General features: G+C 37.2%; 2 protein-coding genes across 2 annotated transcripts; both read left to right on the top strand.

Annotated features, from left to right (window-relative positions):
* The first annotated feature begins 7,629 nt into the window (after window positions 1–7,629).
* onecut1 (one cut homeobox 1) lies at window positions 7,630–19,511 on the top strand. Its single transcript, XM_088922491.1, has 2 exons — window positions 7,630–9,024; window positions 16,129–19,511. Exons 1-2 carry the CDS (start codon window positions 7,947–7,949, stop codon window positions 16,422–16,424), a joined length of 1,374 nt encoding a protein of 457 aa, XP_088778617.1. The 5' UTR covers window positions 7,630–7,946; the 3' UTR covers window positions 16,425–19,511.
* Window positions 19,512–29,220: 9,709 nt separating this feature from the next.
* atosa (atos homolog A) lies at window positions 29,221–67,294 on the top strand. Its single transcript, XM_088921437.1, has 12 exons — window positions 29,221–30,113; window positions 57,290–57,474; window positions 57,782–57,984; window positions 58,433–58,558; window positions 59,507–61,088; window positions 62,406–62,531; window positions 63,154–63,242; window positions 63,728–63,824; window positions 64,330–64,488; window positions 65,232–65,300; window positions 65,760–65,959; window positions 66,447–67,294. Exons 1-12 carry the CDS (start codon window positions 30,098–30,100, stop codon window positions 66,598–66,600), a joined length of 3,006 nt encoding a protein of 1,001 aa, XP_088777563.1. The 5' UTR covers window positions 29,221–30,097; the 3' UTR covers window positions 66,601–67,294.
* Window positions 67,295–67,544: the final 250 nt, after the last annotated feature.

The raw sequence follows: 67,544 nt of genomic DNA, 5'->3' as shown, positions 1-67,544 counted from the left end.
GAGCTTACGAAAAAAAAATTGCAGGGATTTTCGAGCTGATCTATTTAAATAGAATTAAATTTAAGTAAAACGCAACGCAATTGAGCCAGTTAAATGTCAGATGCTGTGTATTTGATGCTAACTTAATATTAAGTAAAATGCGCCATGTGAACGATATTAAAAGTGCCAATGTAATTTATATAACAATGAAATGATCGAGTTTCCAGATATCATATTTTTAACGTTTCATTTTTTTTCTACAGCTGAATATGTAGCTTTCGGACTTATAAATTAAACTTTAACATAATATGTTACAAACAAGAAACTCAACAGTTCGTCACGTACCCTTGTAGACGTACAGTATACAAGCAGAAGTTCACTCGGGTACTCTTTAAACAAGCAGTTGTTATTTGCTTCAGTGAATTCAATAATTTGTTTGAGATATATTTATCTAAAGTAGTGTAACGTTCAAGCAATGGATGTGTTTCAATAAATTTATTTTTTCATCTCAACCCAAGTGAAAATACACGTGAAACGATAAAATATGGGTTATGCATTGACGTTTATATTAGTCCCCAATCAGAGTAAGCAGAGTAAAGGAAACGAATGACTAGAAAGTTCCTGAATTTAACTAAATGGAAATTCGCATTTAAGTGTCCTACGATAGCTGTGCAAAGCTGTTACACGTTTCAGTTCATGTAGATGAATTTTAAGCTTTATATTGTGAACTTCATTTAATCGTTTTAATTGAGGCCATATGTTTCTCATCAATGAGAAACAGTTTACAGAGCCAACACGGTATGTTGATAAATTTTGAAATATATTTACTGAAATATATTTACCGTGTGTTGTATGCTATTTAAACTTTTTTATTGAAAAATCATGTGAAAATCATGTGAATGACTAATAGCTTCCAGTAATGGCATTAAAGAAGTCTGGGTCTTATCCTTTCAATACACAGTCACAGAGTAACGAGGGTAATAAAACTGTTATCCAAAACGGAGAAAATCTAGAAATATCTTAGGCAGATAGGTTGACTTCATAAGATAAAGCCTGACGTAACAATTTGCCATGGCCCAACACGACCTTGTTATAAGTGACGTTTTAATTGGCTTATCAACTCGCGTTCTGAATCACATTATCTATGAACCCGTGGTGTTAAACATTGATAGACACTTGTTAACCGGGTAAAAAAAACTGTAGATACAGTACATACAGTATAATACGTTTTCTTTTTCTTCAGAATGCATAACTAAATCACAAATATGAATTTATCAGTCGGGGTTGTGGCTTCAGTGAAAGTAAAATAAACGATTCGGACCATCGAAAATCTTATTATAGGCTAAAATGATTTATGTCAAATGTAATTAATCTTTTTAAAGTTTATTGGAATTAAAAAGTTATGTGCACAACATTTCCATATCCCAAATTCAAATATCATGTTATTTAAGACGTGTCTAGTTATTATCACTGCCATATTAAAACGAAATCCAATTACGCAAGTCTAGTTTTATTATATTTTCGATTTTATCCAACATTATATACAAAAACGGATATTAAAATAATTGTGCTATTATATGGAGACTGATATTAGAATAAGTGGACTATTTCCGTAAATATTAGCTATTTACTTGATTGATTTATAATACAGTAATAGTTAAAACCCCCATATTTAAACATTTTAAAAAGATAAGATCGTACTTCATTCCTTATCTACTTAATTTGGTGTGAAGAGATCTCTTTAGTGTTCATAGATCCGTACACTGTACTGAAAACTATGCAGCCTATTTAAAGTGTCTATGCCATTTTTTTAAGTATTGCAAGTTAATAAAACTTTTTTGGAGCAACTTGTGCGCTTCTCGTGAAGCTGACAGGTGTAAAACAGGCTTAGATTTCTTCTTTCTTTGGCAGATGATGTAGATCCTTCAGAAAATAAAACTCCTGCATTTAGACATCTTGATTAACACAGCAATCATTATTTGGCTGAATAATTAAGTCATTATTTAGCCTTCTGTTAAACTATATTATTTTAAACAGTTTTTAATAGTACATAATAATAAATATCGCCGCCATCTTGCTGGTAAGAACTGTGACTGCTGAAAACGAGCTCGCGCCTCATGTTGGGTAAAGGGCACTCTGTATCTTAAGGCTGAAATGCAGAAAGGTTCAGAAATGCTAAATCGCAAAATGTTAATAAATGTATTTTAACACAGAGGGACGAGCTAAAGACGTGCACTGTATTTTTAAACGTATGGGTTTTATCTGAGTGTGCCCTCAGAAGTTCGTGTGTTCCCAGCATTTCTTCTGCAGATGTCACCAAAAACTTGGATTAAATCACAAATAACACAGTGAACAAAACATGAAAGCATATTTGTCTTTTTTTTAATCAAAGCACAAAAATAAGTTATTACAAACTCCGTGTCCTTTTTTTTGTAAAACACTAGCTTTGGTCTCAAAATCAGTGGATTTTATTTACCTATGTACAAATAAGTTTATTCATTACTATGGTCAAGTTATCGCTATGCACACATAAATATCTTAAGGGGTTTCAGCAAGCTTATATACTTTTTACTGATAGCTTTTTCTGGGTTTGTTTAACTTTTGTTCCTCTCAAAATGTAGTCCAGAAAACCAGTCTGTTGCAACAAAGCAAATAATAGAACTAAGAAAATATTTGTAATGACGTAAATATGAAATTCGTGCATACAGTGTGAGATTGAGAAAGTCTTAAACTCGGTTATTAAACTGAAATTCGTCATTGAAGGCAGACTTTTTAAACTATATAAATATTATCCTCTTTATTTCTCAAAATAACTTTGCAATATTGTATTAGAACCTTAAGTACTACATAAAAATCGTTTAATTCTTCTCGTGTGTTATTAAAGTAAACAAAGTGTTTTGAAAATGAAGCATAGTGGTTAACATCTGAACACATCGCGGGCCTGTGTTTTCGTAATGTTCTATGAACGGTTCTTTCCAGTTATATCCTTTCCAATTCAGACAACCAATCACTTAATAGCATTCTAAATGTTTACACGATAAACAATAAATGTGGTTAAATAGTGTTCCCAGGGTGCTGCATAAATTAGTTTAAGGAAAGAAAGTGTTACGTTGATTTTATAGTGTAAATTCTACGTTACCTTTAAAGAGGATATGACTTCTTATAAACACCGGAAGACAAAATCGTAGAGTAATTCAGATATTTACTTATACAAATCTATACAAAATCTATAAATTCTATAAGATTGGGCGAATCTTAAATACAGCGAAGTCAGCTATTGATAGATATGCTATAAATACATTATGGCACTGTCCAGATCGAAATTAACACTTCGTTACCATAAATCGATTCTGTTAAGTGAATAATCTGCCAATCTTCTCGTTTATCAACGATATTCACCTAAAGGTTTCAGTAGTTATTATTGTTTACTGAGAAATCACTGCTCTAGCGCATCACACACGATCAACGTTGGTTAATGTATTATTACATTTTTGGAATTATTGCAATATCTTAAATCTAAAACGACCTCTTGCCCCTTTTTGATTTGTACTTTCACGATGAGTTAAATTTTCGGATAAATGACGGCTTTTCATACTAAAATACAGCTGCGCAAAAGTCCCATTATAATAATGCGTATCAAATAACCAATTAGTTGTATTTATTATATTTATAAATTTTGAGTCTGAGAAATAACATCGTTTTTGTACAATTTAATACCTTTTAAGGTAGATATTTGAGGTCAATGATTAGAAAAATATATAATTTTGTAAATGGGGAAGTCTTCTGTCTTTTCTGCCATTAAGATCATTAATACGAGCTATCAATAACTTTGTCATTTTGCTGTAGAGTCTCAAAGTATTGATCCACACAGCAATTTATCTCTGCCATGCAAGACATGGAATAATTTTCGCATTATAGCAGCCTGGATTTGCTTTTAATTCATATTTAAAGCTACAAGTGACTCCGTGGAGTTTCTCGCAAAAGACCAGAGGCGCCTAATTAATAATATCTTTGAAAAGTAGAGAGGCATCGGCGTATTAATAATTAATATATCTGGGCCTCTTTGCACATAGCCCTTTTAAGAATTTAAAATTAGAAGGCCGTTCGTGGAGTTCTTGTACTTTTGTTTTTAATAATACAAAGCTTTGAGTATGTTTTTTTTTCATTTTGTTATTTCCCTGCTTACCACAATTAAGAAAGCTTTTTAGACCCAGTACATAACATTTCCTACTAGTGTACCTCCACAATTAGGTACGTTTTTCATTTAGAAATAGTACTCCTGCGTTTTTCAAAAACTGCATCAACTACAGATCTCCATTGCCTTTAAAAAAGTAGAAGGGCTTTAGTTAAGCCTTTAAATAACAGGCGTGCATGATTCAAATTTTCATAAGCCAAACTTCTCTGAACAGTAAGGACTCATGTTTGTGGGGGGTCTATTACAGACGATTTTCGGAAGCCTTCTGCTTGAATTCCTGTTGATAATACCTGTATTTATACCAATTAATATCTGGCACAATAATTGTCACGCGCCTTTTCCTTTCAGTCTTTCTTTTGAAGAGTGTCTTTAGTATAAACCAAATAATGCTTACACCCAGGGGCCATTGAATTCGGGCACAAAACACACGAGACAAACTGGGGTTCTAACACAAATCAGGAACGCTTGAGTGAATCCCAACAAAAAAAAACATTTTTTTTCTTTTGCAAGTCACAGAGACACGAGCGCGAATGAAAAATATCGACCACTATGAGAATGCGAGCAGATGCATTTTTTTTCTTACAGCTACCGTAGAAAAGATTTGATATTGGGTTTTTTTTTTTGGGGGGGGGAGAGGGGGGTGCTTTGATATACATAAAACTCAAGCAGTACGCAATATATAAACTTGTTAAAGACCATTACTAAAATATTATTTTACTTCACCGTTCTTTAATGTGTTTAAACACCTTAAACAGTTTTGGGGATTCATTCTCATAATTGGTCAAATTAAATTGAAAGTATGCACCAATGTCAATAGTTACCTTGCGAGAACATCGACGATTGTGTGTGATAATCTAAACTTTGATAGATATGCATGAACAATATACTTGCGCCTTTTTGCTAGAAACTAAGTCTCAATGTGTTGCTCTTTACTGCCCTACTCTAATTGTGAAGTATTTTAAGCTTGTGGATTCTTCAGTGTTATTTATTTTTATTAGAAGCGGTTGCAGTGATTATTGTCTTTTTTTTCTGAAATCCTCCTTCCTGTCTGGCCCAAACGTCGACATTAAATTCTCGTTTAGTGACAATTGAATTTTTTTTTTCTTTTACACGATAAACGGAATTTCATTCTTCTCGACCCTGACAGATGTATGTGTGTTTTGTCACCGAGCAGGTCCTCAAGAAGCTCAACAGGGGAAAGTCTAGAAAAGTTAATCTGTTCCACTGGCAGCTGTTGGCTTTTGGAGTCTTGAAGCGTCACCTTTGACATGTCCCCTTTTTAGAGAAGGAGGCTCCAAGCACTGACCACTGCAAGCTGTCACCACAGAAGAGGGGGGGGGGGACGCCTTCCCTGCAACCTGTCCCCAACGTCATCAAAAGTTACCACACTGCCTGGTATTTGAACAAAGGCCCGTGGGTCAGTATTGTCAATAGGGCCAAAACAGATGACAAAACGACAGCGCACATGTAATTTTTTATTCTTCGTTTTCTGTTACCCATGTTCTTTTAATTATTATTACATATTTTAACGGCCTATTTTTACCTCCAGGGTGTATTTTCGTAGCGTATGTAGACACAGAACCCCACAAAAACTACATTTATATTACATTTACTGAAAAAAAATCAACGGTTTTCTTTTTGCCTTTTTTTGTGCTTTTTTAAACTAAAGTTTCATCTGAGTATTTTCCTGTTTTGTCAATGACTGTAAAAAAAACCTCGTTCATTACATGTTATGTCTGTATTTGCGGGCAATCCAAAAATGTTGTATTGTAAAAATGCGTTGTTTGTAAATGTATACAATCAAAAGCATTTGGACTGTTCAGCATAGCCTTTTGTTTATTTATTCGATTAAAATGATTTCTGTCTTCCTGGAGCAATAAAAGAGTGACCACATCATTGAAGTGCATGTATGTCGTTTTTTTTTGCGAAGGCAAACGAAGATGTGTGTTGAAACAGAAAAACAAATAAGCTGTACCATGGTTCGACCATGCTGGAGTCTTTTATCAGATGTTTTGTGACATACTGCAGAATGTTTATCGGAGACGATTCGCTTATTTATTTTGTGATAAGATTATAATTTCGCATCAGTTGCGTCTCCATTGTGGCTCACCCCTCTTGGTCAGCTTAAATCAATTTGACCAATTCTCTCTAGATCTGTTGAAATGCATTCAAATATCATAATGTGCTGTGTCATAATTCAGTATCTCCCGCGGCTCTAGTGGGGGCGAGGAGCTATGTTTTGGCTGGCTCGGCTCGTTATTGTTAAAGGTTGAACAATAGAAGACACATCTGCCCTGGGTTTTCCGAAGGGTAGGGTATCTTAGCTGGTCAGCTCTCAGAACAACATCTTAGGCAAAGATCGTTTGATTTTCTTTGACGTTAGTCAATCTTAAAATTGATACTACGATAAATATGTCTTGTTAGATGATGCCTAGGTAGATGGTAGTATTTTTGTTTTAGGTCTGTAAACAAAGCAGAATCAGATGGTACTATAATTAACGGGCTTTCAAATACGTCGCATCCATTTAATAAGAGGGTGAACGGGAGACATTGTGCAATTACTATCGGAAGATTTGTTTTTATTTCCTTCTAATGAAAGCGGCAGCGCGTATACTGAGCAGTCGTGAGCTCAGTCTGCCTGTCCCTGTGGCTTGTGGATAATTGTCAGCACGTTTCGCTTTTTCTAATTTGCTCCAAATCTGTCCGGCTCTGTGTGGTTGGCTAAATGGGCTGCTGTGATTTCCCCGCCTTGCATTGAGGGGAACCCGGAAGTTAATATTAAAATACAATTTAAGGAGGATCATAAAAATTATTATGGAGGAAGCGCCCTTTGGTTAATGAGAAATAAATATCACTCTACCTGTTAGTTAACACTTCCTTTGGCGGGATGGTGCTGTTTTCCGACACGTTTTTCTATCATTTCAAATTTAAAACTGAGTTTAATTTTACAGTTCTCAAAAGTTAGCAATGTGATACACAAGTTTTGTCCGATCAAATATTATCTGAATAACCTCAAGTTAAATATAACATATATAAGCAGTACACATTTACTGTCTATACTATTCTGACACAATTATGTAACCTACGAATTTAATGTTTAAACGTGCTTTTCATGGTCAATGTTCTGCTCCTTTCTGAAATTATTTTAAAATGATCAGGCTTCTCCTTCGTATCCTTAAGCCTTGATCCCGAGAGGAATGCTCTGATTCTCGTCTGAGATTTTATTTTTTCCTCTTATCTGGACAAGGTCCAATTCAAGGTGATGTGCGCCAAAAAGAAACGGTTAAATTATAGCATTGAAAAGCGGAGCGGCAGGTAGCCACAACCTCCTTAATAACTGTGGTGACGTCTCCCTGGAGGAGGGGTTTGCCTAGGCGTGTGTGAATGTGTGTGTGTTGTGGGAGGGGGCGCGATGCTCCTAGTGCGCATGATCCTTCGGTTGTAGCTGCAGCAGCAGAGCTGTGGCGAAAGAAATCGTAACAGTACGAGACATGGCTAGAGATGGCGAGGGATACGATCAGACTGCGATCACGGCTGCTGATGCTCTTTTAGACGAACGGGGGCCTTAAAATTTATACCAAAAATAAAAGAAAAAATATTTAAAAAAAACAACAACAACAACAACAAAAAACACCATCTGATTTTCATACAGAGAAACATCCAGCACGAAAGAAGGAAACAAAAAACCGCGCTCGTCTGATGTGAAGACTTCTCGGGACCTTCCTCTAACAGATCAGATAGATGTTTTGTCCACAAGCTTGCACGAATAATAATGAATGCTCAGCTGTCGATGGAGAATATTGGCGATCTGCACGGGGTGAGCCATGAGCAGGTGCCAACTACGGCTGACCTGATGAGCAACAGTAGCCCTCATCACAGAAGCTCAGTGGCCCATCGCAGCAACCACTTGTCGGCCCATGCGCGCTCCATGGGCATGGCATCCATCCTGGATGGCAGTGACTATCATCACCACCGCCCCCCTGACCACGCTCTGGCTGGACACCTGCACCCTACCATGACCATGGCTTGTGAGGCTCCCCCGGGCATGAGCATGAGCAGCACTTACACCACTCTCACTCCTCTGCAGCCACTACCTCCCATCTCGACCGTCTCGGACAAGTTTCCTCACCACCATCACCACCACCACCACCATCCTCACCAGCGGATCCCGGGCAATGTGAGCGGCAGCTTCACCCTGATGAGGGACGACAGGGGACTGGCTTCAATGAACAATCTCTACACCCCTTACCACAAGGATGTAACAGGGATGGGGCAAAGCTTGTCTCCCTTGTCAGGGTCCGGGCTGGGGGGCATTCACAACTCCCAGCAGGGGCTGCCCCCGTACGCTCACCCGGGAGCCACTATGCCCACAGAGAAGATGCTGACACCCAATGGCTTTGAAGCCCATCACCCTGCCATGCTGGCCAGGCATGGTGATCAGCATATGTCTGCTTCTTCAGCGGGCATGGTGCAGATCAACGGGATTCACCATCACCCTCACGCCCACTTAAACACCCAGAGCCACGGACAGGTGCTGGGTTCCACCAGGGAACAAAATCCATCTTCTGTGCCTGGATCGCAGGTCAACAATGGAGGCAGTTCAGGGCAAATGGAAGAAATCAATACCAAAGAAGTCGCCCAGAGGATCACCACTGAGCTTAAAAGGTACAGCATCCCCCAGGCCATCTTTGCACAGAGGGTGCTGTGCCGATCGCAGGGGACCCTCTCTGACCTGTTAAGGAACCCCAAACCTTGGAGCAAACTGAAGTCCGGACGGGAGACATTTCGGAGAATGTGGAAGTGGCTGCAGGAGCCTGAATTCCAGAGGATGTCAGCTCTCAGGCTCGCAGGTGAGCGAACAATAGGTAATTGACATTTACGTGACTATTCACATTGTTTCTGTTACCGTTATTGAGCTATACGTTGTAGCTTGAATCGTTGCTATTCTGCATCTCAGAAATACTTTAAAATAAACCGTTGTAATTTGGCTTTGACTGGGGTATTTACTCCCATAAGAGCAGTTCGTACACAGTCAACCAATTCGGCTGTGTTTCTTGACACAAAAAAAAAGCATATGGAAAAATAGCACTTACATTCCTTGCCGATATTGCACGGTGTAGTGTGTGCTGCAGCCTTTCTCAGTTGTATAGCTGGTCTTTTTCAAAAACCTGAGGTTATGTTTTCAATTTGAAATATCGACCCATGGGTTCTTTGTAAAGTGATACTGCAGCTATAAATCGTTAGGATTCTTCTTGTTTTATACACCGTGAGTAGTCTGAATAAATCGTAAGATACGTGGGTTTGTAAATATTTTGTAATAAGCCATCATCTTTGTCATTTGCAGCTGTAAGTGACGGTGAAAACAGCTTAGCGATAAATTATTTAATCATAATGCAAGTGCAGTAGCTCATTCTCCACTTGTACAACACATTTGTGTCCTACTCAGACTTCTGTTGCTCTATTGTCTTGAACCTACAGTGTGAGAGAGAACGCGGTTTGAGTTTTTCCTTTTTTGTTTGCTCAGATACATAATAGCTATTACAATTGTATTTTGTGCCGGTCATTTTTATTATTTTAAAATTCCTACAGACAAAGGGGGTACAAATCAATTGAATTCAAAACGGTTTAAACAGTATTTTGGTCATCCATGTAACTGACTGTTTAAAAAAAAGGGTTAATACTCTGAAAGTCGTCCATACAGTGTAAAATACTAAATGTGTGCTTTTTGTGTTTGGTGTGATGACAAAGGGTAATTCGGTGCTGTACACTGAAATCAGTGTTTCACGCTATATGTTTAAAGGTTTTGTGGTTTCTTTGTTATGTTTATTTTATTTTGTGGGATTTAGTTGTTTTGCGTGTGTGGAAAATGTTTGGACCTAGTGATGTGGCCTGAGTGAGGTTTTGTTAATTAACTGATAGGTCTCCATTAATTTGTCCCTAGAGAATGAGACAGTCAATCTGAGCGCGAGTCAGGAGCACTGATCCGTTTCACAGACAGGCAAAGAGAGCCATTTCTCCTTCAAGTGCACCAAGGAAAGATAATCTGAGATCCAAATGTGCCTCCGTGCCTTGAAATATACTGTAACGCACATTATAAAACCTGGGTTTTATGTATAGCTTTTATCGTGTATTCAATTACTGATTATCATGTAATTCTCATTTTCTTTTTTATTAAACTGAACATGCAATGATATTTAAAAAGTAAAAAAAAAAGCTTAAGGTAAATCATGTTTGCGCGAATTTTACATTCAATGCCTACATAATATTTGAAACGTCAAGTAAGAATTTATTGCCTGATACTTTTATTAAAGTATTTTCCTGTTTTGTCCCTTGGTAAAATGGGGTTTTAAAATAATAACCCAGAAGCACACATCTAAATGAAAGACGAATCCCCGAACGGCGAAGCAAAATACTGGCTCTTAAAAATTAACAACTTTTGTTGGCCTGCTAATCTGGGAGTATTTTACGACAATTTGGTCGACCTGCGTCCCCGTTTATTTGCGCGGATCAATACTGGAAACAACCACTTGAATTAGAATATGTTGCTGGAAACCCTTCTCTGTGTTATCTGAAGGTAAACGCTGCCAATTCAGTCGTACTGCTGCACTGTTACATAGAGAAACAGAAAGGTCAAGTTCTTCTTTTCAGTAAGAAAAATGTCCCCACAGTGCCTCTTACTGCGAATCGTACCATAGTTTCTAAATCATAAACCTTTTCTAAAGTACATATGCATATTTATTTTTTGTATATCCACAGTCATCTTCAGTTGTGTATTTTATATGTCCTCCATACATTATTCTTGATCTTAGTTGATTCTTCTCTCATTTACCCTACTTAGACCGCGGGTTATAAAAGTTACATGTAATATATTTAATAGGCCTCCAATTAATGTATTCATCATGTGATTTAAACAATACCAATGTGTGTAAAACCGCCGGATGAAGTCTCGATGCTTTCGAAAAGAAAGCAAATTCCATGTATACCCAATTCAATGTGTAGACTGTAATGCAATTGGGTATTAATACACTTGATACTGGAAGAAAAAAATATTTTTAAAATAAAATAAAGTAGAAATAAATTATCCAAGACTACACACTGAACAACACAATGCTCAATTCTTGCTAGGAGCAGACAGAGGCGGAGTGTTCTATTGATCGGTTATAAAGCGTTCAGAAAGTATGTGATCGGCGTACTAAGAAGTGAAATATAAAATTAATATTGATTATTTAAATTCGGCGTTTTCGATTTTGCCAGGATAAGAGAATGTTTCTCTGACTAGAAACAGATACGTTGTCTTCTTCTTTTCTTTAGTCTTAAGGAATTACCATAGACTTTTACCGCCCTGTGTGCTCTTTGGAAGGCTATTCTGAAACTGCTTTCAAATTTTTCTTGATGTCATGGTGCATATTTGCTCCTACTATCGTCTCACTGAGGGATTCCTGTGCTTACAGGAGTACAGTAAGAGAATATTGAGATCTTCACACTTTCTGAGCAGTCTTTCCGAATACAAGCCGCGCCGCATGTGCTCTTTAAGTCACCTTGTGTTACTATCTTCCGTCAGGTTTAGTCTTCACTTCAATGCAAGTACATACCTGTATTATTTCTTTGCATATATTTATAGTATGCAAACATATTTTATATTCTTTATTTTTTACGTGACTCTAGCCTATATTAAATGGATTGTGTATATACTGTCTGCTGAAAATATTATTTCGATTTCAGCCTTTCTTAAAATACTGATTTTATATTAAAAATATTTCGTTTTGATCAGAAGAGACCTATAACTTAATTTCCAGTATAGATAAGTATTTTTTTCCTGAACAGATCATAGGGTTTTATAGCCTAATTACTGCTAGCGCTTTTAAAATGTTGTTTTCGGTTGAATCCATCCTACAAATAAAATAAATTAAAAGAATAAATAAATAAGTCGATGTACAGGTACAGTGCATTGCTGTGGTGTGCCACTTCATTAGGGAACTAAGTCCTATTGTCTAAACAGAAGTTAAATTTGAAATAATTGTAGAAGAAGGATCCCTTGACAGGTTTCCGACACAATCGATTTTTATGCCATCGAAATGAGGTTTTTCGACTATGAGTTAGAATAAATGTTTGCCCTAATGTGTTTTTGTCAATTAAGGAAAATATTACAAGGTGGGTTTTTATTAGTTGCCATAGGAATAAGAAATTATTTTTTCATGTGTTATGTATTAATAAAAAACTAAAGATGGCAGGCTATTGGCCTACTGCAGATAGTAGTAATCATAGTTTTATTATCGAACTTGCCTTTTGATTTAATTTGCTTTTGAGGTCTCTCAAAATAAAGATAGGAAATATCCAGGCCTCTTTTAAAAATATAAAGAAACACAGATAATGAAGCAGTTTCTAGACAGTCCTGCTTTGGTAACGACAGGTTTGTGTTTTCTATAGCAGATTCTTAAGAAAATACTCCAAATATGACTAAAATAAGCTGAGCATGAATTTTGTTTTGAACAAAGCAAACTGAAGATCAAGTGGATTTTACAAATGATTGGTCTCTGGTGCAGGTATGCACCGGCATATATACAGTATACATTCACACAGACAGACATATAATGGTATAGCGACTTCAGCGTTTTCCATCGTGTGTTTTCGATGCGTACAGTGGCTCTTTACAATGTTTTACTTTGGACGCGTGAAGTTATCTTGGTATTCTGTATAATGATTTAGCTAACAAATAGTAACCATCTGATCAGTGGAGTTTGAGGGAGCACGATAAAGGCGAGATACAGAGCCTGTTGTTATAGGCGATTGTGGATCAGTGCTACAGTCTATGGGAAAATACCCCACCTGCGAGATTCCTGGCTGTTCTGTTGTCACCGTGTCCTTGTAAACTGTTTGATTTATAACCAGCTAATACAGAGCCTCATTTGCTTTTTTGTTAATATTTATCTAAACTGGAGACATTTGAACAGGCTGTTTTTCAAAACAGCGTTTAGAATATTACTTTAATGACCGTCATAGAGGCATTCAAATCCGTGATAAATATTCTGAGAAATCCCGCTAGAGCTTGCTTAGGGAAGAAAAATCTATGTGAATCACCAAAAATTACAATAGTTTCGAGAATTAATTATTAAGCTTGACTGCAGGTCCTACTCGACTAACTTTCGAAATATGACTGCTGTGATGAAATTGGTGGTGCATTGGATTCTTAGACTTTGAAAGCACAAAAATCTGCAGACATTTGGCTGGATTGCTGATCAAAGGTCAATGAGTAATGTAATGATATTTAAAGTGTTAAGTGATTAAATCATGTCCAAGTGATTGATCGACCGATTGATAGATCGATTGGTTTAAGGATAAAAAAAATGTCATTTAATTACCAACAATGTAAATAATTAGACAACTTCGCATTCCAGCCTCGTAAAGCAGCAGCGGTCCAGCTAGTCTCCGTGAATGCTTTGTTGTTTGAAAATGATAAATTCATAAATGTGAAAAGATTCCTCGCTTTGTAATTCTGCAGCAAGGCCTGAAAACTCGTTAACTTTTTCTTGTTATTTTCGTTTGGAAAATGATTCCAGTGTGTTTGCATATCGTTGGCCTATATCAGTTAATCATTTACGGTACTGTAGGCGAGAATCGCGTTGAGGAAGTTTGTAGGTCACGTCTGCCATCTATCGTCGCTGTTTAGGTACTGCACAGAGATTTACACACGCATTTCATGTGTGATCGTAATCGTGAAGGCAGTCTTTATTAAAGCAGAAAAATGGTAGATAATTCATTGAAGGAATCCATTACGTTTCCTTCATTATGATCATTTTTTCTCTTGTATTCCTCCTTTCATTCGATGATAACAGTCCAGTCTTGGTTTCTATGTAGACTATCTTTCAGCACCACGGAGAGTTCTTTTTGTAGAAAAGAAGCATAGCGTGTCTGGTTTCACTGAAATTTCATCTCCTGTCAAACAAATCCCTGTCCAGCATTTCCGTTCTAAAATCTAGAGTATGATGTGATTACCTGCAAAATAGAATTTAATCTTTACACGTCTTTGCAATAGCAGGTCTCTACACCTTTAATTTTGAATTTAATCAACACGATGGGTCATGCTGTAGCATAGCTGTCTCGCAGCGCAGGGGATTGATCTCAATTCAGGGCCTGGGGTGCTATCTGCGTGGAGTTTGCATGTTCTCCCCGTTGTTGTGTTGATATCCTCTGGGTCCCCCGTTTTCCCCCCAAAGTCCGAAGACATACGGGTAGGTTACTTGGCTTCAGGAAAAAAACGGCCCTGGTGTGAGTGTGTGCCCCGTGATAGTCTGGCGTCACGTCCAAGGTGTAACCCGCCTTGCGCTCGTTGCTTGTCGGGATAGATTCCGGGAGAATGGATGGGTGGGTCATGTTTAAAAGCACCATCCTGTCTCGAAGTGTATCGCAGTTCGTTAAAAACTAAAATCCAGAGACCAGAGGACCTTTCTGTCTAGAACTACTCGCCACGACCGCGCTAAAACGGTCCGTTAACCCCGTAGACCTCAAGAAAAGTAAAGAGCATTTGGACGAAATGAATAGGAAGAGGTTACAGACTGAAGATTTACCGCTGATTCCGGTGATTACCGCAGATTTTACTTAATAATTGGGTCGCATAACAGTCTGTTAACGACGTTATCATGGCGATGGGGAGGAAGATGCGCTAGGAAAACTTTGGGGTTTTAGGATTTTTAAAAAACATCGTATCGATGCAGTATGTTTCGTGAGTACTCATTGTTTAGCATTCCTAATTAAAACTGGTAGGTAGAATGACCTGTTAACCAATTTATAATTAAGTATTTAAAGTGTAGTTGCCCTTGTCTTACTGCAACGGATACCCAGGTAATACATGATATTGATAACAGGTGACAAGCAGTGAATTACGCATTGCAGTTGTAAAACCGTCAATAAAACTTTTGGTCACTCTATCTTTCAGACCTTAACATTTATGATTAATTTTCATCAAACTGTACAGGAACTCGATACATATTAATACAATACTTAAAAACACACACATTATACATATTACTACAATATTTGTTGTTAAAACGCGCCATAATCCTGAAGAATGATCCCCGTGTGTTGGAATAATTTGTTCCCTACGTGAGTGGGTTTATTCAACATTTGTTTTAACCAAACGGGACGCCTCAAGAATTGTTTTTTACAAGTTGACTGCCCCCAAATTATTGGTAGCTACGTGAGAAATACAAGTATATGTCATATATATCTTTAGGCTGTTTCATATGTCATATACATTTCATCAGGCTACGTCATTAGAGCTGGATGGTTGCGTTTTGGCTCTCTTCTCAATCATTTTCGATGCTCATCAATGTAGGGCTGCTTCGATTTGACACACACATCCCTTGTTGTATTGCCATTTGTATGTTGTTGGTCCTATTTGTGCTACGATGTGTAGTGTATCTGTAAACAGTGACATCAGTGTACCTAGACATTCCTCTTTACAATGATACCTGTCAGGTAGGTAACTGTCAGATTATGGAAGCCAGATAATTACATAAGTTGTTAAACTCCTATGAGAACGTGAATTTACTATTATGGATTTTTAGTCATCAGACAGATTGCTAATCAATTGCATTTGGCTTTCTTTTCAGTTTGGAATGCCTCCTTCTTTTTTAAATGTGTTGTCAGGCTCCTGTCCTTACATTTTCACTGCAGACGAAAGCAGACGAAAAGCAAATCTGTCATTCACGGATATCTTACAGTTAAATTGTAGCTTCCTAAGATTGGGCGTAGGCGTTGACCTGAGTGTTGTTATTGATGACGCTCAAGTCCCGTCCCTTGCCCTTGTAATTGACATTGAAGAGTTTGCAGACAGTGGCTGAAGCTTAACTGATGCTGGTCCAGATCGTCGCTCTGTATACGTGATGAAATCGCGCGTTTCCTTTGCAGTGTGTTTAATGAATTGACGCAGTTCCTATATTCCTTTTTTTTTGCAGCGTGCAAGAGAAAAGAACAGGAACACGGCAAGGGAGAGAGGGGCAACATCACCAAAAAGCCAAGGCTGGTCTTCACGGATGTCCAACGTCGAACTTTACATGCAATATTCAAAGAAAACAAGCGTCCGTCCAAAGAATTGCAAATAACCATTTCCCAGCAACTGGGTCTGGAGCTCACAACTGTCAGCAACTTCTTCATGAACGCGCGGAGGAGGAGTCTGGATAAGTGGCAAGACGATGGGAGCACCAACTCAGCCAACTCATCTTCCTCATCGAGCACTTGTACCAAAGCATGAAGGAATAACTGCTGACTGGACCTCGGTGGAAAAGCTTTAAAAAAAAATACCAGGACCTCAAGAAGACAGTTTTTTTTTCCTGAAAACTGTTTGAGAAAAAAGACGATACAATATTTATAATATCCAAAGAAAACCAAAGACTTCTTTCACCTGCATTATTAAATACGTGTTCTGCAACACACCTTAGTGGGACATCTTGCAAAAAAAATACACTGGTCGTGCACCTTCACCCATGATCATCGTTTGAAGTATTTGGCTGTTATGGTGGTTTGAAGCATAGTGGTTCTTGTCATTGAATGGACATTATTTCTGCCCATGAGCCATTGAATTTATTTTGTTATACCACGAAGGTGTATGATGTAAAATAATGGAAAAAAAAAACACTGTGTACGTACCAGTGGTTAGGGACCTTGTAGAACTGGCCTGCGATATGGGTTGTGCTGTGGCACAGCTTGAATGTTGTGGAGTCGTTTGTGTTCTGTTGAATATTTATTCGATTCCTGTCCGTCAGGACTTGAACCTGGGAGCTCAAAGATCCGGCTGTAAGTGTTCAGACTTGGTGGAGCCAACTTGAATGTCACCGAACACAGTAGTGCTTTCTTCCTAATTGTTAAGGAGTATACAGGAAAACCAGGATACACCACACACAAAAATATTCCAACTTATAGTAGTAATAATTACTTCTAATGTTATAGCATACCAAAGAAAAAACGTTATTTTTTAATGCAGATTACCCAAAGAGTACTTCCTACAAGATTACTAGGAGCTTTCTTTATGAAATGCAATTTACCATGTATAGAAAATGTCTGTTACAATGTATTGTTTCTTAACGAGAGTTACCAAATGACATGGTTCAGTTGAGTTTAATTTTCTGAATTATTATTCCACTTAACAGGTAATAGCTGAATCCAAATATTTGTATGATGTCAATGGGCATACATCTTATTGAGCTTTTACTCAGAAAAAATGCACTGTTTTTACTCAGCATTAATCTTACTAGAATTTGATCGCACAATCAAATCAAAGATCTGCAATATCCTTTGCTACAGATCAGCTCATATTGTTTTAAAATCTTATTTTTAATTTGATAGTGACAGAAGGACACCCAAAACCAATTAAATGTTCAATTCTACAATTCTACAAGAATTCTACATTGATTCTACGAATCAAGAACTGTAATATGAAGTGTAACTTTATTGAAGTGTATAGGCTACCATACCTGATTTCCAAACACAAACAACAATTTGGTGTGAATATGATTGACAAAAGCCTTCTGATATTTATATAGTGTGCTTATTTTGACAGCCTTTCTTCTGAGATTTAATTTAGAAATACAAAGAGATTTATTGCACCAAGGAGTTAAAATCATCTCACCATTCACCTTATAAGACAGAATAACCTCTAATAACTCATAACAATATAAGAGATTGTTCATTTGTTTAATCTTCAAAAGTGGCGAGCCTTATCTGTTGTTTCTTTTTCATTTTGAATGCCTAATATTTTCAGGGAGATTGAAGGCACTGCTTTCGAAATGCTTTAAGATATATTTTGTATTAAACACTTACTAAATACCAGCTGCTAACAACCAAAGATATAAGCTTATTCATTAGCATTGCATTGCAAAACTTCAGACTGAATCAAGACCTTATTACTTCCTTGCCAAAGCTGTTCCACAGAGTATGTATGACACAGGTCAAGCCTGTCTAGTAACATTGCACCCTGTCTATAAAACTCTCCTTCGCACCAAATGTTCAGGAACATTAGTTTGGAAATAAAGTTTTATAATATAATTTTAAAAAGTCAAAGTAATTTGTCCCACACAAGCGTTTTTTTTAGATGTTTATAGATAAATTACATAGTGCATGCAATCAAAGTGATAGCATATAAAATAGTTCGCTACCCAGACATCTTTTTCAGCCACATGAAGCATCTTTAAAGCATGTACCTACTATTTTTATTCATTGTATGTATCCAAAAATATACCAAGATATAAAAGGAAAAGTGATATGTCTTTAAGATAAACCTGATTATAAAGCATCTTTAATGTGAAATGTTACAGAACAGTGAATTCAGATACTGTATATAGCATACCATTGATGTAGCATTGCTACTGGTGTAACATGGAGTAGGTTGAAATACATGGCCCTGAGGGTCTGACCTACAGTGTTTCTGAAATTACACAAAGGGGAAATTTTACTAAATTAGAGCTTGGACTATTTTCAGAGAAGACATCCAATTTTCCACTACATCAAATTAACATCCCTCAAGGACAATAGGATCCTAGTAATTACTGAAGTTTTCCCCAAAGAACATCTGCCATCAGTGTTCCAAACCAGTAGCGTTTTCAGACAAATCAGTGAATAAAAAAAATCAATTACAGTGAGGTATATTAAGTTTGAAATGACACTATGTTAACAATCAGAAGAATGGTGCTTCTTTTTGATTATCAGATATTCCATGATTATTGGAAAAAAAAGTTTTAGCAAGACTTGGCTTGACATTCTTTCAATATAGATATTGCATTCGCTTTTGTGCTTTAATTATTTCATCATATATTTCAACACATTCAGGAGTTATTTTTTAATTCATTCAAAATAACGAATATCTTTTTTGTATAATATTCCTAACAGAATTTAGAATTTCTAACCAAAGCCGCCATAAGAGAGATTTAACCAGTCATCAGAATGTGTACAATTTCCCGTCCTGAAACCCCTCTGTCATCACTGCCTGTGAAACTGCAGTTGACTTAAATATAATCTATAGCACAGTAAGATGGATTTTATTGTTTCTGTTTCTTTGAAGTTTCATAACGTCCCTCAATCTACCGAGAATAGATGGAAACTATGCATTTAACAAATGGGAAGAAAGCACTGTGTATGCCTATGATATCCTGACCAGGGTGCATTCAAATTGAAGAGGCCTAATGAATGAATGGTAGTCCACGGTTTTAACACTTTTCTGGCCTTGTTGTTTCTTGTGGTGTGGTTAGCTTTACAAAAATATATTTGGTAACCATTTACTAGTATTACAACGAAGAAGCAAAGTTAAAAAATAGCTGCTTCCACATGTAAAAAAAAAAAAGAAAAATGTGTAGAAATCTACTATTTATAGTGTGAACCAAAGACGCTACCTCACTCGATTTCCATTTGTGATTCTAATCACATTGATGATACCAAAGAATACCAAAGATTTTTTTCCTGCACGGCCTACATGAATGAAGTGGTGGATTTTTGGTGTCCTTCCTTCCTCCCCTTGACCTTGACCTAACTCAGTGTAACCTTTCTTCATTAGAGAAAACCAATATTTAAAAGCTATAGGCAAACATGTTGCAAACTTTGTAAAACTCACAGGACGAGTGCCTTGCTTGAACCAAAGTGTTAAACCACTGTTGACCTCTATGATCTCACCTTATACTCTATGAATACCTCAGCCTCTCGAAAGGCCACTATCGAAGACAAAAGGAATAATTCTTTCACTGTGGTGCTTTTGCCAGTGCAACCATGCAATGAAAACATACCAAAGGATTTTTTTTCCACTTTTTTGCTGACAAACCAAAGCTCTTTCCTTCATACACACGCTCCTCCCTCCTTGCCCTATTGCGTCATCTTTAGGAAGCTCCACCATGTAGGTCGTGCACTGCTTTTACCAATTTCTCTGAATACCTCATAGTAATAAATCCTTAGGGTTATGTTGTATAGAGAGTCTATGTGATTAAGGCAGAACTTAACTAGTTTGATAATTGTTACCGTTACTTCAGAAAAAAGCTTTATAATTATTTATTTTGTAGTTTTGGCAGAACTGCTCTGTTTTGCTCACGGAAGATGTGTTTTGAGAATTGGTGTAGTGTGGCAGGAAAGAAAGAAAAAAACAGACTTTTATTTTTTATTACGATTTTTTGTGTGTTACTCTAATGATCGTAGACTATTCTTTTTTACAGGGTAAAACCAACTGCTGTGATAATGTGTTTATATTTTTCCCTTTTTGCTACTTATGTGTTGTGATTTGATTTAATTTAATTGCATTTTTTGTATTGCTTATTTAATCACTACTTTAATTTATGCATTTGTAGAAAATATAGATTTGTATATAGTAGGGTTTGGGGAAAAAAAACAATACAGAAAAATACAGCCAAAGTTTTATGTTACACCTTATTTTTTCATGCTTAGATATGATGAAGGAGTGGGATTTTTTATTGCAGGGTGTACCTTCAACTATGTCTCAGCAGGCACTTCAATATGTGTTATAAACACTGCCAGATACCAAAAAAAGTTGAATTGCCAATGACAACAAGGTTTTAAAGATGTTACTTTGTTACTCAAAAGGCAAAAAGCAGTGTATGTGGTTTTTAAAATTATTTTGACTTTTTAAAAATGGTTCTTTTATGGGTAAGACTGCACATCCAAAGATTTATAAAATGAAAAAAAATGAAAAAAAAATGTTTAATGTTGAAAAGCACTGGCATTTGTGAGGTAGAACTTTTGAGTTTTCATTTTACCATTCGCACAGGTACAGAACGTAGAGAGCATAGAACTTTGTAGACAAGCTAACCTGACCTTGGGGACATCCTGTTTAATGTACAATCTGAAGCTTTCGAAAAAAAAGGACTGCAAGTCCTAGTTACTTTGCTGGCTCATGCACTGAGTGAGATGTGGACTTGATAGGGCAGCCGGCCTGCCAGGCAGCTGTGACACACTGCTGGGTATATTTTTTAATGTGGCACTGCTGTCTAGTTCCCTCTAGTATCTGTTACTTTGGGTGCGTACTCGTGTAATGATAATGAGCAAAGTCTAATAAATCTGCAAAGCAACTGAACCAATCAGTGTGTATGTATATATGAGACTGCATGGTATTTCATTTGCAAAACAAGAATAAGAACAACACTTGAATTATTATTAGGATGTTCCTTCCTCATTAGGTTGAAAAATGAAAACAAAACAGACCCATGCATTAGGAAAGACCGGCCTATCACAGGTTTATTTCAGTGGTTTTAATATAAAATGACTATAGCATAAAATATTTTTGTTGTTTGTTATCAGCGAAATATGGTTTTCTTTCTCATAACAGAGGTTATTATGCTCTAGATGGAGGGATTTAATAAGTAGTAAAGGTAGAGTAATGTGATTTTTTTTGATCCACCACTATAAAGGAAAGCATTCAATTATCTTATACATCCAGGAGTTAGTATTATATTTTACTCCAGCCAGTTTTAAAACTAATGGCTACTCTGCTTAATACAGTAATATGCTTTCAAAGCCCATATGTTTAAATAGCAAGTAATCTGTATTTTTGCCCTTTCAGACAAATTGAGGTGCACTTTAAGGGGAAAATATTTTTAGATGCTCAGAATAAAGAAAAAGCACTGCTAACTTTGTTACATCTAAAGCCTGCATAGGCTTTTATTGTATAAAATACAATAAGATTGAGCAAGAACTAGAAGGAGTGAACAGATCTTCAATAAAATGTGTATTATCCAAATTGAAATGGCATCTTAAGACATTGGGAAAGATTAAAATTAGGCCTTTAAAAGCAAGAGAATCGCCAATGTAATGTATCCTCAGTCGCCAAACTCCAGCTTTGACAAAATACAGTTGTTGTTTTTTTTCTACGGACATACTGTATATTGTTATTAATACAATTCCTGAATGTATAACAAGAATCTGGCATATTTTCAGACAACGTAAATTAAGCTTTAACTTTTTTGACAAATTCAAGTGTCCCTTCAAGTACAGTCCTATGACAATTCTTAGAAGTGTGTGTGAGTCTTATTATGGCTATGAATTAGCAGCTTCAAGAAAAAGGGGGTCTCCCACATGCAAGATAGCTTGACTACTAGTAACAAAACTGAGAGCGCCAAAGACAATCACCGGAAAAAAAAAATGATGGGTAGCTATAGACTCTCTTCCACAAGCAAGAGGGAGTTCTTCCAACAGTGAAAATTACAAAGAGGTTTAGAAGGTTTTGATAAAAGAAAAAATAACTTGCTTACATTTTTCAAATTAGAAAGCAGTAGTTGTTTATGCGTTTGCATCTGCATTTCAGACTAAGTGATTCTTGTATCTGATTACAGTTTATTGCAAATATTTTGTCAATCTCTCCGTTTCTCTCTTTCTCTGTCAAGCGCTTCTTATGTATTTTTGTGTGTAGCTGAAAAGTGGGTATTACTATAGGCATTCCTCAGGTTTCTTTAAACAGTAGGTATTTTTCCTGTAATGCTTCACAGTTTTCTTTGTAATTTAGTTTCTGTTTCTTCCGGCTTTGCTACTGTTCTCTCTCTATGCCGTGCAATATCATCTGCTGTGTTTGCTAAGCAAAAAAAGAAGCAAGTGATGATGTCATCATGCTTTTTCAGTGTTAAAATGTTTCAGCGTTTCTGTAGTCACAAAAATGTAGAAAATAAAATGTTGGGTTTTCCAGCACTTTATATTTGGATTTGGTCTTGTCATTTTATCTCACTGTTTGATCATTTGTTCCTGTCTGTATTTTTATTTTATGCATTAATTCCAGTCTCACATGAAACCATTTCTAAACTAAGAATACACCTTTATACTTCTCTGTCTTCAGAAAAATTATAAAACTTTAAATCACGAGACATTTCACTTGTCTAACTTGAGCTAAATTTGACTAAATTTCCCTGAAGCATCTATTGGCCTAACTTTAAAGTCCACCATTATAGTAGTATTTTATTCATTTACCTGTGAGTTTTAAAACTCAGCAGACCAAATTCTTCTTTTACTTCTGTTTGTCTTTCTTTTGTCCAGCAATGAATCTAGCAGAAACATTTCTGGGGACAAAACTGGGAAAGCACGTTTTCAAAGACTGACAAGAGAAACATGAATTACTGTTGTTTGTGAGTCAATATATGTTCTTGACAAACTTGATTAACTTTGAAAGATATGTGTTCAAGATATTTCCTACTGTGTGTAATGTAAGTGGTAAAGCCTGTTCACATCAATCAATTTAAGAATACTATCACCATAATGTTTAATGATGGCTCTGTTGCTAAGGATCTGCGCCTGTGGCTGGAAGGTTGCCAGTTTGTATCCCATGGCCGGCAGAGGAATCCTACTCCATTGGGCCCCTGAGCAAGGCCCTTAACTCCAACTGCTCCAGGGGCACCATATAAATGGCTGACCCTGTGCTCTGACTCCAAGCTTCTGTGTGTCTCATGGAGAGCAAGCTGGGGTATGCAAAAAGACAAATTCCCAATATAAGAAATTGTATATGGCCAATAAAGTCATCTAAATGATATTTGTAATTGGTGTAAAATTGACCAAGGGTTGCAGATACAGAAAGGTACAGAGACATTGACATGTTGCATCAAATTGGGTCTTTGTAAAAAGTCTAGTTCTACACTTTGCAGGCTGCACAACAGTGAGGCATGTCTTCAAGGCCCTGAGTTTATCATTTCTATCAGATTAGAATGCATCTATAGGAAAGCTCCGTGATTTCCAAAAACATTCCAGTCATAATCAATGGTGTTAAGATCAAGCAAACAACACGGGCCAATCCACACTTGTGCTTCTTTTGTCTCCTGGTAAATCAGCAATCAGCTTGGTGATCAGCCCACATCTGTCACCTGCTACATCAGCCAGCTGTGGGCAACCCTAGTGTCATCCTCAACAAGCATCTCTCATCTCCAGGAAGTTTATTGCCTTGTTCAGGTTATGGAAGACAAGCAGTCTTAGTCACAGACAGAACTGGACACAGGCCTGAAAAGATAAAAAGAAAGAGATTAAAGAAGGTAAAAGCTAGCAATGGTGACTGCTTTTTCCTTTGGCCACATGAATCACCTCTGCACTTCTGAAATACAGTATTCGACTCTTCCTCCATTTAGCAGCTTATTACAGACACCAAAACTTCCTGGCTACTGCCAGTTCAGAAGAGAACTCATAAACTCCAATGTTTTCTCCTCCGCTAAAGGCAGTATACAATGACCATGAATTCTACAATTACAGTAGGATTTTTATGCAAATATTTTTTCTACAGATCCTGGTCTATGATTCAAGCTACATCTTAGCAGTATGTGAGCTAACGATTTAATAATTTCTCTTGTTTGATTTCAGATTAATTCCCTCATGTGGTCCTAGACTATTTAATGATACAGTACTGCAATTATTGAGCAATTAAAAAATCAAGCATTGTTTCTTACAATCTAAACGTTAATCCATTTGCCATTGGTAAATTAAAAATCTATGTTGTTGAAATATTGGTTGTATCTATACAAACATAATTAAAGTCTTCTGCCATTAATTACAGTTAGATAAAATTGTAATTTAAGTATATCTAATCATAGTGCTAATATGGAGATATGTTAAATGCTCAAGTAGGCACAACCGAAGAAGGCTCCAAAGCCGAAACGTTGTTTCTTTTCTTCTCTTCGCAGCATGGAATTAACCTTAACTTGTTCCTATGTTAAATGCTGTCTGGACAAAACACATTTAATGTAGTGTAGTAAGAGGGGAACATTGTGACGGCACACAATAAGAATTTCTTAAAACCTTAGATTGTAACTTCAAACTACAATTTTAGATAGTAACTAACGGTCATTTCTTTCAATAGATTATTTTGCTATCTTCAGCGACTGAAAAAAACACACAAACCAGGTGCACTTGTTATTTTGTACAAGGTCCTTCAAGCAGAAATTACTTCGCCTGTCATTACAAACCACAAACGCCAGGGAGAGTAAGTCGGCGAATGTGCATAACAGTACATAAGTATATATTAATTTTAGGCGTTTTTCAGTGCTAAAATGCTAGCATACTCGAAGAATTAACAAATAATCAATATTTCAAACGAAGTAGGTTATTGAATCAGAATAAAATACAAAAGCTTAAGAAATATTACAAATGCCCAATTGGTTGCAAGTGGTTCATTACAAATGTATGGGTTTTTTTCTTCACAATGTTCCACACGTGATTAGATGTAAAAATGCATATGCATATACAGCCATATTATATTGCAATTTTGCAATTACAATCACAGTAGGGAGTGTTTTGGTATAACCTATTGAAAATGTTTGTCAAATGTTTAACGATACGCATTAAGTGCAATACGATCACAGATTAAGGTAATATTCTGTATGCCTTAGTTTCTAATCTGTTTGTAGAGTACTTAAAAATCAGAGAGGGGGCTAAAAGGTAAATTAAGAGGACTATTTACAGACAGAAGCGAAACAAGGGCACAAAAATACCACTGGTACTTAAAAGGAACTTCTGTACCTAAATTTTAGGTACAGAACGGTGTCCTCACACGTTTTTTTTAATTGATTTCCAGAATACTTTAAGAAACGGTTGGAACACGTCCTTAAATCAAGACAGTAATTACGTTGATGTAGTTTTGTGAAATGTAGGCCAACAACCTACCAATTACACCACTTACTGTATATCACGAGGTTTTTCTTCCTTTGGCGACCATACCACTAGATGGCCTCACAGAACTGTTTCGGGTAATACATGCTTACAAAAATTCTTTAAAACGGAGAAACTTGACTTTACCCATAGGTTAGGAAGAAATTTTGACAACATTTCTTCGTATTAAATAAATACAAAATGACAACATATTACATATGTAGTCATGATAACGTATCTTTTTTTCAGTCATTTTATTTTTTATAATTTTTTTATAAATGGAAAATGACATTTTGACAAATTTTGTTTAAAACTGTTTTAGATGAGGTCATGACTATTCCAGTACTTTGACAGAAGTCCAAGTCCAGTTCTTTTAGAAAAACTATGTTTTTTTTAGATTAATGCAAATGATGTACATGCACAGAATACATTATTTTCTGAAACACTTCCATTAATGTACATAATAAAAACATCACAAAAACAAAAAACTAAATTTAAAGTTCACATTTAGTTACATTTTTTTCCCCAAAGTGCCCTTTCAATATCTCTTCTCCATACAAATAATAATTAAATACACTTCTATTTGGTATTCTATGTAAACAAGTCCATCTTTCTTTTCATTAACAAAGGTTTTAAGATGATATGCTATCCATTAATTTAATTCTCTCACTTCCTGACCACACATAAGATTTCTATTTTCCTAAATATTGTTCCTGAATACCAGGAACCAATATGCTCTCATTCAACCATTTTCTAACTGTTTATTCCAATTCAGGGTCACGGCGTAGCCAGAGCCTATTCCAGCAAGCAAGAGGTGCAAGGCGGGATACACCCTGGGTGGGATGCCAGTCCATCACAGGACAGGCACAAACACACACACACTCACAACAGGGCCAATTTTTTTCCCAAAAGCCATTTAAACTACCAGTATGTTTTGGGAATTTGGGAGGAAACCCACATGAACACGGGGGAACATACAAACTGGACTGGACCTGTGGTGTGCAGCTGAAATTAAGGATTTTAAATTTGAAGACTCCACTTTAAAAAATGGTTTCTGCAGAACCTCTTACATTTTAGAGATTAAGAAGACTGGTCAAAATCTGAAAGAAGGATATTTAAAATAAAGGCCCTTGAGAAAGAACAGAAGACTGGATGAAATTCGTTCATGGCTGACTTGGTAAATAATTCTCTGTGCCTACAACACAAAAAAATGACTATATTAGGTCACTGCTACCTAGCTTTAAAAGCTTACAAAGATTTTGGGAAAACACTATTGTGGTCAAATCTTCCTCAATGTATCATATTGAACTTGGATCATATGTTGACTGACATAGGATACCAAAGACAATAAAAAAGGTTGCAAATGAGAGGACCTATCAAGCTCATTTGGATGCTAGGTGCTAATTGATCTAACGATCTCTCACCTCTTGAAAGAAGCCAGGGTGTCAGCTTCAATATGATCGGGTAATGTGTTTTAGACACCCACAGTCCTTTGTATAAAATAAGTGCCTAATTTTCTCAGTTATAAATACATTTCTCTGTATGTACAGTAAGTCCCCTGGTGTGTGTTTGACTATTGTTTCTGAAGAAGTGCACAGGATTGACTTTGTCAATGCCTTTGAAGATTTTGACTAATTGGCCCTGTTTTAGTTGTTTCTGTTCGAGCCTGAAAACATTCAGTTTTTTTTGGCCTGTCAGTGCAGAGAGTTTCTTTAAGCCTAGCTATATTTCTTGTTGCTCTTCTCTGGGTTGATTCCAAGAGCAGCAATACGTTTTCTATAATATGGTGCCAAAACTGTACACTGTATCTTCTTACCAGTAAGTCTTACTACTGCATCTCACATTTTAACATGATATCCCTTGATTTAAATTCAAGGCTAAACCATGAAAAACTATGGTTGGATGTTGCATATTGTTGATGAAGTAAAGTCCTCATTACCTGTAAAGTGCTTTGAGTGGAGTGTCCAGAAAAGACCTATATAAGTGTAAACAATTTATTATTATTTTAACTAAGCCAAACAATGGAACAACTAACAATTTGTGAATAATGCAATGAATAAAGCAGCTCAAAGCCTACATGATCAGCTAGTAATCATATTAGGAGCTACTGTTGATAACATTATGAGATCGAAGATCATGTTATTTATCATCAACGCCCTGAGATATGATTACAAAGATTTTAATGCACGTTTTGGTGTAGTCTGTGGTGGCAGATTGTAAATGCTTAAGTTACTTAGCACGAGAAAAAATTGTGTCTTTTTCTTGGAATGGATATTGTAAAATATATACTTAATTTTATTAATGTTTTTTTTATAGTTGTAGTTTACTTTTGGAATGATTCCTACAGAAGTTTAATATGTTGGTAACATTTTAATAATAAAACTATGAAACTGCATTCTTCATCGTCAGCCACATCTCTTTAGGTGGAATTCCAACATTTGACAACATGACAGCTTCTTTCAGGAGCCGCAAAAAATTAATCAAGTGCCTACCCAGTTTGTGTCAGATTTGCATTCTTTGTTGGCTTAAAATCAAAGTCATTTCAAATTCTCAATGTAATCTTCTCACCCACCTCCCTCCAGCTATAAAATGTGTCAGAGGGATAAACAATGGCATTTGATTATAATGCAAAAGTAGAAAATCCCGTTTGGTCTTCGGAAGTTTGCATCTTTGTCAACTGGTTTAGCGCATATGAATGGTAGGATGTCTTTTAACAGCATGGGGTCTGTGCCCAGCTGCACGGTTTAAATGAAGTTCATTTTTCTTTTAGTATTTTCAAGGTTCAAGGATGATGTACGAAGACGCAGAATGCATTCAGGTCAGAACTTACACGTTGAATACTAAACTTTCAATTGTTGTTGCGCAACCACAGCCTGAATTGATGGGAAATCTGCATTTATTATTTAAATATGCAAACGCATTTTAAAACGTACAAGCTCACATTAACAAAGCTGAACAATGCAGCACAAAAATACCCACATTTAGAACCTTACCTTCACCAAAGTATAATCGTATGCTTTTAAACCATTTTTTTCAAGCAGGCCGTTAAACAGGGATGGGAAAATATGGTGTAATGTATTGATTCGGTATTTCTATAGCCTCATAGAACAACGTATCAGATATTAACTTTTCAACTAAGTCGAGGTTCGTTTGATAACTATTTAATTACCTATAGAAAACCTATAGAACGTATTTGGAGATAAATTAGACTGATGTACCATCATTGCATTTAACTTAATGCGTACCCTGTGTTAATTTCTGTAGATTTGATAAACGGCTTGCCTTTGTAATAAACCGTCCACTTGTTTTGCCTTTATAAAAAAGTTTTGAGAAGTTTGAAGCTGTGCGGTTGCCATGACGGCGAGTTCACCCGAGGGCTGAGGCAGGGAAGTGACGAATGGAGGCGAGCTGTTGTTGGGACACGTGACCTACACAGGCTGCCTTGATCTGTTTTGACAAGCGATGGAGAGGCTTTAAGATCCGCAGAGGCAGAGCAAGAAACAAGGGACTTAACTGGGGAAGTGGGGGGTGTTTTAGTAAGAGAGCGAGGGAGCTAAAACAAAACGCCAAGAAGTCGGCAAATGACTCCCTATTTCAGAGAGTTATCCTGCGTAACCGAGAGCTGTTTGAAACACCTGAGGTCGTCTGGGTGTCGGTTGCAAACCGAGACTTGATGATTAGAGGACAGCCGTGGACTGGGAGACTTGAAATGAGAGCGTACCGAGAGGACAGATAGAGAGAGGGATGTTTTTTCAGGGCGACGGAGAAGGGGGCATGTGTACAACAACATAACATCGCTTTCTTCTCCGAGACGCGATGGTTCCTGTTGAGTAGCGACCGGGCGCGTAGTATTTTGTTTTTCGGTGACAGAGGGGACGAGATAGCAAGTTCTCTACCTGTACGTAAGTGGCAGTCGACAGGGGTGTCCGCATTAGATGGCTGGCCGTATCTAAGCTTAAGACGGAGAAAGAAATGAGAGACGACTGTCTTTACCTCAGGTTGGAATAGCACCGGCTCATTTCTTAATTAAGACTTGAGGCTGGTTTGCCTGTGGTTACCTGGTAAGGATGGAGTAGCCTGTCATCGGCACAAACACGGGTCTGCTTTTGTGAGATAGCTCTGGCAGACACGGTGGACAAGGCTTTTAGTGTTACCGAAGAGAGGTTATGTGTTTGTGGGGTTCAGACCGCGTGTGAGGGTGACAAAGACACCCCGCGATCGAACAGTCAGACGAGGAAGCGGAGGGGCTACGGCGAGCCGAAGGAGGCCGACGGAGAGAGGACGCAGCTGGGATCTGAACGACTCGGCGTCGACACCGGCGGAGACATGAAGTCCGATCGAGGTAAACGGGTCAACACTTTTGTTTCCTTCTAAATATTAAACCACCACTCGTTGTTGTCACCGTCTTTGTCAGATGCCAGTTATTAAGGCCGGGGAAGTCGTGTTTTTCTTTTGTTTCTTCAGTACAGGAATGCTCTCTGTACTGTTTGTTTTCCCGGGGGAACTGGGGTGGGGGGGTGGCTGTAACAGCTGTGTAACTGCTCAGCTAAAAGCATGTCAGTTGTTTCACAGAGTCATCCGTTTTTGGTAATGTTATAATAAAATGAGAAGTATAAATGAAGCGATTTAAATGCGTTCTTCGTAGACGATTCATATATTTAAGGTGACAGAGCAGAGGATATAGAGATCGTCTACCTAGTATTATGTCAAATATTCAGATTACTGGGTGGCTTAATTTTGCTTTAAAGGTATTGTTTCTACATTGCAGTTTTTTTACAGCGAGACCAATGAACAAACAGCTGACCAACATACATCCGGTTTTGTTCAGTGTAATTGTTGGTGGAGTTGTGTCCAGTGCTTCCTGGTAACTCTTCTGAGACCTACACAGCTAACCCTTGGCCAAGGTGTCACCAGAAGCAATCTTACATTTTCTATTAACATTAATGATCTTATCAGAATAGAGTCTACTTGTTGATATCTGTGTACTTTCTTCTATTTCAAATTGCACCTTTTTGCAATTACAGTTTGCACTTCAAAGGAAAAGCTAAATTTTTAGGTTCACTATAATTCCTGTAGGTGAATTTACAATACTTAGAATGAACAACTAATAAGAAGATAATGGCATAGCAGTTTCATGTTTATAACTTTACCGGGTTTAAGCTTTAAGCTAAAAACGTGTTAAATATTTCAAACTTGTTAATTTGTCTTCGAGAATGATATTGCGCTGTGAATACTACCATCGGCAGCCAGCCCACCCAGCAGCCATATCACCCTGCAACTCAGAACTGGCAGCCCACTGAAGCTAAGCAGGTGTGAGCCTGGTCAGTACCTGGATGGGAGACCTCCTGGGAAAAACCAAGGTTGCTGCTGGAAGAGGTGTTAGTGGGGCCAGCAGGGGGTGCTTACCCTGCGGTCTAGGTGGGTCCTAATGCCCCAGTATAGTGACGAGGACACTATACTGTAAACAGGCGCCGTCCTTCGGATGAGATGTAAAACCGAGGTCCTGACTCTCTGTGGTCATAAAAAATCCCAGGGTGTTTCTTGAAAAGAGTAGGGGTATAACCCCAGCGTCCTGGCCAAATTTCCCATTGGCCCTTACCAATCATGGCCTCCTAATAATCCCCATCTATGAATTGCTCTCCTCCTCACTAATAGCTGATGTGTGGTGAGCGTTCTGGCGCACTATGGCTGCCGTCGCATCATCCAGGTGGGGCTGCACATTGGTGGTGGTGGAGGGGAGTCCCCATTACCTGTAAAGTGTCCAGAAAAGCGCTATATAAGTGTAAGCAATTATAAATTATTAATCAGTACATTTGGTATTGGTTTATGAAACAATGTATATGGACCTTTGATGAAACTACTTTTGTGATGTATAAAGCTGTTCTGAAGTCTAATTAACATTATTCCTGTTGTTTTGTGCTTCCAGTACAACCAGATTTATGGTTTATCTGTTAGTCTGTGAGACACAATAAGTTAAAGAAGTAGCTAGGAAATAGAAAATTCTATATTTAACTGCATCTTATTTAAAGATCCACTAAAAGTTGATGAATGCAGCGCTATACTGTATATTGTTGTAGGTGGTAATGTGCATATCCTGATTAAACCCCTGGTATTCTGTCGCTTACCTTTAATTGATTGAATGCATTTTATGATTTAAACATAATCTTTGGTAGTAAAATAGTGATGGCTGTGAAGTATATTATAAAATGCATTTTTATATTTCAAAAATATTATAGTCCTATACATATATGTATGACCATTTCTAGCTTTCTGTGATATTGCTGTAATATAACTAAGTTCCTTAATGTGTTATTTATTTTTTTAGAACAAAATATTTTTATTTTTGTTTCACTGTTTCCACAATGGGACATCTTTCTTTATGATCCACATTTCCTTGAAACACAAATACAGTATAAATATTTTTATGTAACAGACTGAAATCTGATCACCTAATCCCTTATTTAGACCTGACTGAAAATAGCAGTGGTCAGACCTTCGGCCTTTTGTAGAAATGTAGAGTTGTTTACATTTTCCATTTATTGAGAGTGGTGTGGTAAACAGACATTTTGCAAGTCATGTAGCTTTTCTTTGTTGTGCTCAGGTTGTCTTAATAAACAAATGTAGTAAACATTTGCCTCATGCCTAATGTTCTTTGTTATGGCCTCTGTGCTGTCATTTCCAAATCATTTATTGAAATTAAATCAGTGAAACAATCTGGCAATATTTGTACCTCAGTTTAAAGAAAGCATTGATTATAAGAGCAGCTCTTTTGCATACTAATACTGACAGCAGTTTTCAGGGTCTATATTAGACTAAGCCTTTATGTCAGCATGTCCCAAGGTATTCATTTGAAAATTTTGGAAATATACAGTTGTATCTGCATCTTACCTTCCCACATTTAAGGAATCCACAAAAGTTCAGATCACAGTATTTTTTCTTGTTTGCATATTTGCAGAGTGCTAATTAATTCTGGTAATGGATTTTCATATTTGGTCTTGCTAGCCATGGCTTGAAAGGTGTGGTCAGATATTTTATCTTTGTATTTAACAGATTAGAGTAAATGAAAAGCATATGGTGTTTTACAAATCAAATTTGTTGGCACAGTGTGTTAACATTCTATATATTAGCAAGAATCATTGGGATATCTACAGTAGTGAACCTATAACTTTATAAGTAGAAAAAAGTCATTTTCCAAAGTAATGTCAATATTTGCAAAGCGGCTACTTTGGGGGGGGGGGGACAGGAAGGTGGAATTATACTGTAATTTGTATGTCTAGTGCAGTAGAACATTATTTTTGTTCCAGAAAATGATCTTCCTCTGTGATTGAGCCTACTTGGTTTCCTACATTTCTAACAATGATGCCTGATTGCTGTTAAAACTGTTCCCTGGAACAGATTCCCTTATGTCAGAGTGTTGCTTTGGACTATTTTTATTTGGAACATAATGTTCATTTAATAGAGCAGACGATAGCTGTTCCAATTTTTCTTTTTTTAGTACAGCTGTTACTTTTTTTAAAGCTATAGACACCAAATACATTTGTCATGGGTATTAAGCACATTAGCAGAAGAAAAGGGAGTCTAAAGCTGAAATAGTGTGCTGGCACAGTTTAGAACATACTGCTTATCCGGGGACACATTTTACATCGGGTAGGTACACAATTAAACACGACACAAAATCCTTTCCAGTTTCGTATGAATTTTGACCTACGTCATTCTACATCAGGACAGGAATGATTTATTTAGATAGGGTTATTTATAGTGTGTGAGTCTTCGGGGATATGTGATCTGTCTAACAGGACGGTGCACCTCACACTTGCAGGGGAAGGAAAGGAGTGATTTGGAGCTAGCCAGAGAACCTAGGTGATGGCCATTCTTTTGTAATGCACAGAAGATTGGCATGTTGATTTTTCTAACCTTGAAAGGCCCCAGCAAGGGAGGACACTCAGAGGCAAATGTTACCCAATCAAGTGTTGAGCGGTGCTTGCATATCTCTAACCAAAAACAACTTGGTGATTTGTGTTATGCCAGGAGAATTACGTGTTAGTATAAAAACCGTTGAAGAGAAACAAGTTGATTTTTTTTGTAATGGACTATATATCTATACATGCAATGAGTGGAATAGCATTACCTATTGAAATTAGAGCATTTAATTATTTCATTTATGAATTTGTCCTTGCAAATGGTATTGCAATAAGCACTTAAGCTTGTGTACTGTTCTTGTTTTTGGCTTTGGTGTTTAGAGCTAGAGATTCATTAGTTCAGGTGGGTAGCTGCGTCAGCATGCGTAGGCTGCAAAGGAACAAGTAATAGGTTTATTCCATGCTGAAAAAAAGAAGAAAGAGAACACAACGTTTCGGCCGTGGAGCCTTCTTCAGGTGTGAGAGAGACAGGGCAGTAGGCAAAGGTAAAGTAGCGGGAGAACAAAGGTTGGGAGGGAGGAGGAGTGAGAGGCGGGAGCAGGGGACAGAAAGAGAGGCCAATCAAGAGGTGTGAAGTCAGAATGGGTGCAGAGAGGTGTGAAATGAAACTTCCAATGAATGGAGAAAATTTAAAAGAACAGTAGTCTGTCGTTAAGGGAAGGGAGAAGGTGTGATCCTAGCTGCAGAATAATTTTAGTTTCGGTGGTCTTTCTGATGTATGAGTTTGGAAAACCGTCTTTGAGAACACAGACGGAGAGATTAGAGTGGTCGTGGCCGTCAGAGGTGAAATGAGAAACAATGGGCTTGGAGAGATCTTTAATCTTTACAGCCCTGACGTGTTCTCTGAAACGGTCTCCGAGTCTCCTTCCTGTTTCTCCAATGTAGATGGCTGGGCATTTACTGCAAGAGATACAGTAAATAAGGTTGCTGGAGGTACAAGATGCTGTCTGGGTGATCCGGAATTGTCCTGAGGGGCCTTGAATGAGTGTGGTGGTGGCTGTGTATTTGCAGGTGATACAGCGAGCTCTGTTGCAAGGGAAAGTGCCTGGTGTGGATGGTTGTTGAGGGCGGTCAAGGGAGCTGTGAACAAGGAGGTTACGCAGATTAGGTGGTCGGCGATATGAGATGATAGGGCGATCAGAAAAGAGGGCCCCAATGGAGGGATCATCCTGTAGGATGGAAAAGTTGTGGTTAATGGTCCTGGGGATAGGAAGTGTGTTAGGGTGGTAAGGAAGCACCAGAGGAATGCGGTTGTTACGGCGGGAGTTCCTGATCGGGTTGATGGTCCGGGGGGTGTTTTTGGCTCGGGCAAGGGCCCTGTCAATCACACTGCTGGGGTATCCTCTGTTGATGAAAAATGAGTACATTTCGAGGGCTTGGTTCTCGAAGTCGATGTCGTCGCTGCATAATCGTCGTAACCTAAGGAACTGTGAAAAAGGAAGAGAGTTTTTAGTGTGGTTGGGGTGAAATGAGCTGTACAGGAGGTAGCTGTGTGAATCCGTGGGTTTGTAATAAACTGAAGTGGACAGTCGGGGGTAGTTGATAGACAAGTGGATGTCTAGAAACGGAAGAGTAGTGGAAGATATGTTAATCGTATATTTGAGGGACGGGTGGAAGTTGGTGAAATGGTGCAGGAAGAACTCAAGCTGATCGTTGGAGCATGTGGCGGCACCGACGCAGTCATCAATATATCGTTTGTAGAGGTCAGGGGCATAGCCAGTGTAGGAAGCGAAGAAGCGTTCTTCTACCCAGCCGACAAAAATGTTGGCATAGCTGGGTCCCATTCTGGTGCCCATGGCAACTCCACTGACCTGTTGGTAAAAAAGATTATTGAAAGAGAATGCATTCAGTGTGAGGACCAATTCTGCAAGGCGTACCAGGGTGTGGGTGGGTGGATCAAGCACTGTGCGTTTGTCCAGCATGTGCTTGAGTGCTGTAAGGCCGTCATTATGGGGAATGACGGTGTACAGAGATGTGATGTCCATGGTAAAAATGTAGCATTCGGTACCCTGAAATTGGAAATCATTAAAAAGTTGGAGCGCGTGGTTGGTGTCTTTGATGTATGAGGGAAGATCTTCAACCAGCGGTCTCATGAGGCTGTCGAGAAAGGCTGAGATGTAAGTAGTTGGACAGTTACATGCTGATACGATGGGGCGTCCAGGGGTGTCCGGTTTGTGGATTTTGGGGAGGAGGTAAAATTGAGATACCTGTGGATGTTCCATGATGAGCCGGTTTGCCTCCTGGGGGAGCTCATTACTGCTGATAAGAAGAGAAATGGTGGATACCACTTCCTTTTGGTAGTCAGTGGTAGGGTCCTGTTGGAGAGGGAGGTAGGCAGAAGTGTCAGTTAGTTGTCTAGAGGCTTCAGAGATGTATAGATCCTTACGCCACACCACAACAGCGCCTCCTTTGTCCGCTGGTTTGATGACGATATCATCCCTGTTGCGGAGAGACTGGAGCGCCTGATTTTCTCCTTGGGTGAGGTTAGACCTATGTTTACTGGGTATAGAGAGTGCCTTGGGAGCTTGATTAGTGCATTGGTTGATGAAATAATCAACTGGTGGAAAACGGCCAGAGGAGGGAGTCCAACAGCTCTGTTTGGGATTAATGTTGTTAATGACATCAATAACCGGGTTGTTATCAGCTGCCTGTGAAGAGGAATTGTCGGCAAAATGTGCTCTGAGACGGATCCTGCGGTAAAAGCGGTTAAGGTCGACATTGGTCTGGGGGATGTCCAGCTTCCTGGGAACTGGTACAAAACTGAGCCCTTTGCTGAGGAGGGATCGCTCATCCTGTGAAAGGGAAAGGTCAGAAGGTATGGTGACAACAAGGTTAGGGTTGGTGAGGGTGTTCGGGGTGTTGATGGTTTTCTTCTGTAGAAGATGACTGAGTTTTTTGTCCTTCTCTGTAGTGAGAAACTGGTAGAGTTTAGAGTTGAGAGATCTAATGAGGTTAGTTATGAAGGGAAGATGATGTGGAGCTGTAAGCCGTAGAAATTCCTTAGCCTCTTTGATGTTGTTGTCGGAAAGGATAATCTGTTTTTTGAGGGAGAAAATAGTAGAGAGCATTAGTTTCCTAGAAAATTGTTTTAGAAGTCTCTGAGTGTTACTCTGGGTGGTATCAGAGTCAAAAGAAAAGGTATTAAATTTAAGGCGAAATCCTTTAGGGATGATATTATGTCGACGACATCTGTAAAGGAATAGAAGGTGGTTAGAAAGCCTGGTCTTGGAACAGATAGCTGTGAAGAGACGGAATGCTGGTTTAGTGAGAGAAGAGGGCAAGTGGCCCAGGGAGGAAGAGAAGGTATGACGAAGAGATCTAGAAAGAGATTTGGAGGAAGGCATAGTGGGTCGCAGCAGCTGTAGGTGGTAGTAGTTCAGGTGGGTAGCTGAATTCATTAGTTCCCTACAAAGAAATAAAGGAGTGGAGGTCATAGGAAAATGCAGCACTGTTTGCATAAAGCCTGCAGCATTCATGTCAGTTCAAACAAATGATGTCACTGAAGCCATAGTTTCCTAGGTTGTAAAATACATTAGATTTAAGGTGAACACCAAACAAAGGCAGTTTACTTAAGCACCTAACCCTACAAGCCAGAGGTGGACTACAGGCCATCTAATCCATTTTGTATACATTTCTTTCAGTTAAGGGTAAAACCCTTCCTCCCATCTGGCTGCCGTTTTAGTTACAGGATAGTTTCCTTTTCAACAAGAAACTGTCCGTTTAACAAGGAAGTACTAGTTGTCCCTGCAGAGAGATTAAATTTGTTGACAGTATAGTTCCGTGTGTTCAGGGAAGATGACCGCTGCCCTCTTTGAATCTGTTTGATAAACTTTGGCTAAAATGAGCAGGGAAGAGGGATGGGATTGAAAGTGTCCCTCACTTCAGTTCCCTGAATTATTTTTCTACGTCCTCAGTTTGTATAATAGATGTTTAATTGCTCGTGTGACATGGATTTACCTAGTTTTGTACCCTATGCTTCTCTTACGAAAATCAAAAGCTACACAGTAATACTGTAGTCGATTTTTTTCCTTTAAAAATTGCTTTTGGGTCTCTATTTTTTTTTAAACATAGTCCCAAAAACCTGTGAGAGAGTTTAATTTTAAACTGATACTTGAAGTTCTGCTTTAGGAGAACATACACCATCTGGACAAATAGATTTCTCCTTGGAGGTAATGCGAATTGACTTCTGAGTAGCTCTGTCTGAGCAGAATGTGTCTGTTGGGAGTCTTGGCATGAACACAGCAATGTAAGAGATGTACACTCATAATAGATCAGAACACCCAGGGGTCAGAATGAGCCAGTTGCTTATAAACAGAAACCGTGCAAGGGGGATTTATTTTGTAATACACTGCGGTAAGGCTGTTTTTATTTAAAGCTAGAGAAATGATAGGAAGTGCATTGTGTCCTGTGGAAGATTTAACAGCCTACAACCACATTGTTTCACAGGCTCTTCAATGCCACAGTGATGCACCAAAAGAAGTGACAAGAAGTGTTAAGATAAGTGACTCTGCTGTAAGGTAGCAGAGCATGGGCTATATATTGTCATGACTCATCTAATGAAACCTTGCTTGAAAAAGCAAGGTTTATGGACTGGCTTGTATATTTGAAGATAAGATTTGATTCCAACTGCTGAGTGTGACGAGAGAAAATCAGATGTGCTACTGTTAAAGGCTTTCGGTACCACAGAGGCTAGTGCATTTCCATAATAAATCAAGGAAAAAATGCTATTTTTAGAATTGTTGCAGATTCTCTGTTAAAGATTCTGAGTGACAGATGAATAGCTTGCTCCATTTACTTCTTAAAGAGTCACATTTTTCTATGCTTATTTTTTTTTAATAGGCTCCATGTTTATTTTACAAATGTGGTATTTTAAACGAAAGAAAAATTACTTCAATAATGTGTTCTTATTCATTACAAGCTGAATAAATTGACAATTGACAGTTGATTTATGTTGTTACAGTACTTTAAGTGGAATGCATCCTTCTGTTTCTGATTTATGATCACCAGTATCATTTCAGTAAGATTTGTTTAGTTCAACTGTTATGTCTCAGAAATTAAGCCCTGGGGTATGAATGATCTTTATCTCTAGAACTTCTCTACAGAGGCTTGGAATTACAGCAGTTGGTGTTAAACAATGTCGTGTGCACTCTTGTTTTTGTTTTACGCTTGTTTTAAAGAAGGGTCTCCATTGAAATTTAGAATTTGTCACCAAATTCTTGTACCCTGTAATTTTAGCACTTAGATGGGCTTATAGCTTCAGCATAACTGTCTGTCACTCTAATGAAGAGCTGGTTCTACTGTGCTTTTTTATTTAATTTTTGAGGGGTTTGCTTTCCCAGAATTGTGCTGCTTGAATCCTTGATGTGAAAAACAAGTTTACTGCACTGTGCTTACATCTCCTTCTAAACTCACTAAAGCAGACGTTTGTCCAAAACATCTTGAAACAAATGACCTTTTTCATCATTTCAACTTGGTTCATAGCATAACTCTTTTTTAGTCATCTAGACAAGGTGTGCCGTGCAAGATTCAGTTTTTGTTCTAAGCAGACCTAATCGTTAAGGAGGTTTTGAAGTGTGAAATCCCTTGGTCAGCTCAATAACACATGCACTGTTTCAGAGTCTCTCCTTTTCTCACCCGATAATGGTGCATTGGAAAGACACAATGCCAATTCATTCTGGATTAGTGAAGAGCTACAAGAAATATCACTCAAGCTGCAGTAGCACATTTTCCTTTGTTACGTTTTAGAATTGAGAAAAATCTTAAGTGGTTGTCTTTCCTTTTCAGTTCTTTATACTGTTTTAGACACACTTTATTAAAGCCTTACAAGTACAAATACAAGATGCAGAAGCTACTGAATACTGAAATATCAACACTACTGATGCTTAAATATCAAATAATAAAGGGAAGAGTAAAGCATTTCACTGACTAAAATGGTAAGGTTTTAAGTGATGAAAGGAAAACAGCTGGTAAATATTTCAGGTGTTTTCTAAGGAAGAAATCAACATGTTTCAGGATGAGGAAAAACAAAGTTCTATTTTGAAAGGGTTGCAGGTACTATAGGCACTGAATAAAAACAAATCTATAAAGGTTGGTGATAATCTACCAATGTTTCTTAAGGAAATGAATGATTTTTTATTGAATATCAAAGTCAATACAGCTAATACACATTTGACTGGAAAATTACTAATATAGCCCCTGTCCTCAGAATCAAAGCAGTAATAAAAAATTAATAAAGTAATATGTTTTACTTGTGTTATATGTAAGATTGTGGAGACAATGTATATAATGGAATGCGTTTTAGGAAAGGCAATTTTCTAGTAATTTGCTAGAACCTCAACTGTTACCGTTCACCAGATCTACCAATCATTTCATACCACTATCAAGGGAAAAGGAATTAACAGCATTTTCCCATAACTTTCCAAAGCTGCCATCCACCTCGGGTACCTTTTGTTGCCACACATAACCTGCTAATGCATATCCTGCAGGAGCAACACCTGGCAACCAGTTCAGAGAACTCATTAAATCTGTGATGATCAAAGATCTCTCCAAGCTGATTGACATTGACCTTTCTGCTGAGTTCTTTGACAAGCATTCCAGATTCTCTATCAATCCATCTATTTTCTTACCAATTCGTCCAATTCAGGGTTGGGGTGGAGTCAGAGACTGTCCTGGTATGCATTGTGGATGGCACACCAGTCCATTGCAGGGCACACAAACCCAAACACACACACTCACACTGGTGCCAATTTCCCAATCTATAAAAACATCAGAAGCCAGAATTGTTTTTTAAACTAAAATATTGCTTCCCATTAGCTGTCAGTGATAGGCTGCTTTTTGACTTTTCACACATTCCCTGGAATTGGTCTCACTGATTTGCATTTGTTTGGACACCCATTCTCGCCTGCCGTGCCCTAATCATAATCCCTTCCCTTTGTTCTCCTGACCTGGCCATTTGCTTCATATTACTGCTCACACCTGAGGAAGCAAGTTTACAAAAGGAGGATTTGCCAAATCTGTAGCAGCCCCATAGGAAATTCAAGAAGATTTCATTCAAGACTTTATGGCAAATGACATTTTATATAAATGTTGAATGCTGGTAACAAATACCTGTAAAGTAACATACGAGATTACAAGCAAGAGAAGGCCTTTCAACCAGTCTTGCCTGTTTGATAGTTATTGGTTAATTAAGTCATCCAGTTGTTTCTTGAAAGACGCTAAGGTACATCTTAAACATGGCTGTTTGGCAGAAGAAAATGGCAGCTGCCTAGCAGAAAATACATTTTTCACATTGTGGTTACATCTAGATTTTCTATGAGTGTTCAAGTACAGAATCCTAAAGCTTTCTTGTTTTAGGTTGCTAGTGTTTGAAAAACAATGGGTAAATTCACTTTGATGTTGGGAATGGTAGGGGGTGTGATTAGGAGTTCCTTTTCTATGACACAAAGTATTTTTACAGCGAACATGGAACTGCTGGCTGTTGACTGTTACATTACTGGTGTTGCAGAATGACTAAGATTTAGCATGCTTCTTTTATCTCTGATATGAAAAATACCCTTAGGTAAATTAATGTGTGTTGCAATTTTTAATGTTCATGTCATAAATCTGTTGTTGCCTGTCTGGATTGTTTTAGAATAAATTGTAATTGAATATTATGAGTTAGAAATGGGATTATTTAGTTAGTCAAGTGTATTATAAATCTATACAGTATAAGGCACTACTGACCGAAGCTGCTCTCCCAAATATAGTTCCAAGGTGAGTGAAGCTCTGACTCAAATATTAAAAATAAGTCAAGCATGTGGGAGGAACTGTAATTTCTGCCCCATTTGTCTGCAGAAGTTTAATTACCGACAAGAGTAAGTAGGTCAAAGTAATCAATCAGAAGGATCTGTTTGTCAAGATAAGATGGAACTAGTGCAAAATTAATACCGGGAGCATTTGTTTTTTGTCATATCTGCTAAGTGGCATTTGATGTGTGCTGAAGTGTAGGGACTTTATAAATGTTGAACCTAAAACACATTGTCCAATACATCTCCATCCATCCATTTTTGTACCTCTTCTTCCAATTCAGGTGTCTTTTCAGTTAATTCAGAACCGAGCTGGGGCTCAGTCTTGTGGAATCTTTCTTGGTTGTACTGTCCTTAGTGCTCCTCAGGTCGTTCTCCAGAAAGTAGATGGATAACTTCATCATATCTAAGAAAAAACTGTTTTCACTTCAGGTGAAACTGAGCAACAGCGTGGCTGTCATGAGCCAAAAAGGCCCATTGAGATGCAGTGGGGATTACTGGGAAGCAGATCTGCCACCGAGTTAACGTAGTTTGACATCAGGGTGGAAGCAAATGGAAGTCTTAAGTGTGCATGAACTAAAGACAAGCCTAATAAATTTAGCTAAAATGCAAATACTGTACAGGCAGCAAAAAAGGAACAGTATTTAAAAATGTGTACTACTCTGCTGGAAACATTAAAAGTACTTATTTTAGATTCAGCTTTATTGTATTGCTTCTGTGCATCACTGCATTGAATCCTATCCAGTGGCAACTACAGCGCTAAACGTAAGGTCATGCAGAAGTAAAGGTACAGGATTGTAATATTGTCTGGGTCTTCTGTGATCTGTGAGAAGGACTTGGGTTAAAGATGTTTGCCCTCATGCCCTGCATTTTCTGCTCTGTTCCTTGTGTTAACATGCTAATATGTGATGATAAGATTTAACTTTTAGGCTAATAAATTTTGACTTAAAGCCTCAGTCTGCAGCCATGAACTGCCTCTGTAGCTCAAGGGAAGGTTAGTTGTTTCATTCTCAAACTATAGATTCACAAAAGCCACAGAGCACTTTTGTACTGAAGTTTTACAATATGAAAATTTGCAGGAAGTACTATCTTAACAGATATATAATGAGGTTGAGCCAAAGTTTTTGTTGGAATCAGCCCAGGTTTCTGCAGAAGTTACCAAAAGAATAATTTTCATGGAATTGCAGGTGAACCTTATCTGTGATTTTCTCAAGACAGTAACATTGTAACATGTTTTAAAACTCTGAGGTTTGAGGGAAGCAATAATTAAAAGTGACTAATATTGATTTTATTGTTCAGATTTAAGGACCTTGAGTTCTAGAGCATGTAGGAATTTATTTAATGGTTCTATAGAAAGAAAAGATACATTGTTGCCATAAGTACTGGGACAGTGAAATCAAAATTGGTGTTTCTGTTCAAATTTGAGATGAAAATATGAACATGAGGCAAAAGTGCAGAATGAGTGTAGCTGCAGAAACATTTTGTCTGTCTATGTACTGTATAAGGAAATGCCTCCAGACTCTTTATCATGTAGCATGTCAATGAACCAAAACACAACTGCCAACACAACCAAGGAGTTCATCAGGGGAAAAAAAGTGGAAAGTCTTGGACTGGCCAAGTCAATCTCCAGTTTAAATCCAACTGAGCATGCACTTCACTTGCTGAAAAGGAGTATAGTGTCTACTCTGTCAGTACCATAAGTAAAACAAATGGATTTATTTTGTTAGTGTAACAATGGTTTGCGTTTCATGTAGTGATTTTGATCCCAAATGATCACAAAGTGCTTTACATATGGGAGGGGATAAACAGTCACCACTAAGGACAGCTCCACCTGGAAGTCCCTCAGCAGCTATTCTGCACCTGCAGCCTGTAACACAGCCGGTCAGGTGGAGAAGTGTGAAAATTGCTTCACCAAGTGAATTAAGGGGAATCCATAGGTAGACCAAATTGTGCAAGCCCAGATACCAGCAGAAATATAGGTCCAAAGAATGTGATTCATTTTCCAAGCAATTTAATTGTATTCAGTGAATTTTTAAAAGCTTATACATGTCACACTTTAATGAAAACTGAAACAACTGATGACAATATTATTACAGTTTCAAGTAAAATTTTCCATTGTTTTTGTTTTTTAAATTTTATCTGAAAGTTCTGAAACACAACTCTTTGCAAGACTTGCAGAAAGTACATCTAGTCCTCTTCTTAGTGTAACGATCAGCACAGTCGACTTATAGAGCAGCTGAGTTCACAGGCCCAGAAGAAAGAATACATTCACTGCTCCTGCCAAGCAGACAGGAAACAGTAGTGGAGTTTGACAAGTGGTGAGGGGGTATAAGCACGCCTCCCAGCCAATAGGATTCCAGCCCTTGTTGCTATGTGTGTTCTGAGTCTGCCTTCTTTGTATGCTAGAGAAAAAAAAAACCCAGTGCCTTGCAGTGCAATATCAGTAAAGGAACATGCAGGCAGAGCCAGACCACTGCAGACATCTGGAGCCCTAAGATACTAGCAGTGTTGCCCAAGTGTAGCCAGGAGGCAACTTCCTTTACACAAGGGGTCCAGTATGGTCTACAATGAAAACAAAGGTTTGTACTGGATGCAGTGTTTCTTGGATCCTGTTATTACGTTCGTTTCTTATCTTTCATGTCTCTGTGATGTTACTAGGGCCAGAACAAAGAAAATAGCAGAAAAATAGTGCAGAATACAGCACAATACTGTCTCTCTCCCATTCATTTTAACACTTTGAGGACTGAAGTCTCATTTAGTTCCATGTTTATTTTTTATTGTTATTTCTATGATTTGCAAGGTGCTGACAGACATGCCTGTCAATGTGTCATCTAACAAGCAGAGAAGAGCTTTTTTAAATGGGTGTTTTGGCAATATAGGACATAGATATTAGAGGTAAAATTCTGTCTGTTTTGCTATTAGAATCTGCAGTTCCTTCATCAAAAACCTAAATTGTAGATAGCCTCTTGTTGTAAAGTTAATATTGTATCATGAATGGTTCTTGAAATTGTTTGTGTAATAAGAGAATGTATGTTGAGGGTTGTAGAAGAATGTCTCTTAGCGCGAACACTTTTACCTGCTCAGTCATATGAGTTATGCTGCTGTTGTAATGACCTGGGTATTGTTAAGTTGTAACCAATGGAGTGGGCAGGACTTTCCTTTTCATAACCCCATATGTACTGGTCATCCTTCTGACATATTCCTTTGAACTGCAGCTGGCCAAAAAGCTTTTCTTATTTTTCCAAGTGTTTTTCTTCTCATGTCCCCATCTAGAGCTTTATTTGCACTTCAGACAACAGAAGTTTACATGTGCCTCGGAAGATCTATGAATAGTGACATCAGCATAACATTAGGAGGATGGCTAGAGCCATGATTAAAAGGAATCATCATTTGGAAATGTTAGGCAGAAATAAGAGCTGTAATGTAGCTTGCCATCATAATGAGGCAGAAACCAGTGTACCTGTCACTGGCAGAACCATAACATGGCTGCTGTCTTTCTGTTTGTGACATTTAAGGAATAGTGCCTATTCCTTAAAATGATGAAAAATAAAATAAAGCCCATTTCTCATTTTGAGAAATCCTTTTTGTTGCAGTTTAGGTGTAGTTCAATTTTGTTTCGACTAGTTTTAGTCTTTTTAGAGATGAGTACTCTATGTCCCGGAATCTCGCTGATTCAGTGGTTCGTCCAGTTATCCTTTAGTGGAAAAACAAGGCACTGAAAAGCTTGTTGTCCCTTTTGTGTGTTTGCATTATGTAGGTCATAGCGCCTTTTACTCATTGAAAAGTATACTTCAGTTCAGTGAGAATTGTTGCATTAACAGTCCTGCTGCGAGGCAGATGCTGCTTATGCAAGTAAAATCCAGCCAATCGGGTGCAGCAAATGAGACCTCTGTCTAAACTAAATTTGAATGTCGAAGGTTTTATGCTAAAAGTAACGACGTCATGATTTTCATTAATGACACACTTCCACTCTTCGTGCTGTTCTCTGTGCTGTTTTTCCAGAGCTGGCAATTGATTTTTTTCCCTTTTTTTGCCAGGAGCCAGAGAAGCTTGACCGAAGTGACTTTCATTTTTTTAGCTAGAAAATTAGATAACAGATTAAAGCAAGCTATGGTTATCACAGCAAAGCAGATGGTCCCTGTTTCTTCTGTCCCCAATTTCACAGAACGGTACTTCCATTCAATATGGAAATTTAAAGTTTTATTCTTTTAATAGGCGATCTAAAATGCAATACAAGAGCTTGAAATCCTTGATATGCAAACCACATTTTTACACATTTAATAGTTTATGGACATGTGTTTAACTTGTTGTGCTTAACAATGTGCAAGACATGTATTAACTTCTCTGACCAGCACTGTGTACTAGACTCAAATGTGCTTTTTCTAAAGGAGTACTCACCCCTTTACTAAACATTAAAACAAAATGACTTATTCATAAAAATAGACTTTAAACCCACATCACCCTGGCAAAAACACTGTTAAGGCTTGTTACCTCTTTCAGAAAACCACATCCAGGAAAAATACCATGATGTCATATAGTACATGGAAGCACACTGCAGTAATAGAGTGTTTCCACCCTTATCATAATCTTGTCATATACAGGTACAGACATGCCTTTCTGTAACACTACCGAGTTGTCCTGGAAAAATTGAATTGTTTTTTATAACATTGACCTCAAATATTTGTTTTTTACTAAGAAATCAACAAGTGTTTTCCCCAAATACTTTTTACATACCATCTTGCCCTTACCATACCATCTAGTCTTGTAAGTAGCTAATTGATAAGGGGATCTCATCCAGTAATTTCTTGAAAGAAGCCTGTGCTTCAGCTTGTTTCAGACACCCATGACCCTTTGTGTTAACAAAACGCTGAAAAGGTGTCAGAACACAAGGAGGTAAATTAAAAAAAACACTATGATTTTATTCCATTTCGTATGGAATAAATTCAGTGGAGCTACTCTGACATACAGGAGAACGGTATTTGAAAGCCTTTCAACAGCACATTGGAGCCATTTCAGGAGGTGAGCAAGAGAGAGTGGGTTCTCCCACAAGTCTCTGGGATCATCTCTGCCCCTGAACTGGGAACTTCACTATAGACCAGGCAACACAATGCATAACAAAATATGAAAAATACCAAGGTGTCTTATGGAAAATCATTACACTTGAGGGTCATTATGAAAAGTAATCAAAGCTGTTTCCTTAGGTTATAGGTAGTATTCACACATAGATCAATAATCTGGAAAAGGGGCAAAGATGATAAATCAACAAGTAATGGATGGACTGTGGTGGCAAACATCACTGAAAGCCGTGAAAATGTAAAACCTTATAATAAGCACGGACACCTGACCGATCATAGAAGAAACCTGCCGATTTCGCAAGATTCAGCTTTGATTATCTTTGATTATGGCCAAGTTTTAAAATGATTGGATCTGTGGAGCTGTAACCTATGTATTCAGTCATGATCAGAAATGGAAAATGATTATTTTGTAATTTAATGGTACAGACTAAAAATATCAGGTTGAAAGTCATACTCATCTCAGTCATTTGGTTTGTACCCATCTTAAAATTGCTCCCAGATTTCATTATACAATGAATTCTCGGTTTTACTGACTTACAGAGGGGAGAGGGTATAGTTATTGCTGAATGTCTGTTAAATCACAAATGAAGCTTTTTCAGCTTGTATGCGGAATATATACTAGATATGTGCTTTCTGGATATGTAAATACCTAACTGCACTATATATTAATCCACTAATGTTGATATGATTACACTATATTATATTACAGTGCACCCACGTTTTACCAAATTAATGGGGGGGAAGGGGGTTTTCCGATATTGCCAGCTGTTCATTAATTTACCAATATTCTAGGCTGCAAAAACACTTGTATATGAGAAAAACTTTTCAGAAGTAAACCAAGCTTTTTTGGAATGGTCATACACTACTGGAAACTTGTTCATTATATCATTGAGGACCCTCTGTCTCTTTTTGTGCACAGTAATGGCAGGGTCCTTGCTAGTTTTACGTCTTGGTGTAGACGTCTAGTGCTTGTAAGCTAGGGTATTTTCTGGGAGTAAACTCCCTAAGAGAGCAGTCTCGCTGGCATTGTATTTTTATTCTCTACTTCATGACGTTTAAAAAATCACCAGAGCTATCCATCACTGCATCTGAAATTCAGTTTCATGTTTTGCCTGCAGATCGCAATTCAGCACTACAGACATAACCTTTGGAGAACAAAAAAAACATTAACATTTGTTAATTAAATCCAAAGTTCATTATAACAAGGGTTTACTCTAATACTTTTGCTAACACAAAATTTACCATTCAATTAGTGTCTGACATGATAAATGTATCACTGCTGACACTAGTCAATCAAGAATCTCCTGTTGACACATCAATTCCAAGTTGGGTATATGGAATTATCATTTAGTGGCATTAAAGTTTTTAAGAATAATTTTTTAAGTGTATGAAAATAAGGGGAAAGAGGAGTGTTGACCAGACCGTCTTTCTTAAAATTAATGTGGCTACCATGCCAGTGGACTCAAGAGTTGGAAAAAGGCACAAGAAGATGAAAACAGCCTTTATAACCACGTTAAAACCTACAGTAGACCCTGAGGTCTTTTAGGTTTTTTAATCTGATGAACATGCATGGCCTTGGGATTTTAAAAATGCAGTAAAATCATAATCACTTTTGAAGTTGTATTACTAACATGGTCTCTGCTATGAATAACTTGGAAATGCAAAGGAAATGCAACATTCACACTCCTTTAAAAGTGTTCCTTGAAATAAATTAGTAATGTACTGTCCTGGGAAGGATATACTGTATGTAATACCATCCTACTGAAGTCAGAGCAATTGGATCTGAGCAATTGCATGCTGCAGATCTTTTTCATGTTCATTTCGTTTTTAAAGAAGACTATGAAAGGCATAAGTAAATTGTTTTGCGTATGTGCATATTTTAGGAAATACAATATTCTAATTCTAATCTTGGATTTAATAACTGTTCATTGTGGGTCTTTCCCTGATAAAATGATAAAATCTTTCCCATATACATTACTTGGCTCTTACCAAATTCCCTATACAAATACTATACCTAGTTTTTATAGGTTCCAAGCTTCATATCCCTGTAAATAGGAGCTTCGCCGTTGCCCAAGGTTTTACATATTTCTTTCATGCAGTCTTTCTGCATTTAAAAGGGTTTTCTTTCTGATCGGGTAGCAGTTGCCTGTGGGCAGCGAGTAAGGTCATATCTCATCAGCCCGAGTTGTTGGAGTGTTTACTTGTGAGAGCATTGTGCTGACATGCTGCAAGAGGTCGAATTCCAGGATCCTGCACATTGACTTCACAAGGTTATTCAAGGATGCCTCATCCCTTTTGGAACTCAGCTCTTTTTGTTACAGAGACTCAAGACTTGTACGATATATGCTTATATATATTTAACTTCAGCTTATATGTTGTTCACAAACTATGATCCAATGTCCCATTTAAGAATTTTTTAACATGATATTTCCTGCAGAATATCACTGGTAGTAAAACCTTCAGAATTTTCATACCACAATTATCTCTTTTCTTTATAGACCTAGGCTTCGATGTATGCTAAATTTTGACTTTCCATGTTTTGCATCTACCAAGTAATTGTATGTTAGCTGGATGGGAACTATATGAAGTAAGACCTAGTTAAAACATAAAAAATGTTGAGTTATATAGCTGTGGGTGCTGAGGTTTGCTGAAGGTGGAACCTGAAACGTTGGGAATAAGACCTTTAGAAAGCAGCCAGTGAAGGCACAAGGTGTGGATTGCACCAAATATGGCGAGCCTTTGACATGTGGCCAGCAGGCAGTAAACAGCCTGCACTGCTCCATGGCCCTGTTTGAAAAGCTTCACTGCACAACCAATCTGGACTTCCTGTGTCTGAAGTACACTCAGTGCAAACACAGTGCTACTTTGGGGTTAGTGGGAGAGTGCTGCATAGTCCATTTTAATAAGTCTTGGTAAAATCTTTAGTATTTTTAAGGATTCAGGACTATTACTTCTTGTACAGTACTTTAAATATTTTGCTTCTTATACTCTGTACTTGTATGTCTTATTATTAACAGCTAGAAGTATTTTTATTACTGTATTAGTGGCATAGGACTAGAGTATAAACAAGCCAGTGTCTTATCTTTCATCTCCAAGTGCTTTTAGGTTTCACAACCTATTGTTGTATTGTGCCGTTTAATAATGCTTTGTAAAATCTGTAAATAAAACTGTAGGCTTTCTAGTATTATATAGCGGTAGCTGTATTGTATACCTTTAATGGTAACTTTAGTGTGTTTAAAAATGCCATTGTGAAAAGAACTTTGCCTTTATGCTGTTAAGTCAGATGTTGAATTACTACTACTACTACTACTAATTTATTTCTGCTGTACATTAAATGCAGAAAAAGCATCATACCTCGTGGATCTGTAGAAGTAATAGTTTTGTTGCATTACTTATAAAATGTAGTTAATAATGATGGTTATTTTTAGAATATAAGCTAATCAATTTCAAAAGAATATGTAAGTGTGGTAATTAAGCTGTATTATCGCTTTACGACCCCAATTTTTTCTTAGGTAGATCTTTGATTATAACATTTAAATTAAAGCCTTAAGCTTACAACTTTTCTTTCACTCTAGTGTTAAGATTTCAGATATTTTCGTTCCATAAAATTGAAATAAATGGATTGTTCTATTGAGTAAGACACTTGGATCCTGTTTATCATTTATTATTATCATGGTGTTCAATTCCTTTTGTGGAAGAAGGAGGGGTGACAGGCGGTTTCAGTGTGCGTGCTCCTGTTTTCAGGGTGCTGTGGTATGATAAGCTGTGTGCAGTGGGGGAATGGGCTCAGTGATTATATTTATCTTTAGTGCCTACAGTAAGAAGCTTTCATGTGTAATTGGTTCTTGTGTAGTAATCTCCTGGTGCTGCATTTACGTGGTACAGGTTTAAAATTTTCATTTGTCATGCACTAAATACAAAAACAATGCTTTTAAGTTTAGATTGATGTCTTTAATTCTAGCAGCTGCTGAGATTTCAAGATCTTAATATTTGTATTTTAGTATAAAAGGAAATCAGTGTATCATCACATTGAGGATTTATACACTTATACTGCAAGATTGTTTTATTTGGTCTTTGTTTAGACATCCTGATGTTTAAATAAATTCAGTGCGACTGGTAAAGATAGCCTTCCTAGCACAATTTAAATATGTATTTTTATTACAAAAGAGGGTGAAAGGCATTGAAGTCCCTTTACTGTCCATGTTACTCGGGTGATGTGCGCTGATTTTAATTTAATTTGATGCATGACTGTCCTTGAGTTTATTAGTATTTCAACACAAAAGCCCTGGCTGTATGGAACCAGCAGTTGCTGTAGTTAGAGGACTCATATACCAGTAATGATGATTTAACCTCCTTTCTAGATTAAATAAATCAAAAGAAGACCCAAGCAGTTAAGGACACTTGTATAACAGACTGACAATTAATGTGTTTTGGAGGCCTGTAAAAAAAATTTAAAATTTTAACAAGTCAGAAAAGTAAGCCTCAGTGTATTTCAAAAGGATGGTGGATGGTTAAATGTTAACCCTCCTTCTGTGTTGCTTTAGGATTTGCACAAAATGAATATCTATTGTAGCTCTGTTGAAAGACTGTAATGCTTATGAATGTTAATAAAATCTCAGCCCTACACAAATACAGAGATTTATGAGGAGAGTGGGAACAGTATTTCCTTGTTTCAACAGTAAGTACAGATTATTTAATAAGCTTATCTGATTGCTGTGTGTCCCAAAAACAGCATTATCTATTAATGAGAGAACTGTTCTCAGATGAACACATGACACTCTGTTTTTCTCCCCCCAAGAGGATGCTGGGAAGGGACAGCTGTATGAAGCATGTGTGAATTGTGTAAGAGGTAATCACAGGGACCTCAGTCCCCTGCTCTTTACCTACTGCAAGTTTCTTCTAACTCTGTTTAGAAATACAAGCTTATCTTTGTAATCAGTGGCAGATAAGTTTCAAGATTATATTTAAGTACCTAAGGCTGTAAGTACAGTTCTGTGCAAAAGTTAGGGTTATTTTTAATTGTATTCATTTTCTTTAGATGTATTTCCATAATCATGTCAGATACGGTAAAAGGTTATCTAGAAAACTTAATTATAACATGACTCAAATGCTATATAATCTAATATAGTAGCCAGTTTTTGTAATATTTTACATGAAAACAGTAGGTAAATATGGGAATATAAAATAGTTTTCAATTGAGTGAACCAAATATGAGATGTTTGTGTGTAGATTGTACAAATATATATAGCTGACACAAGAAATACTTTTCCCGTTCTATCATTTACCATTATAATCGGTATAGTTTTTTCTTTAATTTCTGTCAAGATCAGACCTACAAAATAACAGTCCCGATATTCAGTGCCTATTCTAAAGTTACAAGTAGTGTTGATGATTGCTAGTGTCTCAGTATAGTAATGTATACTTTTTACATCCTCCAAATGGTGTAATTACCATTGTAGCACATTAAGATGACTCATGCTCAGTGTAGTTCTTTACTTGATGAATTTTCAGGGGTCTCAACTTCGCACGACATGAAGAGAAACCAGTAGCTCAAAAATCTGTAGCTCTGAAAAAACAAGGATTTACAGTCATGTAGTTTTTTGTAAGCAACCTAAGGATAGGTTGTTTTTTTAAAAAAGAAAAGCTTTCTCAAGAACGTGCTTTCAGTGAGGTAATGTGTTCATCAGAGCTATTAGAAACACATCCCCACTGAAGCAATTGTGGTAGTTCTTGAGAGATTGTACTATTTGGGAACAGCCTGGGTAAACAGAAACCTGTCCTGTGCCTGTGGTATCGCTGTTACATTGGAAAAGGGCCCTGGGGCTTCATGTGATATCTGATCTGTAGGCTCTATCCTAGTATCACACAGGGGTGTCCCTCAAAGTAATAGATCTTCTTAAATGACTTTTAGTTCCACAAACTAAATGTACACAGAAGTTGGATTCAGTTATATATTAAGAAATCTTCCTGTGCTAATGTCAGTGTTTTTTTTTATTTTTGTTTCCAGTATGTTACTATAAATATCAGATTAAATGCCCCTGCATATACACATAAACCATTTTATCTTGAGAGCGTTTTGGGAAATTTAGGAAATGCAACTGGATTGATTTGACAATAGACAATTCGGAGCAGGTCAGGGCAGTTTGGGTGTTCTTCTTGCAGTGCATGTTTTCTAGCCTGTTGTGAAAGAAATGAGTAAAAATCAGCTTTCACATACTAGAATGTGGGTTAGAAAATCTGAACTGTTCCTTAGTAACTGGGTGAACCTGTAGCGGGCTGGAGAAACAAGATTCCACCTATGCAAATAAGCTTTCCCTATATGTTCCTATGCAGCTGGAAGCAACTTGGAATGTTTTCTTCATTCAGCCTTTGGGCTTTGTTTGTTTTTGAAAACAGACAGATATGCTGTCCTTTGTGCTCCTTGAAAAGATCATTGTGTTTCATCTTTTCATTGCCCTGGAGCACATTGCCTTGTTTTGCCTTTCTTCCATCTTGTGACGTGTTACCTCTAACCCAGTTCATTGAAAGCGCCTGGCCAACAAAGAACTTTGAGTGGGAGTATAACTCCACAGTCCAAGCCAGCCCAGGCCCAGTTTCTGATGACTAGAGCCAATATCCTCCATTCTCTCTTTGTTGACTAGAGTTTCATCACGTGCAGGAAGCATGGGGTAAACGTCAGCTGAAGCAGTTGTGACTCAAAGGTGATGTAGGAACTGTAGTATTGCAGAGACTGACAAGCCCAGGGTGTGCTGAGTTTCTCGCTAATCATTACCAGCTGTCTGAATCTTGGTTACATCTGCTTGCATCAGCTGGCAAGGGTTTTTATCCAGGAAGAAAAGTAACAGCAGCTGCCTGCTTGCAAGAAAGCTTGTGTTGCAACAGTGAAAGATTCCACTTGTAAATGGGAAGAAAAGGTCAGGTTTCCCTGTTGTTTTCAGACCCTTTTGCTCAGACAGACCTTAGTACAGTACTTTAGCTGTTTCTTTTATAAGTTTGGAACATGCTACAGCTACAACAAATACACCACATGTGGTGATTATACTTCAGAGTAAGGGTTAAAAATGATAGAATAACTGCAGCTGATATCAGTTCTACTGTTTTTTTACGTTCATTATTGTATTTTTATTTTGAAAATTCTGATGGTTTTTAATAATACAAAATATGAGAAGTGTTTCGAAATTCATTCATTTGAAGGCTTGTGCACATTACAAACTGGATGCATACACTTGGTGAATAAGAGCCCATTATTCTTGGCAGCTAAGTAACGTCCAAGTGTAAATTCTGGCTAGCAGCAGATCCTCTGTCTGTCACCATAGAATTGATACAGATTGTAATGTTAGATTACAAATGAGCTGAAAGGACAATGAAAGCCATAATAGGTTGATGCAATCTGAAGCCCTGGGTTTATACAGTGGCAAATACTGGGCTCCTACATGAGTATTTTAGAGGAATGACTAAAAAGCACGTTTAAATTTTAGCTTCTTTGCTTTGATTACACCACAACCTAAAACATGAAACACATTTTCAGATGAATAAGACATTTAAAATTATTTTCTCAACTATTGGCTTTGCAATTCCACAGAGTTAAGCAATTAGTCTTGTATGATTTTTTTGTCATGTTAAGTTTTAGTATGTTCTGTGGTACGCTAACACATTTTTCTGCACAGCGATTTGGCTGTTCTTTGTCATTTCCATTAATTTGGTTTAGTTATGGATAGGTATTCAGGTTCCTCTTTTACACTGGAGACCCTTATTAAAGTTTCTATTGTATGGGAGTAGGGAGCCATAGTGATCCAACTTGAAAAGCAAATGGATTTGTCAGGTACCTGATTGTCTAAGCAGAAGAGCAGGGCATTCACTCTTGTAATGTGTGCAATGTTATAGAAAAGATTTTGTACCATGCAGTAGGTGTAGCAATTTTTTATATTAAAAAAAAATAGAAAAGGGTCAGACAATTCAGTCAGTGATTAAAAAAAATGTCTTAGGTTGGGTAAGGGAAAGATTTGTATTCATTGATAGTCTTGGGAGTTCCTGCTGGAGGAATTTAAAAAAATCCTGTCATATAGGATAGATATCTTAATTATGTACGATTTAAATTTACAGGCATAATATACCTTCTGAAATCTATTATTTTTCACCACATTGGAGTGGTTAGGTGTCTTTTTTTCTTGCATTCAATTTATTCACTCTAAACCTGGTTATTTTTTTTCTCAGAAGTTAAATAGTGCTGTAAAATAAAGAGTGCTACTTCTTTGCTAATGTTAGTATGCAGCTAAAATAATGTGCTTTCTTTAGGAGTGGTTAGTCATTTTAGACCATACAATTAGTGGAGCTGTAGTTAAAATACTAAAATTAACATCATAATATAAACATTAAAAGACAGTATTTTGTTGTTTAGACTACATATATGTTGTACGAAAATATTGCTGTTGGTGTTACTTTGTGGGTTTTTCTAAATAAATGCTTCTAACATGGGTTGAACTGTTTCAGTTTTTCACTATGAATAGCATCTTCCTCTCTATATTAACATTTGAAGGCTGCAGTTTAGTTTTCAGTGTGATTTCATTTGACTGTGATCTTGGATTTATGAGAATTAAATATCACAAGCTTTTATACAGGAAATAATGTGTTATATAATTCAGAATATGTCTCGGATAAAGGCTGGGCATTTTTTAATACTAAGATTTTCAGTTATACAAAGTTTCACATGAAGTTTATTATTTATCACATTGACTATGTAGTTCCTCATGTTTAAAGATGATTAATTTTATACTCAACGCAAAAACAAAATGAAAAACCTCAGTTACCTAATATTTTGTACTGTTTTACCTTTGATATATGTTAAGCAATGCCAATAAACTATGAATGTCTGTGAAAGAGGATATCTGAATGATATCTGCCTCTGCAAAATAGTAAAATTAATATAAAAAATGTCCTGCTGTCTACTTTAATATATCTAAATAATAATGCTAATCATGATTAATATTGATAATCTTGTGATGAAGGTGTGCAGTGCGTGACTGATTTTAATGGGGAGAAGACTGGCCAAAACCTTTGTTCGATGCATAAAAAATGCCTGCAGTTACATTTCCAGTAAACTGCTGAATCTAACTTTGTTTCAACTAGTTTGGTAATGTGTAATTCCCTTTCTTTTAAGAGATTATACTGTATGTTAACTCTATAAATGCAAAATACAGTATATCAAGCAGCCTAAAGCCACTTTCAAACAGAGTTGGGGAGTGTTACTTTTAAAAGTAATTCATTAATATTTACAAGTTACTTGTGTAAAGGATTGCATACAGTGAAGTATTTTATGTTACGTGTGTGTATATGTGCTATGTAAGGTAATGAAGTACTGTAACTTGTAACTGTAATGGATTACTTTTTAAAAAGTAACACTCCCCCACTCATTACAATTCAAGAAAAATGGCACTCCACAATTTAAGAAAAGTGGCCTTTTGAGTAATGCTCAAGAGCTGGTGTTCAGAATTATGCAGGCCTTAGTTGATATCACACCCGTGGTCGCCATACTGTACCTCCTGTAGTATTGGCAGTATGTAAGTTAGGTTCAGCATAAAAAATAGTTTTTGCTTTTTCCATGGCATGCTGTACCTCTGTTATTATTAATTGAATATTAATTTCTTATGAGCAGAAAATGAATGAGACTTTCTGTAGTGCTTGGAATATCTGTGTGGAAACCATTGAAGCATTCTCTTTGGAATGCTCCAATATTGAACTGTATGCTAATGCTGCAGGCTGCTCCGTTTCCCAGAGTTTAGAAATTGACAATAGAAAGCCCAAAGGCTGTGGGAGCTGTCATTTGACACTGCATCAGATCAATGTTAAGTCTTTAAGTCTGGGCTGTGTGGTTTTCTGCTCTTTGGTTTGAGTTGTTTGACTTTCTTTAAAAATGTGGCAGAAAACATATTGAAATTCCTTAGTTCTTAAGATATATCCTATTTGAGATCTACATGTAATGTAGTGTTAGCAGCTACTGCTCTTCTGCGGTATCTGTTTTATGTGTGATGGTTAAAGAATGATTTATCTTCATATCAGTACACCATCACATTATTCAATAATTAATAGAATACGTTTGAGACCACTGTGATACATTATCTCTGAATTACAAACTTAAGAGTTAAGAATTTGACCTGTGTTTTTAGAGGTTAACTCCTTAGTTGTTTATTCAAGAGGTGGGGTGTTAAGAAATATAAAGATTGAATATCATATGTTCCAGGTGTTTTCTGAGATGAATGTCAGTGATGCAGCATAAAAGTAACTTACTCCAGTTTTCTACTGAGGGATAAGAGTTTAAAACATTTAAAGCACACAATGCAAAATGCTGCTGTTAGGTCTGTCTGCAAGGTTTCATGACATAATTATAGTTCAAAGGCCTGCAATGGCTGCAGACAAATGTATGCTTTTTTGGAAGAACTACAGGGAAGAATCCTTCAACTTTATCAGAAACTATCCATTGTCATGATATTTAGAGAACAAATCTTGCCTTTATGGACAGAGATGTTTTTGTTTAAAAATACCTTCTCTAAACTTAAATTTCTGTGTTTTTAAATTTTGTGTTTTTAGTTTGTCACTTTTTCAAGATTTTGGGGGAATGGGAGAGAAATGCTGTCTGATGTTTTTTTCAATCTAAGCAGGAGTACCACTTTAAATAGCATTGCATAGTGCATTACAGTGCCTAATCTATTGCTTAATAGAGCCATCTGTACATTTTGTTTGCAGAGGCTGCAGAAGAATATTTCGAATATGATGCCGAGGAGTTTCTGGTTTTCCTGACTCTGTTGATCACTGAAGGACGAACCCCAGAATGCTCAGTAAAGGGTCGGACTGAAGGTGTTCACTGCCCTCCAGCCCAGTCAGGGCAGCCCATCAACACCAAGCATGAGTGCAGTGAGAACCTACCACAGGTATCAAGCTACTGGAATTGCTCTTCCTACAGCCAAAGACAAAATTCACACCTGTTTAATTTGAATAAATATTCAGCTTAATTTTTGTCCAGAAAAGTAGACTTATTTTTCCACATTTTTTAGTAAAGATTCTTAATGGCGCTATCGGGAGTTGTCAAAAGGCCTTGTAGAACTAGTAGTTAAAAAAGGCCTCCTCAGACATCTGTATGTTATAGTGCCATATCGTTCTGGATTTTAACTTGTCAGGATTGTTGTATGATAAACTCTTCAGGACACTAAGCACGTTTAATATCTGATACTTGGACAGTGTCGACAAGCCAGGAGGACAAGGTCTGAGGTCATGCTGCTCTGGAGGAATAACATTCCCATTATGATTGAGGTGATGCTGCTTCCAGATTGTTGCTATAGTGATGAAGGACCGACTACTGATGGGAATGACATAAATGACCCTGCTGTCAAGCAGGATGCATTGTTGTTAGAAAGATGGACCTTGCAGCCAGTTCCCAGACAGTAAGTGTGAAGCATCTTTGCCATTTCAAATACAAGAAAAGTTAATGACAAGAGCACACCAATCAGCCAGTCAGCTTCACCATTTTCCTGTACACTATTAAATCATATTAAGTGTTTTGAAAGACTATAGTATTTTGTGCCTCCACAAACATTTACCAGTAATTCTTTCCATGTAACATTAATATTTGGTGCAATTGTGATTTTTTTTTCATTTGAGTGTGTTCCTGAATGAAGGAGTTAATAATTACTCACTTTAAATTGGACTATTTTACATTTTCATTGTTTTGTTGTTGCACTGGATTGTGTGGTTGCCTATGATTTGCTTTTTATTTGGTAAATGTTTAAGCATAATGTTTTGGGGAAAAAAAGGCATACATCTTTCCAGTTATATTTTCTGTGTTTTTGCTCTTTAAAAAAAGCATAAAAATGACCGTGCATTTTTCTTCAGAAGTGGAGATCGCTTCATTGAGGAGAAGACCCTGCTTCTGGCCATCCGCTCCTATGTGTTCTTTTCCCAGCTGAGTGCATGGCTTAGTGCTTCACATGGCGTCGTTCCCAGGAATATTCTCTACAGGTAAGGGGCTGTAGAATGACTTGCAGCCTAGACTTTGCTGTCCAAAAATAATTAGGACATACTCTCTAAATTCCATTATAATTTATTAAACTCTGTCAACATTTCGGCACAGAATAGCCTTCGTTAGGACAGATTAGAGTGGAAAGTGGAGGCTGTGCCTCCTGTGATGTGGATAGGACAAACAAAAGCAATAATTACCAAAGCCATTTATTCCAGAGAGTAGTGGGTGTAACATCTTTTGATTCTGTCATTTTACTCAGAGAGCTGTTATTCAACTCTAATTTCAGTATTTAGGCCTTTGTGCCCCAAGTAAAGTCTTGGGTTTATTTTTTCACTGCAAAGTCAAATACGTACAAACCCACTGACCACTTTATCATTAAGCACTAGATCACTTTTGTGGTCTTTAAGTAAATACCATCTGTTCATAGCCACAATGTGAAAATGGCACAGCACTGGATATTTTGTTTTTAACTACAATTTTGTGTGCATAGCATTTGTTTTTATAAATAATTATTTGTTTGCTTTTAGTCTAAATTTAGCAAAGCCTATTATGACTTATTCATTACTTTGTGTAAAGATAGTGGATGTCAGAATCATAAATCATTATTTATGATGTCTGTACTTGTGAAAGCTGTACTAAAGGAGACTTAAATTCATTGCTCTTTTACTGTGGTTTGAGGTTGTTAACCTAAGCTAAACTGTTATAAAGTGAGAAGATTTTGCACTGGCATTTTTTAGATCAATGCTGAGAAAAACATAACTACAGAATCACAGGAAGTACGTGTTTTGCTTCAGAAAACCAGGTGATTGAATGGAGAAGAAAAAAATCATCTTAATTTATATATTTGTAAATATATAAATTCAAATGTATACACTAATAATAGATACACTATTTTTTTACTTTGTTTTAAATAGTACAAGACTGACAGATATGTATGCTTTTTTCAGGATCAGTGCAGCTGATGAAGAATTGGTCTGGAATTTTTCTCAGCCACCAACTGAGCATGTCTTTCCAGTCCCAAATGTTTCCCATAGTGTGGCTTTGAAAGTCAGTGTCCAGTCCCTTCCCAGACAGCCAAATTACCCGGTTTTAAAATGTAGCATTCACACTAGCCTAACATTCTATGGAAAGAAGCTCCAAGGCCAGGAAGAAAGACCAATCACAAGTGTAAACCGTTGTAACCTACAAGGGTCCTCCCTCATATACAATAAACCAGCCTGGTCGCCGTCAGCAGAAACCATAGTAAATCCCAGGAAATGCCCACTTCCAGAAGTCACTTCCCCCAGCAAAACTGTGAGATGGTTTTATGCCAAATTAAATAATTCCTCTGATATTGGATCTTTGCTGCCTAAAAAACAGGGTTATGGTACTATAAATGGTGGAGAAATTTCAAAGCTGCCTGCCTTTGAGCCACCAGTGAGATCATTCAAGTCCCTGACCTTAGTAGATCCCCTTGGGCCTCCCAGCCAAGGCAGTAGACCTCCTTCAGGTGAAACCAATCCCCTTATTGGGTCTCTTCTTCAGGAGAGGCAAGAGGTGATAGCTCGAATTGCCCAGCATTTGAATTACTGTGATCCCACTGCACCACATATCCCTGGAAGCCTGTTTAGCAACCATGAACCACATGGCTCAAAAGCCTTCTGGAGCTTGCATGAAGAAGATGGCTTTTCCAAAAAGAGCAAAGAGCCTGGCTTCCTGTGCCATGCCTCACAAGCTGTCCCTCCCCCTGAAAACAGTTATGAAGGGAAGAGCAGGTCCTCTCCCTTTGATACCCCCCTGAATCTATGTAGCAAAGCCAAAATTGATGGTGAATTGAGGCCTTCCCCTAAGCCAGTAGCATGCAGAAGGCTGCTTCTGCCAGAATCCGCTGAGAATTCTAGAATATCAGAGGCGGTACAGGATATTTCGAGACTGATTCAAGACACGTTTCAGGAGGCTCAGAACAAATGCAATGGTCTCCATAATTGCACACCCAAAACTTGCAAAGAAGGCACATTGAAAGCACCAAATACATTGGAGAGAGTATGCTCTAGTTCCGACAGTCAGTTTAAAGGCCAAGTACCATGCCACGATACCTCTCAAGCTTTCATTAAAGAAATTAGCACTGATTTACAAATTTGCACAGACTATAAAAGTAGCAGAACAAAAATTACCGACGATAACAAACATGACTGTTCCTTTAGACTTCAGAATGAGGCCTGTAAAAAACTTGAATATGAAAAAAATCAATCTGAATTGGGAACTTCAGATAGTTTACACAATGCCAAAAAGGACCCCAGGAACTCTTTTACTGAAGGACATATGGAAAGAAATGAAGACATTCAGGGAGGGAATCGATTCAAAGTCACAGACACCTCTCTGCGTACAGATGTTGCTAATACCAAGAGTCCAGATCAGGTGGATAAGTCTAAACCTGTGCAAGATGAAAATACAGATCCTACAGATTCCAGCACGTTTGCTGGCCTTACCCAGAGAGTCTCCCACGAAGATCAAACAGTGAAGGCCGAAAGAGCATCCACCGATGTTGTGGTAAGATATTTAAATTCATACTTGGCTTTTAAACTTTATGCTATAGAGAGAGTAAGAGAATTAGGATTTATTTGCCAATAAGTATTTTATTAAATTTCATTTTAAGAGATTATGGATTGATAACTCTTTAACCTAAATGGTTTCCTGCATGTCTTGATTGGATGTATTATGGAAGGTGTAAGTATATTAAGTAAGTCTGACTTGTTTAGGAACCAAATAGTAGCATAGTAGTGTTTGACATTTCTTTGTGATTTGCATCATGAATGAAGACATCATGAAAACAGTGAGGATATCTGTTTATTTGTTTTCCATTTGACTACTTTTAATGTTTTATTTTCTGTAGTTACAGTATACAAGCAATCATAGTAAATATTATGTTAGAGTGCTTTCTGTATACGAGGTGTGCATTTTTGTATTATAATAAATTGTCACGGGTGAAATGTATTTTCTGCCTAGTTGGATGAACTCAATCTCCCTATTAGTTTGAACTGCTACAGTAGTTCAAAGCCAACCAGTAGCTTTATTTTCACTGATAATAATAACATTTATTATTTTCATGATATATTTACCTTTGAATTTAAAAATCAGGAAATTAAAGCAGAACAGGAATAACTGTACATTTACCTGGTTCACCCTTTCATCTTTGGAACTTTATACTTAGGTAATTGCCTGCAACTTTCGTACCTCCTTCCTAGTTACTGATTGCAGTACTGTAGAGAAATGCTGTCCTGATTCTAGTTTCAAAGTGCATTTGAATTAAAAAATATATAACACCCCAGTGTACAATGCAAAGTTGTAAAAGGTTGTAAATGCCAATGTTGAAGTTCATTCTAAAATTAATTGTAAATTAAATGTGGTGTGCAACTTCAGTACTTTCTTGAAATGTTTAAGTCATTCATGTAAAACCAGAAAGATGGGTTGAATGGCCTCCTCTCCTTTGTGAGCTTTGTGTTCTGACATAGTTCATTAAACTTTGATTGCAGTCTGACTGCAGTCAGTCTGCAGTTTGATTGCACTGTCCGGATAGTGATAAAAGGAATGCAACCGTTTTACCACAGTAAAATTAAATTTAGTCTTTGGTTTGATAATTTAGTTGTTCCTGATGTAAAGTGCATTCTGAATTCAGGTATGTTAATGGTGAACAGCACCTTGAAGTGTTTATCAAAGTCCTTTTAAGTGGGAGGCAGTGTCAAAATCCTGGTGCCCTCTTATACTTAAAACTAGTCCCATTATAATTTTAGGTGTATAATATTCTTTTATTTACTAGGTGTGCATTGTCGGGATACTTACTCTCTGGGCTGTTCCTTTCCTTCACAGAGGGTTAAAGCACAGTCTCCCTTGAAGCCTTTCAACATCTGGAAAAAGCAGAATCGTCACTCTATAGATGGGACAGCAACAAATGCCTTCCATCCCTGCACTGGACTGCCTCTGCTTTCAAGCCCTGTGAGTTGTGGCTTTTTCTACATTTCAGTAGAATTTGTTTTAATTAGATGTGAAATATGTTTAGCCTTCTAACACCCTTAATATATTTATTACTCCACCTAGGTGTGCATGGTCTACTGATATTTTGTCTAAAGGTTTGTGTTTAGCACAAAGTCCTTCAATCATGTGCTTAGTGGCAACAGATCATCTTTTAAACAGCTTAATAGCCACAGTAAAGTAAGACTTGTTTCACATACTGTACAAGTCATTAGGTACTCACACAAGACAAACCTGTGACTCACAGGGGTCTGTTTGTCAAAAGGTTCTGACTAACATCCTGTTAAAAACAACATTGTCCAAAGAGAAAGCCGTGCAAAACATTAATTTCCTGCCTTTTTTAAGTGCATGAGCAATAGACATGTGCAGACATTCCAACTTAAACCAGTCTTTTTATAGAAGTGACCTATATTTACAGTGAGTTAATACATAGCAGACTCTCTCAAGCTGTTTGCTATATATAGGCTTACCACTCTACCAGTAAAGCAAAAACTGTTTTGCAAAAGTAGTCAGTTTCAGCCTGTATATAAATATTTTTTGTACAGTAATATGTAATGTAAGTGTTACTTATTGAAATGTTTTTCAGGTTCCTCAAAGAAGAACACAGACTGGGTGTTTTGATTTGGACACCTCACTGATACGGTGTAAACATCTACCATGGTCCACAAATAAAAGGTAATGTTAGATGATCTGCTGTTCTTTGAACAAATGTGTGTTATGAGTTGGAACACATTTACTGAATGCAGACATCACCCAGGAGAATGATTAAAGGAGAATTGACGTTTTCCAAGTATTTGAGCAGTGCTGTCCGCAAAGTGTTAACACCTAACCGTGTATTTTCAATTATTGCTTCTCTTTTGGGCCTGAAGAACTAGATCATTGTTTAGTGGGTACCAACAGCAAAACGGGACAGCTGTGTTACTTACTATTTTTACAAAACTAAAAATCTAGAGTACTACTAAGATTTTTTAATGGTGGGACCATTTGTATCTCTTTGCAAAACCTCTAGAGATGCAGTTTTCATAGCTAAATGAAACGTCGGCGTAAATGCAATTGTGTACATTTTTTGTTTCTCTTTATTTTGTACTTTTTATTAAGTGTCATCGAGTTCTTGCAATGTAAAAAATGCTGAACCAAGATCGTTCCATTTCTTTCAATAGGGTGTGCTTGAAAACAGTAGATAAAGATGATCAGGAACATGTTTTTAGCACAAGTGCTCCACCCACAACAAGTCTTAGCCTCCTGGGGAACTTTGAGGTATGATGTCAGTTTCTTATTAATTTAAATGGGTTTTACATTGATACGGAAATGCAGTCTCATGTAACTTAAGTGTTCAAAGATCAAAAAAAGGCCGAGCAAGTTAAAAAAATGATCATAAGCGGATTAGCTTGAATACAAAAATATTTTTTCATACAATTAAATACTTAAAACACCCATGCTTATTAGTTTTAATAATGTGTGTAACATTCTGTGATTAATCAGATCGTAAAGCTTAATAATCCTTAAACATGAGAGCAGAACAATATGCTTAGTCTTAAAGTTTAGGAATAAAACTTTTTAGGTATGGTGGCTTGAAACTAGATACAAAAAACTAGAGTTTTTTGCGATTAACTGTAAAATCCATGATGGCACGAGAAGAGTTGCCACTAGATAGAAAAGAAAACAAAATACCTTTTCTGGTTAAAAAATATTTAAAAATGTGTATATACGGAAGGTTTAATATAATATATCTAATCTCATAAAATATGTTTTTTATCTGCAGGAGTCTGTTTTAAACTACCGTTTGGAGCCATTAGGTACAGTTGAAGGCTTCACAGCTGAGGTTGGAGCTAGCGGAATGTTTTGTCCCAGTCACATGACCCTGCCTGTGGAAGTGTCATTCTATAGTGTCTCCGATGACAATGCACCTTCTCCTTACATGGTAAGCTTGTCAGCCTTTAGCAAGGCACAGCATAGTGCCATCTTAGTGTTGGCATATTTAACAAGTGGCATGGTGCTTAGCACTGCTGTTTCATAGGTTTTGGGTCCTGGGTTCAGTTACAGGATGGTGAGCTGTGTGGAGTTTCCACGACCTTGGCCCCTGTTAGCTGAACATAGCGCAATATACCATCTTCCAGTCATGCTTAGCATAACAAGAAGAAGCAAAATTGGAAGGGAGACTGACTGATGGATAACAACATTCCAAGTGTCTGATCATGTCTCTATTCGGATACTTTTAAAACATTGTACTTTGCTTTCAGGTGTTTGAATTACCTCTTATTTTAAAATGCTTTTTTTTTTTGGTTAGACTTTTGGGAGCCAACGTATCAACATATATTTTTTAACTTTTAACACCATTTTTAAATAAAATTATCAACTCATCTACTAATGGCAAATTGCAAATCCAGTACCTGAATGCTGCCTTTTCTTTGCTGGAGGCTTTCCCTGAATGTCAATCAACCATCAATCAGCATTAGGTTTGAAATTTATGATTGTAGCCTAAGTTGAGGTTATGATTTAGCCCAAACCCAGAGTTTAAGATAAATGTAACAGTGGGCTATGTTCTACAATACATGTATTTGTGTGCTGCCAGCTTGTTGTTCTAGTAACCTTTAAGAGTTTTTTTTTAAACAGGCAGTATCCACTTCATGTACTAGTTTGATTTTTTACTTGCTGTGTCTGCAGGGTGTAATTACCTTGGAGTCTCTAGGAAAAAGGGGATATCGAGTACCTCCTTCAGGAACAATTCAAGTGGTAAGTAGAGAACAGCTACAAACAATAATAAAAGACAGTTTCAACACTGCTGCTATTGCAGCAGTTCTTTAAACTAGAGAGATGTACGCTCTCTAGTGGTGTCACCTAGAAAATGCTAGGGATTTTGTTTTTGATTGTCCTAGCTATTTTCCTAGGCTGAACCTTTTGTCTAAAGTAACTATAGGTAAAAACTGTTTTATAAACAGAATTGTAAAAAATAACAATATGTAAAAAAATCCTGGCCCAGGATTTGATTTAATCCAATCAAACTAAGTACATTTTCTAGCAAAATTCCTTTAAGCATTTTGAAAGGATATTAACTCCAAATTGTTTTATGTCTAAATGAAGGGTAGTCATTTTTATTACTTTAAGTATTGCAAATGCATAGTCTTGCCACCAATATGTCTATAACATGCAGGTCATGTCTGGCGTAACACACTATTGGCCTGTGCCTTTCAGACCTTATTCAATCCCAACAAGACTGTGGTGAAAATGTTTGTGGTGATCTTTGACTTGAGAAAGATGCCAGCCAATCACCAGACATTCCTGCGACAAAGGACGTTTTCTATTCCTGTGAAAAGGGAAATGAACAGACACGTCACCAAAAAGCTCCCCCTGCTGACTGAGGAGCGAACACTTCGCTACCTCATACACCTGAGGTAAGTGAAAACAGTCTCTTTCTGTGGTCAAAAGAGACCAAGTTTCTCTTACATCAAGCACATAGGAGTTGAGGTTTAATTTAGCAAACTGATTTTTTGCACATTTTCCTTTCTGATTATGATTGCAATTAGCATAGTTTGCTTAATTACAATGGTATGTAGGAGGAGATGGTTTTCCCTAGTGACACTGAGTGGATGTGATTAAATCTATTTTCTGTTTCCATTTGTTTTTCTCTGAGGATGGACATAGCAATCAAAGTTAATTAGTAGAGAAAAAAACAGTTATGATAACTGGATATACATTCTAGTGGATTGAGAAGCCAATGTTGCTATGAAAAATTTTAGTAAGGGTTTAGTTCAGACTTGTTGAAGCAATGATGTGAATGTCTCTGAATTAAACTTCATTTCCTTTTATCCATTGAAAGCACAGTGACTTCTTCAGACACTATTGGAAATGATGGTTCACTTTTTTCACTATCCGTTTCAGGTTCCAGAGCTCAAAATCTGGAAAGATCTACCTCCATAGAGATATACGGCTCCTCTTCTCTCGGAAATCCATGGAAGTTGACAGTGGTGCTGCATACGAGCTGAAGTCATACACGGAGGCACCTTCAAATCCTCCTTTCTCCCCAAGATGCTAGTCTTTGTAAAGGAGGCTTGTTAAATTCATTACATTTTTGTCATTCTTTGATGTTGTTCTAGAAGAGCTCTAGTCCTTCCATTTGACCACGGACCACATGGCATCAAAAGGGCACTGTGTATTTCCACCTTAACTGGAAATTAAAATAGTAATATTCTAATACCTTTTGTACTGTTACAGAACCACTTTATTGGAAGTGTTGCAATAGGAAAAGAATCTTAACTAGTTTAGTGTTTACATGTTTATTTTGTCAGTTATTTAATATTTAAATTAATATTTCATTTACTGCACACATGTTGTCAGTCATTCTAAGCATTATAATGTAGTGTAAACCTATATGTAAATCATTCAATGTATTTTTGACAATATTCAGCTCTAAAATATATATAAAACAATCTTTAAACTTGCCTCTGTTGATTTATAATTTCACTTTACTCGTTTGGAAATGAAGAGATCTAAATAAAGCTACTGGTTCGTGCTACTCTGACAGATTTTTCCTGGCACATCATATATGTTAATATTATGTAATTGGTTGGGCATTTTTATATAGAAATGCTTCAATTACCTCTGTTTCTATATTAACATTTAGTAATGATGTCTTTGTGAGAGGTAAACTTTTTAATCATTTCAATGTGCCTTGTAGTTGAGGATTTTAACAGTTTTCTATTATCTTTAATAAAGTGGGGGAAAAAAGCCGTCTGCTGTGTGTTGCACTCTGAAGTAGAGCTCTCAAGTCCCTAATTATTTCTCCACATCATGATGCAAGTCCTGTCAGAGCTTTGGTGCTCCATTCTTAAACCGATGGCTTCCTGCTTTAAAGAAAATAATTATTTTGTTAAGTATGATCTTGGGTTTAGTCTCCTTTGGATATATAAACGTATCAGTTAGATGTAAAACATTGTCCCACAGAGTCAGAATGTGAATTAATTATGTAATGAAATGAAT

Source organism: Atractosteus spatula, chromosome 7, assembly GCF_055471065.1.
Source record: "Atractosteus spatula isolate fAtrSpa1 chromosome 7, fAtrSpa1.hap1, whole genome shotgun sequence".
Lineage (NCBI taxonomy): Eukaryota > Metazoa > Chordata > Actinopteri > Semionotiformes > Lepisosteidae > Atractosteus > Atractosteus spatula.
This window is presented reverse-complemented; position numbering and strand designations above follow the sequence as displayed.

What these genes read in the sequence shown, in the direction of transcription:
- atosa (XM_088921437.1), top strand. An exon ending in GCAGTGAGAACCTACCACAG is followed by an intron (nt 57,475 to 57,781) that starts GTATCAAGCTAC and finishes ATACTTGGACAG; the next exon opens with TGTCGACAAGCCAGGAGGAC. An exon ending in GCCTCCTGGGGAACTTTGAG is followed by an intron (nt 63,825 to 64,329) that starts GTATGATGTCAG and finishes TTTTATCTGCAG; the next exon opens with GAGTCTGTTTTAAACTACCG.
- onecut1 (XM_088922491.1), top strand. Translation starts at nt 7,947, where the DNA reads ATGAATGCTCAGCTGTCGATGGAGAATATTGGCGATCTGCACGGGGTG. An exon ending in GTCAGCTCTCAGGCTCGCAG is followed by an intron (nt 9,025 to 16,128) that starts GTGAGCGAACAA and finishes TTTTTTTTGCAG; the next exon opens with CGTGCAAGAGAAAAGAACAG.